At 44.1% G+C, this 72,089-nt stretch overlaps 1 protein-coding gene across 2 annotated transcripts; it reads right to left on the reverse strand.

Moving 5' to 3' along the window:
* Positions 1-8,275: 8,275 nt before the first annotated feature.
* On the reverse strand, positions 8,276-52,322 carry EIF4E (eukaryotic translation initiation factor 4E). Of its 2 annotated transcripts, none has more exons than XM_040418183.1 (7): positions 52,175-52,322; positions 30,134-30,234; positions 27,922-28,017; positions 23,623-23,686; positions 20,611-20,724; positions 18,014-18,153; positions 8,276-9,215 (listed from the first exon to the last, which is right to left on the reverse strand). In XM_040418183.1, exons 1-7 carry the CDS (start codon positions 52,190-52,192, stop codon positions 9,101-9,103), a joined length of 648 nt encoding a protein of 215 aa, XP_040274117.1. In that variant the 5' UTR covers positions 52,193-52,322; the 3' UTR covers positions 8,276-9,100. The 2 variants fall into 2 exon arrangements, with proteins under 2 accessions (XP_040274117.1, XP_040274115.1); XM_040418181.1 differs by having other exon boundaries at positions 52,121-52,207.
* Positions 52,323-72,089: the final 19,767 nt, after the last annotated feature.

Raw genomic sequence — 72,089 nt, forward strand, 5'->3', positions numbered from 1 at the left:
CGCTCACGCTTGCCTGCAAGGGGCATTAGTAACGCTAGTCTGTTTTCCTGAAAACCGCAGGTAAATCTAAAGCCCAAGACGTATTTTTCGCCCCATAAGACGCACTTTTCCCCCCCAAAAGTGTGTGTGTGGGGGGGGGGGAAATGCCCCTGCGTCTTATGGAGCGAATGCTGCCATTTTACATCGCAGTCTGCGATGTATCAGCTGGACGGGGGAGGGGCCGGTGTCATGCAAATGTGGTGGGGCGGTGCAGTCACTGTACTCCGGCCCCGCCGCTCACTCACTGCTTTATTGCTTAAACCTTTTATAATCACTTTAATTGACGTTCCGATCCCCAGCCCCATCTGTACTACCGTACTTACTAAATGTCCTGTAGCAGGCAGAGCAGGGCGGGCGGCCGGCCGTAACGCACTGACAGGTCTGGAGAAAGGGCAAGCCACTCCATTTCAGGTAACCCAGTCTCCAGTAGCCATTCCCTAATGATGAGACCTCAATAAACTGGAGCATTGTCATCCATGAAGATGAAATTAGGCCTGTGTTTTTCGTGTCACGGCTCAATAACTGGATTAATGAGGTTATTCAAGTAGTATGGCCTTGTGACTGTACCATTTACAAAGTGTAGGGCAGTTCTTTATTGACTAGACACACTTGCCCACACTGTAACTGTGTAGTTTTGCATTATACAATAATACACAGGTATTATAAAAATATGCAGATTTATTGGTTACAAGGTTATGAACATAAAGTAAATAAACACTGATACATGTAAATGAATATATTCAGCGTTGAATAAAGCATTACAAGCTTAACAATACATGTGAGTAGAAGTAACTTGTCACATTAGAACAAAGCTATTAGGTTAGGATATCAAAATAGGAAAATAAGTTATATACATCACTTCTGTTCAGAGGAAACCTCATGATATCAGGATGGGCATGTCTAATCCTGGACATCAAAATGGAATGCTAAATACATTCTGCCGTCTTCTAACCAACTACACATCACATGACTTTAAGAATGGGCAAATCCATTCAAGGATATAACTTAGAAGGGATAACTGTATACTTCCGCCCCATCCTGGACTATTTTCACACATATGACTTTGATAAGACTATTAAGACAAACAGGGATCTATGATCAAAGCTATTATATCTTAAATAGGACGAACTTGAAACAAGTCTTTCCTGTGGGAATCTATCACTTAGCTTGGCGAAGAATATTACTATCAATATATATAAGCAATCATTTAATGCTTTGATAGATTAGGAGTCTTGATTCTTCTGCATGTAGAATGAAGCCTCACAATATCCTAAGGATACATCTCAATATGAAGATAATCAATTTATTTATTTGCCAATCTAGATGGTATAATTTCACCCACATTATCCAATTAGTCTTAATAAAATGAAATATCATTCTTTGTGTCTCTTACCAAGTCCTAGTAGGAATCTCACTTCTGCTCCTAGGAAAGCTGGGTGGTCCATCATCGTATATCTCACCATGGCTTTCATCTTGATACTCCTCTAGAGCACTCAACTTGTCCTTGTGTGTCTAAGCCCGTCTAACCTCTGTAGGTGTCTAGCTCTTTGGTTTTCTGATCTCTTGGTTCCCTCCTCATCAGTGTTTCTGGCTTATTACCAAAAACTTATCAGTTAGACATGCCTTCCTCACTTGGAGTTTTCCAATCATTGTTGTTTAGGCATGTACATACAATAAGGACTATGAGGTCATTGTATTAACCAGAATGCATTTCTGCTGTTGGGGTAATGACTGTGCTTATACACCAGGTGGCACTATTGTATAAGCTATTAGCATCATTACCAGAAAGATCTAAATGATTATACCTGACTTCATCTTACATTCCATACATATGACATATGGAACCTTAAATCAGAAAGATAAGGAATTAAAATGCAGACTTAGTGGTACCATGAGACATCTCTTAATCTGTCAAATTTGTGGTACAGATAAGAATACAATCAGACACTTGCATGAGTAGTTAATTGCTAGTTAGAATAATAGCTTTCTTCAGACAGAGACTCATTAACACAGTCTAATACTTCAAGATTCTTCCTATATTTTAGGGGTGGAAGCATTCTTAGTGAGCATTATATAAGATAATAGATGTATTATATATCTTTTAGAACATTTAACAACAGACATAATACCATATATCCTATTGATTATCTTATACTTAAAGAATAAAGGTTCATTACATATATAATTGAATTCCGCAGCATTCCAGAAAAACGTGAGTTTATTTACCAAAGATACAGCAACGTTTCAATCCTCTCAATGGGATCTTTCTCAAGCAGTAGAGAAAGATCCCATTGAGAGAATTGAAACGTTGCTGTATCTTTGGTGAATAAACTCACGTTTTTCTAGAAGTGCTGCGGAATTCAATATTTTATGCAAGTTATGTGGGTGGATTACCCCCATAGCCGCTGGCACCCAGTCACTTTTGTTCATTTTTGGCTGTGCTGCCCTTGTTTTGCATATATTATATATTTTTTTTAACAGATTTGTTTCTCATCTCATTCCTCTATTTACTCACCCCCTGCTTCATTAACAGACAGCAAGCTGTAGGGGTGATTTGTACCAGGTGTTTAGAGAACATACTAACTTCCTCATGCTTTATCTTTAAATATAAATCTTTTAAAAGACAAGGCGTACGCTCTCAAACTAGCACAATTATAGAGAAAAATATGAGAATACACTTTAGGAACGTGTGGCCTTTCTATAAACTCACACAAAATGGTGGACATTTGACAAGATTGCAGATGCTATACTATTAAACATAGCAATTAATGTTTCATTCATTTCAGGCCAATAATGATGACAAGATGCTCCCTGGTCCATGCAAGACGATGATGCATGTGGTCAGGTACTGTTAAAGGTAGTCTAGTACGCTGATGGAAACAGTTTAGAATGGTTCGACGTGACACTTGGGTGCCTCTCACCTTTCTTAAATGTGCCTGAAGTGGTGTGGCATTTAAAAACAGGTTCCGCCGGGCATTGTTCACAATGAAGCAGTCATCAGTGTGGGATGGGACTAAAGGAAGTCCACGGGGGCGGACTGGGAACTTAAAGTGGCCCTAGAAAAAAAATACTAAAAGCGGCCAGATTTTGTAATCGGGTCCAAATTGATGGAAGGCAGGGGCAACACAAGTATGCAAGACCAGCAATACCATATTGTGGCACATTATGCCACCCCAGAGTCAAATACCACAGTCCATCACAAAATACATTCCCAAAAACTTCCACTGGCCGCCCATGAGGGCTCAGGCGGCCACCTGGGCATCAGCCCACCAGATTTCCCTGTAAGGTCTATGGCCAATCCACCCCTGGACGTCTACTTCTATGCCTTTCTATGACTCTCAGTCTCTCTGTTGCAACCTCCTGATGACACTAAGCTCAGTGGCCACTTCCACCTGAGAACATTCTGCTTTAAGCCTCGCAATGGGGAGGTGTTGATTAATTGTTAGGTGTTGTATTGGTCTCAGGATGTCAAAATGTGAACAGTATGATGAGGAAGACTATTTAAATACCAATTCGAATTGAACCAGAAAATTTATTGGTAGACTCATGGAACATCTGTTGTGAATTTTGCCATTAAGCAACTTGTTAGAGAACAGCAAGTTGTGCAAAAAGTACTAAAACATTGAACAGTTGGACATGTGCATTCAAACGTTTAGAGAAGGTCACATTAAGTTAACCTGTAAAGGTTAGTGTATATTTCAACGTTTATCCTGAAATTTCACTTCGCAAACCAAATATCCCTAACTTTTTGTGATTAGTGTATATAAATACATGTGTTTTATATACAGGGTGGGAATAAATTCTGGGTGCTGGCATGGGCTCATGGAAAACAGATTACCAGTAAATGTAATCCAATATATCCTTTACACCCATGACATCACCTAAGAGAAAGATAAGAATGCTAAATAGCTAGGGAGGGATTACAGCTTGCAACACCTTTCTTCCAAAGGATAAAAGGTCATCAGAACCCAAGTCTAATCTATAGTGCCTGAAAAGGGTATTAGGGGAGCTCCAGGTGGCTGCTCTACAAATTAGTTCTATTGAAGCTAAGGAGATTGGCCCCCACTATCCATCTAGCAAGAGTCCTAGAAGAAACCTTATCTCCCCTATTCTTGCCCCCAAACTGAACAAAAAGATGAGAAGTCTTTCTCCACTGATTAGTCAACTAGAAAGACACCTTTTAACAAAACATTTTTGGGGTCCTGACCTAGTGACGGTAAATCAATCCCCTGAGAACGATGAAAGGGGAGACTACTTTAGGAAGGAAGGCCGGATCAGGTTTGATAATATTCCTATGCTTCAAGATGTTAGTGCAAGGGCTGTTTCACACGAGCAAATCCATTGCGGGAATCACGCTTTGTGTGCGAGTGTGATCCTCTGCTCTGGACTTGCAGGAGCGCACACCATTATCATGATTTATAATGCTATGTGCCTCTGCTTGACCTTATTTCTACAGAATCATACTGACAGCTTTAGGTCACTGATTCTGTGGAAAAAAGGCCATGCAGAGACACATAGCATTATAAATCATGATAATGCCGTGTGCTCCTGCAAGTCCAGAGCGGAGGATCACACTCACACACGGAGCGGAATTGCCGCAATGGATTCGCTCGTGTGAAACAGCCCTGAGGAGGGGCAGAAAAGGTGCTAATCTAACCAACCCTTCCTAATGACGACATGGAAACCAGAAAAGCAGTCTTGAACAACAAAACCTTAATAGGTAAATCCTGTAAAGGCTCGAAAGGTGGTTCTATCATTTCTGACTAGACTAAATTAGGGTCCTATAGGGGAACACATAGTTTTGGAGACTTAATTCTACTCGCTGCCCTAAAGAAAAGTTTAACCCAAGGGTGATTAGCAATAGGGAAATAAAAAAAGGCACTAAGAGCAGAGACTTGCACGTAAAGTGTGCTAGGTTTAAAGTTTTTATTTAGACCTTCCTGAAGAAAATCTAAGATCCTGGACATAGATGGGGAACCAAGAGTGTCAATAGAAATTTTAGAAAAATTAAGGAAAGCTCTCCGAACCATAAGATAGATAGTAGAGGTAACTGTCTTCCTGCTGGATAAAAGGGTAGAGATCACTGATGCGACAAACCCCTCTGCCTCAAAATCCTCCTCTCAAGTACCAGGCAGCTAGGTGAAGGTTCTGTAACAGGGTGAAAAATTGGGCCCTGAAACAGATCTGTCCTCGTGGGAAGCATTCAGGGGTCTGACAGGGACATTATCCTTAGCCAAGTGAACCAGGTTCTTGGCCAGAAGGGGACAATCAATATGACCTTTACCTGTTCCGGTCTTAGCTTCTGCTGAACTCTGGGAAGAAGGCTCAGAGGAGGAAAGGCATATAGCAGCTGGTCTGGCCATGGTAGGGAAAACTCATTCATCCCTGTAGGGTGGCCCTCAGAATTTTGAGAAAAATTTTATTCTGAGTTTCCTGTTCTGCCTCGTTGCAAAGAGGCCCAGGGACAGAAGACCCCAAAGTCAAACTATCTGCTGAAAAACTTCCTGAATGATATACCACTCCCCCGGTTTAAAAAGTGATCGCTTAGAAAATCCACCACCTTGTTTTCCGAACCCCCAAGCTTTGATAGATGGAACCAGAGGCATAATAAATCATTGAATTTTTTTTTTTGAGGCTAAGGACATCAAACTTTTAAACAGAGTATACCCACCACCCACCCGGCTGTTTAGGTAAGCTAATGTATTGTCTGACATGAACTTTACGTCCCCCTTCCCTCATCTTCCAGGGACTACCAGTCTGCAGTCATGGCCTGCTGAGGTCTCCATAGGATGGCATTGGATAAATTAGGCTGGCTGAGTTCCTTCCATGCAGCACAATGTTCCAAAACTGCTGGCGCTCACGTTGTCAAACTGGAAGAAGCGCTTCCCATGTCACTACCAATGCGCCACTCAAGCAACTCCATGTGCATTCCCATTACCAGAAGTTGCGCCACTTTCAGTACACACATCTGCTGCCCACATCAGGAGAAAGATGCCCAGATCGTGGGCAATACAAAAAATGGCCCCAGACCTCCTCAATACTGCAAGGAGGATCTGATGTGCCTGGACAACCTCCAGGTTCCCCAGGGACTGCTGCAAACACTGGCTTGACAGAAGTCAGTAACCGGGAAGGAGAACCCCAGTCTTTACAGGCGGCTTCTAGAGGCAACTTAAACTGCACTCAAACATCAACATAATCGAGGCCCGGCAGCCTAAATGCAGCTCTCCAAAGTGACCCCTATCCAGTAGAACAGGAACTGACGTTACACGGGGAGTACCTCCATTTATAGCTCTTCACAGAATTTCCTGTTCTGGATAGGTGGAGGTCTCAAGGGTGCGGTCATGGGCATGAAGGAAAGAGAAAGACACCAACTGACCAAAACTGCTGCAGATCGAGTGTAGGACACCACAAGCAGTCAAGATAATTGTGTGGCGGTGCTCAACAATTGTAAGAGTCCAATATATCGTACCAATGTATTCTTTGTATCGACATTGGTACGATAATCCACTCAGTATATTTCAAGGTATTTTTGTGATAATTTTGTAATATGAAAAGGGGGTCAGACAATAAAAAACACAATTTGTGTTGCTCTGTAACCATCTTACCTTCCCTGATCTGACTGATAGTAATACTTTGATCCACTTTAAGATCCCGTAGTCTCAGCTGTTCTCGTGAGGTTTTGGCGATTTGGTCTAAACTGTTGAAGTTCCTCTAGCTCCCTCCTAGCGTTTTAGAAATCTCAATGCTTAAGCAATCAACTGGAGTGGTGATTTGGTGCTTTTATTTTTGAGAGGGTTGAAAGGTCCCTTGTGCTCTCCACAAGGAGATCTGTGTGTGGGAGGGTTTTTGTTTAATCTGTGTTCCCTACTGACATTTTTTTATCCTAATTTGCATACCCCCCCCCCCCCCCCCAATGGAACAATGCACAACCTACGAGAATCCTTACACAGTAGGCACACTCCACAAGGAGAAATAGTACCCTACCACCCTCAAACTACATTTACACTTTCATTAAATTCTGTATATTTAGTGCCATAAAATTTGTTTTCTGTAAAATCAGGAAAACCCTTCTTAAACCACCACCCTCCCTCATACTATGGGAAGTATTCCCTGCAATAATACTAAGGTATCCAGGGCATTTTTTTTTGGGCACTAAATATATACCTCACACCTACAGCTGTATTAAGGAAATTAACGCAACACCATGTTCCTATTTTATGGCCACCAAAAAAAAATAACAATAAATAAAAAGCTGAAATTTGTGCACTAGTTTTTGGATTAATGGAAAAAAAAGTGAGCCAACTGTCCCTTGCAGTGTCTCCATTTCTGGAGAAAAATCTCCATTTAGTTATCCATCTCACAAAGTAATGGTTGCATCAACGCTTGCTCCCAGTACACCACCACAACAAACCATAAAATCCTGTAAAAAAAAAAAAAAAAGTTCCTACAGAGTTCTCTAAACCAAGCTAGGTCTTTAGAACATGATCTAATGCTCCAGGTATACTATACAACCAGCAGAAGGAACACAGTCAACTGTTAGTACCAGATGAAAAGGACATTTTTGAAATGCAATTGCTAGGAGGTAGAAATTACCATATTTAGACAAACAATACGCCTGATTTCTATAAGGGTCCATTCACACACATGTGAATGTGTCCGCAACCGTTCTGCAATTCTGCGGAATGAGTGCGGACACATTCATTTTCTTTGGGGCAGGAATGGATGCAGACAACAGTGTGTGGTCTGCATTTGCATTTCCGGAGCGACCCCCAGGTCTTCCGGTATGCGGCTCCGGAAAAAAAAAAGCATGTCCTATTCTTGTCCAGACAATAGGCAGTTCTATGGGGGTGCCAGGGGCGGGTGTATTGTGGATCCGCAATACTCAACAGACGTGTGAATGGACCTTACAGTGTATATGGATTACTAGAAGGATAGTGCAACACTTGCCATTTTGAAGGGAGTGATTTCTCTGTGGAAATAAAAAAAATGACAAATCTAGTTGTCTAAAAGACAATTCACTGTACATGTTTTATTTACAGTTTTGTACACTGTCTTAATATGAATGGTGACTGCTTTGCTACTTGAGCCAATTTTTTTTTATATAACCAAAGCAAAGATATAGTCTAATACAATGTGTTAAAATACGCCATAGGAACAAAAAAAAATTAAAAAAAAATAAAACAAAGGCATACTATGTCCTAGTAAAGGGAATGTCATTATGATGTACATTAAAAAAAATCCACAATTATGTTTAAGAAATCACAGAAACAGGTCACAGATTCTACTGAAATGCATAAACTTGCAGCAAAGCTTTGTAATGGCATACAAAATAAAAAAATTTAAATTAAAAGAAGGTTTCTAAACGCACAAAATAGACACTTTTATTCAACCAATTTCCTTTTTTTTCCCCCTGGGATCCATCACCAATGTTACATGAACTAAAAAAAGAAAAAAATGAAATCAGAATATCACTAATGTTATCAAGGAGGGAACAAATAAATTAACCTAGCAGCCAACAACAGCACAAAATACAGCCAAAACAATGCTGTTTAAAAAGAGAAAAAAAAAAATTAAAATAAAACAAACCATGAATCGCTAGATAAGTTTTGAATGCATTTTAATCCTCCGCCTTGCAAATCAGCAAACTATTGTAACTGCAGACAATGTAAATATTCATTTTCCTGTGGGAGTTGCAAGTGCACACTCTGGATAAATAGTTTCTGTAATAGTAAAGAGACAAAAATAAAGGACTATTACAGAGATAACCTGGGCAACCTATGAGAGAACTGGTAGGAAGGGCATTTGCGCATTGGAAATGTTTTGATTGGATAACTTATTTGACCAAATATAAAAGAAAGAAAAAGAAAAAATGTGAGGGAATTTTAAACATAGGGCACAATACAAAAAGCGAATGAGTTTTCATAATTCTTAGCAATATTGAGGTGGAAATCAATTTTTTTTTAATGCAGTCCACTCTGCTTTTGTAGAGGCTTTGGTACAGCTCCCAAGTCGCGATTGCTTGACGCAGTCTCCTATGAAAGAATACTCCGATGGCGTCTTCTTAAACAACAAATCTATTCTTAGTGGTGGAGCCGCTCTTGGTAGCAGTGTCTGCATGGGACTGGTATCCAAGCGCTACTTTTGGGGGAAGTCCTAACCTTTCTTTGTAAACTCTCCTAAAGGTTTAAAAAAAAAGAAAAAAAGAACAACATTAGATATTTCATATAAACACACAAAGTTGTAAAAAAAAAATATAAAATAAACCTTGCGCCCTGTGGAAAATGAGTTTTCATATTCAGTTGCTGTAGGTTGTGTGCTACAAATGCAGGACGTGATCTGATGTCAGGACAGCTATCACTACCATAATCAGCCTAAGGTCTCATGCACATGACCGGTGTGTTTTGCGGTCCACAAAAAAAGGATGACGTTCTCTGTGGCGTTCCGGCAATTTGCAAAACGCGGACAAAGAATAGGAGCATGGTAATATTTTTCGGGACCCACGGAACGGAGAGCAACGTGATTGCGGACAGCACATGGAGTGCTGTCCGCATCTTTTGCAGCCCGCCATTGAAGCGAATGGGTCCGCCATCCAAGCCGCAAAAAACTGCAGCTTGTATGCGGACCAAAAGACAACGGCTGTGTGCAGGAGGCCTAAATAAGAGTTATGTACACATTAAAGGTGGATGGATTTTCTGGATAAACTTCTTTTTGAAGTCACTTATGTACCCTACTTCTGGCCCTGGCTCTAACTTTCTCCTTTGTTTGCATTTTTATCATAGTAATCAGGCTCACTTTAAAGGGAGTCTTTCACGCCGATTCACCGTATTAACCTAATAACAGACTTATGTCCACGGCATCCCCCCTGTTAAAACTGTGCTTACCGTATGTTGCTTGCTATCATCGTTCTGCCGAAAAACACTTTTAATCCATATGCAAATTAGGACTGTGAAGGTGCCCAGGGGCAGCGTTACAATGGCCGGTGCCCAGGCCCCTGGGTCATTTTCATACGAATCCACTTCCCCTCCGCCGCGTCTGCCCGCCCCTTGGTCTCTGCTCTAACCTCCCTCCTCCCGTCCGTAATCCCGAGCATGCGCCGATGACCGCGATATCGGCGCGTGCGCATTGAATGACCACAGTCTGGCCGGGGCATAACAGTTTACCGTGCGCATGCGCCGGCCCCAACTTACGTTCTTGCCATGATCACAGCAAGAACGCAAGTTAGGCCGAGGCCAGCGCATGCGCAGGGTAAACTGATGCCCCGGCCAGACTGTGGTCATTCAATGCGCACGCGCAGATATCGCGGTCATCGGCGAATGCTCGGGATTACGGACGAGAGGAGGGAGGTTAGAGCAGAGACCAAGGGGCGGGCAGACGCGGCGGAGGGGAAGTGGATTCGTATGAAAATGACCCAGGGGCCTGGGCACCGGCCATTGTAACGCTGCCCCTGGGCACCTTCACAGCCTAATTTGCATATGGATTAAAAGTGTTTTTCGGCAGAACGATGATAGCAAGCAACATACGGTAAGCACAGTTTTAATAGGGGGGATGCCGTGGACATAAGTCTGTTATTAGGTTAATACGGTGAATCGGCGTGAAAGACTCCCTTTAACCACCTCAGCCCCCTTAGCTTAAACACCCTGAAAGACCAGGCCACTTTTTACACTTCTGACCTACACTACTTTCACCATTTATTGCTCGGTCATGCAACTTACCACCCAAATGAATTTTACCTCCTTTTCTTCTCACTAATAGAGCTTTCGTTTGGTGGTATTTCATTGCTGCTGACATTTTTACTTTTTTTGTTATTAATCGAAATTTAACGATTTTTTTGCAAAAAAATGACATTTTTCACTTTCAGTTGTAAAATTTTGCAAAAAAAAACGAGATCCATATATAAATTTTGCTCTAAATTTATTGTTCTACATGTCTTTGATAAAAAAAAATGTTTGGGTAAAAAAAAAAAATGGTTTGGGGTAAAAGTTATAGCGTTTACAAACTATGGTACAAAAATGTGAATTTCCGCTTTTTGAAGCAGCTCTGACTTTCTGAGCACCTGTCATGTTTCCTGAGGTTCTACAATGGCCAGACAGTACAAACACCCCACAAATGACCCCATTTCGGAAAGTACACACCCTAAGGTATTCGCTGATGGGCATAGTGAGTTCATAGAACTTATTTTTTGTCACAAGTTAGCGTAAAATGATTTTTTATTTTTTTTTCTTACAAAGTCTCATATTCCACTAACTTGTGACAAAAAATAAAAAGTTCTATGAACTCACTATGCCCATCACGAAATACCTTGGGGTCTCTTTCCAAAATGGGGTCACTTGTGGGGTAGTTATACTGCCCTGGCATTCTAGGGGCCCAAATGTGTGGTAAGGAGTTTGAAATCATTCTGTAAAAAATGACCAGTGAAATCCGAAAGGTGCTCTTTGGAATATGGGCCCCTTTGCCCACCTAGGCTGCAAAAAAGTGTCACACATCTGGTATCTCTGTATTCAGGAGAAGTTGAGGAATGTGTTTGGGGTGTCTTTACATATACCCATGCTGGGTGAGATAAATATCTTGGTCAAATGCCAACTTTGTATAAAAAAAATGGGAAAAGTTGTCTTTTGCCAAGATATTTCTCTCACCCAGCATGGGTATATGTAAAATGACACCCCAAAACACATTCCCCAACTTCTCCTGAGTACGGAGATACCAGATGTGTGACACTTTTTGCAGCCTAGTGGGCAAAGGGCCCATATTCCAAAGAGCACCTTTCGGATTTCACTGGTCAGTTTTTACAGAATTTGATTTTAAACTCCTTACCACACATTTGGGCCCCTAGAATGCCAGGGGCAGTATAACTACCCCACAAGTGACCCCATTTTGGAAAGAAGACACCCCAAGGTATTTCGTGATGGGCATAGTGAGTTCATGGAAGTTTTATTTTTTGTCACAAGTTAGTGGAATATGAGACTTTGTAAGAAAAAACAAACAAAAAAAAACCCTCCATCAATTTCCACTAACTTGAGACAAAAAATAAAAAATTCTAGGAACTCGCCATGCCCCTCACGGAATACCTTGGGGTCTCTTCTTTCCAAAATGGGGTCGATTGTGGGGTAGTTATACTGCCCTGGCATTCTAGGGGCCCAAATGTGTGGTAAGGAGTTTGAAATCAAATTCTGTAAAAAATGACCGGTGAAATCCGAAAGGTGCTCTTTGGAATGAGGGCCCCTTTGCCCACCTAGGCTGCAAAAAAGTGTCACACATGTGGTATCTCCGTATTCAGGAGAAGTTGGGGAATGTGTTTTGGGGTGTCATTTTACATATACCCATGCTGGGTGAGAGAAATATCTTGGCAAAAGACAACTTTTCCCATTTTTTTTATACAAAGTTGTCTTTTGCCAAGATATTTCTCTCACCCAGCATGGGTATATGTAAAATGACACCCCAAAACACATTCCCCAACTTCTCCTGAGAACGGAGATACCACATGTGTGACACTTTTTTGCAGCCTAGATGCGCAAAGGGGCCCACATTCATTTTATGAGGGCATTTTTAGACATTTGGATCCCAGACTTCTTCTCGACGCTTTATGGCCCCTAAAATGCCAGGGCAGTATAAATACCCCACATGTGACCCCATTTTGGAAAGAAGACACCCCAAGGTATTCAATGAGGGGCATGGCGAGTTCAAAGAAATTTTTTTTTTTTTGGCACAAGTTAGCGGAAATAGATTTTTTTTCGTTTTTTCTCACAAAGTCTCCCTTTCCGCTAACTTGGGACAAAAATTTCAATCTTTCCTGGACTCAATAAGCCCCTCAGCAAATACCTTGGGGTGTCTTCTTTCCAAAATGGGGTCATTTGTGGGGTGTTTGTACTGCCCTGGCATTTGAGGGTCTCCGCAATCATTACATGTATGCCCAGCATTAGGAGTTTCTGCTATTCTCCTTATATTGAGCATACGGGTAATGAGATTTTTTTTTCCGTTCAGCCTCTGGGCTGAAAGAAAAAATGAACGGCACAGATTTCTTCATTCGCATCGATCAATGTGGATGAAAAAATCTCTGCCAAAAAAAGAAAAAGGAGGGGAAAGGCGTCTGCCAGGACATAGGAGCTCCGCCCAACATCCATACCCACTTAGCTCGTATGCCTGGCAAACCAGATTTATCCATTCACATCAATCGATCAGGATAAATAAATCATTGCCGGGATTTTTAATTTTTTTTATATATACAAAGTGTTTGCCAAAGCATATGAACACCGCCGCCTCCTCAGCTCATATGCCTCGGCAAACGTATCTTTTACTGCAGGAGGAGAAATCTCGTCTTGCAGCGCCGCATACACCGACTTGTGTGTAATCTGACAGCAGCGCAATGCTTCTGTCAGAATGCACATCAGTGCTGCAGCTAGTCGATCGCTTGGTCCACCTAGAAGGTAAAAAAAACAAAAAAACAAAAACAAAAAAAAAAAAAAACAAAAAAAACAAAAAGGCCGCAACGCAATAAATTTATTAACATTAACTTTAGAGAACATTAACTTTTATAAACTTTTGAAACAGAATAATAACTTCTTTGCTTACCGGTGATTTTTTTTTTTTTTTTTTTGTTTTTTTACCTTTATAGGACAAACCTCTCCTTCCCCATGGGACAATGTGCAAAGCGCAAATCGCCCAGAGATGTGGCGAAGTACATTATGCACTTTGTCCCAGGTGAAAGGAGAGGTTTGTAGCAGCTCTGTGTGAAAGGGCCGTAATAGCCCTGTGTGCTTGTCCTGTGTCACGCGATCCCTACACTAATAGTGTACCTGAGTGTGGAACTTGCGGAAACACTCCCCTATGCATAGGGCAGGCTGGTCAGGACAGTCAAAACAAAAAAGGTGGTGTCACGCCTTATTCCACCCCTGCTGCAGACACGACATCTTTTTCTTGGGGAACGTTGAGTTGGGGTACCAGGATAGACAGACGGGAAGTGTCTGCCATGTAGCCGGCTCACTACATCAGGGCCTTGGGGCACGGACCCTCCTGGATACAGGAGTTCCGAAATGATCTCTTCCTGGAATTTTAGGAAGGATCCCGTTCTCCCAGCCGTACTGTAGAGAACAAAACTATTATACATCACCAATTGAATTAAATAAACAGACACCTTTTTATACCAGCGTCTGGTGCGTCGGGAAACTAAATAGGGAGCCAACATCTGGTCATTGAAGTCCACCCCTCCCATGTGAAGGTTATAGTCATGGACAGAGAGGGGTTTCACAATGACTCCAGTTGCCCGTTCAATTTGGACAGTCGTGTCTGCGTGAATGGTGGACAGAAGGTAAACGTCCCTCCACTTGACCGCGAGCAGTTCTTGGTCACACAAGGCAGCCCTCTCCCCCCGTGCAAGTCGGGTACTAACGAGCCGTTGGGGGAAGCCCCGGCGACTAGGTCGCGCGGTGCCACAGCATTGAATTCCGACTAGATGTAAGTGCCGAAAGAGGGCCACGCTTGATTAAAAATTGTCCACGTATAAGTGGTACCCCTTTGTGGAGTAAGGGTGACAACCAAGTCCAGACAATCTTGCCACTGCTCCCCAGGTAGTCAGGACATCTGACCGGCTCCAGTTTTGAGTCTTTTCCCTTATAGACCCTAAAACGATATGTATAGCCTGTGGCCCTTTCACAGAGCTTATACAGTTTGACCCCATAACGGGCACGCTTGCTGGGGATGTACTGTTTTTAATGCCAAGGCGCCCGGTAAAATGTACTAGGGACTCGTCTATGCAGATGTTTTGATTAGGGGTAGACGCATCTGCAAATCTGGATGACAAATGGTCTAGAGGGGCCGAATTTTATGGAGCCTGTCATAAGCAGGGTGGCCTCTTGGATGACAGGTGCTATTGTCCGTAAAATGCATAAAGCACATGATGGCCTCAAAACGTGCCCTAGACATTGCAGCAGAGAACATGGGCATGTAATGTATTGGGTCTTAGACCAATATGACCGCAAATACATTTTTTTTGTTAGACCCATGCTGAGGAGAAGGCCCAAAAAATTTTTTAACTCTGAAACGGTGACTGGTTTCCACCGGAAAGGCTGGCATAGAAGCTTTTCCGGTTGGCGGTAATAAACTGTGTGGCGTAGCGGTTGGTTTCTGCCACAACTAGGTCATAGAGATCCACGGTGAAGAACAGCTCAAGAAAAACTGAAGGGCCTATCCTAAATGAGCCGTCTCCCACGCGAACTCCAGACTGGGCGGTGAAAGGGGGCAATACGGGGTGCGGCGGAAGCAGGGAAGTGCCATTTGGGGATTTGCCAGCACCTCTGGGAGACTAAGGGTTCTACGGGCCTGTGAACGCAGTGGCTGCGACGGGGGATTTACTGCACGTGCCACCGTACCAGCTGGAACTGCCCTTCTGGTGCTCGCCACTTCACCAGGGAATACGGCAGTGCTGGTAGAAGGTCCAGGATGTGCTGCGCTGCTTGGTGTATGCCGCACCATAAACAAGATCAGCGCTAGCACCACTCTGCTGCAAATGAGGGTCATCATGCAGGGTAGCAGAACCCTGACATGGGATCGGGTACGCCTGTACCGTAGCAGGGACCTCTACCTAGTCATCCTCACTAGCGTTAGAGTGCCACTGCTGTCTACAGGTTATTCTGAACCACTGGATTCAGCGGGTGAGTCGTCGCCATCGCTTTCATCCATCAGGGGCCAGAATCCTGTAGCCTCTTCAGCGGAATACCCCTTGTTTGACATTTTGGGTTCACTAAATTTAGGGGGTATTCCTCTGAGACTACCCAGAAAAAGAGCAAACCTACCTAGTAAAAAGGAGTGCTTGCGAAGTAAAGCTGCGACCGCTAATAAAGATCCAAAAAGCTCAAAAGTGACTTTATAGCGCGCAGCGATTTTACAGTGTTTTGCAGTGGATCAGAAAAAAAAAAAATTCTGTCACTGCGGCGGGCGGACTGAACGCAAGTGTGCGCACAAGATCAGGCCTGATCGGGCGAACACTTGCGTTTTTTGTAGAACCTAGGTGACCCTAATGTACTTATATAGATCTATTGCGATCAGTATTGATCACTTACAGATACTATAAAGTACAAGTGCTGATTAGCGACAGCGATGACGCTAATCAGCGACTGCGGTGCGGTGGGCGCTAAAACTACCTAACAAGTGGCTAACTACTGGCGGTGATAAGGGACCCTTACAGGGGGGGTGATCAGTGACAGGGGGTGGACAAGGGGGGTGATCAGGGAGTCTAATATGGCGATCAGGTGCTAAATAAGGGGTTAATAAATGACAGGGTAATGTGTAGTGTGGTGATTTGGTGCTACTTACTGAGCTGCCTGTGTCCTCTGGTGGTCGATCCAAGCGAAAGGGACCACCAGAGGACCAGGCAGCACTTATATCAGACGCTATTTTCAAATAGCGTCTGATATAAGCAATTTCATTTGTCCATTCAAAAATCTACAGCCTGCCAGCCAATGATCGCGGCCGGCAGGCTGCAGAAGAACTTGTGCACTATGCGTTCCTGTGTGCGCGCGTTCACAGGAAATCTCGGCTCACGCGAGATGACGCCAATCGGCGTTAGCGTAGCCTGGGGGAGCCGCCGCAATGACGCCTTTCGGCGTTACAGTTGCGGCAACTGGTTAAAGATGTTGCCTGCTCCAGAACGGGTACAATAGCTGCCAGATTTCTGCTGTTAGTCGTAATGCTGGTCACAGACAATTAACTTCTTAGATGCCGCGGCCAACTGTGACTAAGCGTGGTGACCAAGGGAGACGTTCAATCGTTGTGATAACCTTGGTCCCCCTGAAGAATCTGAGGCCATCACAGCAGTAGTTACCATGGATGCCTGGAAGTGGCAGGGCTCCATAGGAACATATCACAACTGCCATAGGCTGCAGTGGTAGTGCCTTACAGTCTATGGGCCAAGCGATTGCTGGTTAAAGTCTCCTACCTAAGGGGACTTAAAGTGAACCTGTCACCTCAAAAACGCATATAAAACCACCAGCATCATCTTATAGTAGCCCCAAGTCTGTTATTATAGAGGTGTTTGATCCGGTAATCTGTTGCTCCATACATGCAAAAACGATGTTTTAATCGCCATCAGCGCTCTCGCCGGTCAGTTCTGAGTCAAGGGGGCAGCGGCCTCCTTGCTCAAGTCAAGATAAGCACGCCCCCTAACTGTTCCCTCTTCTGTGTGATTGACATCCCGCAGTACGGCCTGGGATCGCGTTAGTCTCACGCATGCGCGGTGCGCTCCTTGTTACTGCGCGATCCCGGCTCCCGCAGTTAGCCGGGTTTAATCAGCACACCGCGCATGTGCGAGACTAACGCAATCCCAGGCCACACTGCAGGATGTCAATCACACAGACTTCAGACTGACCGGCGAGATAGCGCTGATGGCAATTAAAACATTTTTTTTGTCATGTTATGGAGCATCAAATTACCGGATCAAATATTATTAACAGACGGGGGGCTACTATAAGGTAAAATAAAGATCCAAAATGCCCCTACTAATAAAAAAAAAAATGTAGTATAAAAAAATCGTGTTTAGAAGTCATACACCAAAGTGGTATCAATAAAAACTACGGATCACCACACCAAAAATTGAGCCTTCAAAGATGTAACTGAAGCTACTTTCACTCTCCTTTGGTGTAGATCCATCATAGATCTGCACAGACTGATCCGTTCAGATAAAACTGTCTGCATCTGTTCAGAACGGATCCGTTTGTATTATCTTTATAGTTATCGGGACCAGAATATGCCTAAGCAATTTTTTTTCCAGCTTCCCACTACATCGTACGCAATATTAAGTGCCATTAGAAAGTAAAACTTGCAAAAACAAGCTATAAGGCTATATGAACTGAAAACACAAAAAAAAAAAAACGCCCAGGGCTGAAACAGTTAATTATATGAAAGAAAAGGAATTCATAACTTGATGTAACCCAAGTTTACACATTGCATGGAATTTGTCATACTATCTATCCACATTGCAGCTTACCCTATATGTGTAACAGCGTCCCTGTTTTCACAATCAGTAGTCCAAATTGCTATTTTATCTCCTTTTGCTCTAACATTTACAACAGCTCCACATACATCATCACTGTGTTCATCAAAGGATTCTCCAATAAGGCACATGAGCTAAAAAAATAAAAAAAATAATTATGTATATATTTACCGGAACAACATTTAGGCGTGGGTTCACATGTTTCATGCCTCAGTTTGACGTATACATAAAAAAATATCCTGCACAGTCCAGAAAAAAAAATTAAAAATGTATACATATACATTTCTGCAATGGAACTTTATGGTGAAAGGTGTACTTGACCTTTAAAATTATTCTAAAATCAAAAAGCATTAACAAATTCATCCAGTGTCGGTAGATTTAGTAGATCCTGGTTCGGTCTTGGAACCAGGCCTGTTCCTCTACCATTGTTTCTATAGGAGGATAGTATCAGTAAAAGCCATACCAATCCTTTAGCTTTACTTTCTTAGTCCTCCGTGGTGTGCAGAAAAGATAAGTGTACACATTATTAAAGGGGTCGTCTGCTTTATTTACACTAGTGACCCATCCTCAGATTGGCAGGGGTCCGACTCCCAGCACACGCGCTGATCAGCTGTTTGAAGAAAAGACTACACTCCTGCAAGCGCTGCCTTCCCTTCACTGTGTAATTACAACTAAGCCGCCCCATTTACTCCCATGGGATGGCTCCTTCCTGTTCAAATTAATACTACAGAGCCGTCCCATGGAAATTAATGGGACAGCTTAGGCGTAATTACTCCAGCTCACAGGTAAACAGTGAATCGGCAAAGTACTGAATGGCAGGGGTGCCAGGAGTCAATCTGATCCTGAAGATAGGTCATAAATTTAAATAAAGCGGACAACCACTTTAAATTCATTCATTCAGGTCAGGCCTGGGCAAATACACAAGTTTATCTTCTCAGAACTATAGCTGTGGTCATCATGACAATATTTACAAGCCCGTTTATTGAGGGCATCAAGAGGATCTGGAGAAAATACCATAAAAAGCTACCAAGTTATTAAAGGGTTTCTACCACCAGAAATACTGTTATGTAGCTGACTGATATAGCGATGCGCCAATGTCAGCACTACATAACAGTATGTTTCTAACATTAGTCCCTGCAGCAGTTTTTGTTAAAAAAGCACTTTTATTATACGCCAACGATGCAGGGAACAGTGGCATCAATCAAGAGGAGCTGGGCGGGCAGAACACTGGACCTGGGCGGGATAAAGGGCGAGTAGACGGAGCCTCTAGGTGCTGATTTTACGCCCACATAGCACCTAGAGGCTCATTAGCATATAATAAAAGTGCTTTTTTTTTTTTTTTTTTTTTTTTTACAAAAACGGCTGCAGGGACTAATGTTAGAAACATACTATTATGTAGTGCTGACATTAGCGCATCGCTGTATCAGTCAGCTACATAACAGTATTTCTGGTGGTAGAAACCCTTTAAAGCACATCTGCCAGCATGATCAACCCTAGTGAAACAGGCATAGTGCCTGGTAGGGTTGATCATGCCGACTCACTCTTGCATCGATTGGATGTATAGCTTTTGTGACATTCATACTACTTGAATCTGGACTGACCCATACTTGATCTGATGGGACGTCCAAGAACACCATTACTAATCGTGCCTTACATGAAAATAAGGTTTGTTATATTCTATTGGAGCATAAGCTCAACATTGCTAAATATCTTGGGCTCGAAAGGACGGGATGACATTGGTGGGCGTCTCACGTCACGAAAAAAAAAAATAACGCAGCAGGTGATATTTTTTCTTGGAGACAGTATGCTCACCATTGTGTGCTTATTCTATTAAAGGAATCCTGTAACATCACCACACACGTCAGGAGATGCTACAGGCGTTCATTTACAGTACTGTGGGGGAAGTTCTCATGGTGGAGCAGCTGCGGACTATCTTGCTATGTTACCTACAAATTATTATAAAATTATTTCAAGTCGAACAATCAGACAAATATATCCCGCTATGCAATATATTTTATGCTGTGGTGAAGTTGGTGTCTTTCAACTTACTGTGTCTGTATAAGGGACCATTCACACGGCCGTATGAACGGGTCCGCACCCATCTCTCAATTTTGTGGAACGAGGGTGGACCTATTCATTACAATGTGGCCGCAAAAGATGCGGAAAGCACAGTGTGCTCGCCCCATCTGTCGTTCTGTTCTGCAGCCCCGCAAAAAATATAGAGCATGTCCTATTCTTGTCTGCAATTCCAGACAATAGGCATTTTCTAGAGTGGCGGCCATGTGCGATCTGCAAACTGCAGAACGCACACGGGCCGGTATCCGTGATTTGCAGACTGCAAAACAGATACGGCAAGTCCTAAGGATGACTTCACAACACCTAGTTAGTTCCATTATTGTCGTCCTCAGTCAGAGGAGCAGAATGGAAAAAAAATAAAAAATAAGTCCCGAATTCCACACAAACAAAAGCCAGGCAGACTCCACGGAACGGAGCCTCCATTGCAGACATGAACTGTATTGTTCACATATAACTAAAGACTAAAAAGGCAAATTGAGTAAAAAAAGAAAATATCAAAAAATTCACAAACCTACCGTTTCTAACCAAAAGCGATCTAAGTCATTTCTTCTTTGCTGTTTATTCAAAGTAATTAGCCATCTTCCACCACGCTTATTCTTTTCATCTTCCCACATGGGCTCAACCCCATCCTGTAGAAACATAAAATTCACATAAATATGGTTTTTGGGGTTTTGAGACGCATTCTATGAAAGCACACAAGCTCCACGGTGAGCTGAAATATTACCATGTTACTGCTCTTTAATCCCATTGCTGGATTTATAGAAACTACATAAAATGAAGCTCACATTTACACACAGACCACTAAAATACACAACACATACTGGAACAGGAATTTCACATATCAAAAAACGAAAATGGATATAATATGGGACAAAAATGCCAGAAAATGAATGAACAACACCAGCGCCAGAGAATGCCGCGATTTAAAGCAGTGTATGAGATGAAAAAATGAAGCCCGCCAGCAAAGGAGGCATTATAGACAATCCCAATACACTAGTAAGTGCCTCATATTAACGTTCTTTATATGATAAATGCCATTTGCTGAAGCGAGACAACCCCTTTAAGGAGAAATATCTTAAAAACAATTTTGCACAGTCCGTATTATAAAAGTATTGTCTAACATGAAATTACTAAGAATTAAAGTATTGCTTTAACCCCTTCAGCATACATATAGGGTGGATGTCGTCAGGTGTTTAAAGGGCTGCTGTCACCCCCTAAACACATTTTTCATTTTTGGGCTTGTTAAAATCCTTATTGAACGACTATTCCCTATATAGGGCTCTTACCTTTGTCTGTGGCTTCGGTTCATTAAAAATCGATCTTTTAAAATATGCAAATGACTTCACTACCAGCAAGTAGGGCGTCTACTTGCTGGTAGCCGTCGCAAAAAACCGCCCCCTCCTCCTGTTGATTGACAGGGCCAGCGAGCGCTCTCCTTCTCCGGCTGGCCCTGTCAGCATTTCAAATCCCGTGCCTGTTCTTTTTATAAAAATAAAAAGATGCAAACGCAGAACACCACGTTCTTGTATCCTGCACAGTCCAGAAAAAAAAAATCTAATAAAATGTATACATATACATTTTTGCAATGGAACTTGATGGTGAAGAAACAGAGCCCCAAAAGGTGTACTTTACCTTTAAAATTATTCCAAAATCAAAAAGCATTAACAAATTCATCCAGTGTCGGTAGATTTAGTAGATCCTGGTTCGGTCTTGGAACCAGGCCTGTTCCTCTACCATTGTTTCTATAGGAGGATAGTATCAGTAAAAGCCATACCAATCCTTTAGCTTTACTTTCTTAGTCCTCCGTGGTGTGCAGAAAAGATAAGTGTACACATTATTAAAGGGGTCGTCTGCTTTATTTACACTAGTGACCCATCCTCAGATTGGCAGGGGTCCGACTCCCAGCACCCGCGCTGATCAGCTGTTTGAAGAAAAGACTACACTCCTGCAAGCGCTGCCTTCCCTGTGTAATTACAACCATGGGATGGCGCAGGCGCTCAGAGAAGGACGCTCGCCTCCTCAGCACTCCCTCAGTGCGCCTGCGCCGATGACGTCACCGAAAGACAAGAAGTCATTGGCGCAGGCACACTGAGGGAGTGCTGAGGAGGCGAGCGTCCTTCTCTCAGAGCGCCTGCACCGAATGAAGACAGGCACGGGATTTGAAATGCTGACAGGGCCAGCGGGAGGAGGAGAGCGCTCGCTGGCCCTGTCCATCAACAGGAGGGGGTGGTTTTTTAAAAAGTAGACTCCCTACTTGCTGGTAGTTAAGTCATTTGCATATTTTAAAAGATCGATTTTTAATGAACCGAAGCCACAGACCAAGGTAAGAGCCCTATATAGGGAATAGTCGTTCAATAAGGATTTTAACAAGCCCAAAAATGAAAAAAATTTGTTTTGGGGGTGACAGAAGCCCTTTAACCATGTCGTTCATTGGTATCTAAACGTCCAAAACCCCAAAATGTGTGAATAGCCATTTTTTGGTCACTTTAACTTCCAAAAAACAAGCTCTCGTATTTTTCCACCCATAATATGCATTTTATTTCCCCCATTATGGAAGAGATCATTCGTACTAGAGGACCAGGAAGCGGTGAAGGCTCTGTACTCACGCTCACGTGCCGGAGCAGGAAAGGTAAGTTTTTTTTATTTTATCAAGCATAAGGGCATGGGACTCTTATTTGAGGTCTGATTGGGGGGTCATTCACAATGGGGTCTGAGCTGAGGTCTTATTGGGGTCTTATTAACATTGGGGGGTCTAATTGGGTCTGTCAGTTGAGGTCTGATTAACATTGGGGGTCTGATTGCTGGTCTGATCTGAGGTCTAATAAAATATTTTTTCTTATTCCACTCTAAAACCTAAGGCGAAAAATGTGGTAAATAAAAAGCGATCAAAACATTATACACCACAAAAAGGTACCAATAAAAAACCAAGAGCCCTTAACATAACTCCAACAGAAAAGAAAATGGATGTCTGAATATTGTGTTCCCAAGTTTTTCCCAATGCTATTTTTAATTATTTTTTTTTTTTTTTTTAAGTATTTTCAACAAATTTGTTATCACTGTAATCGCACTGACTTGCAGAGTAAAGGTAACATAGCATTTTTACCACGGAGCAAACCCTGTAAAAACGAAATCCTAAAACAATAGCACAATTGTGTTTCCCCCCCCCCCCCCCCAAAAAAAATACCAAATTACATTATTACAAAAAAAAAATATAAAGTTATTGCTTTTGGAAGCCAGGGAGTAAAAATTAGAACACAGACAAAAATGGCTGCATCAGAAAGGGGTTCAACAGACTTCCTGTACTATCACATTGATGGTCCACCCCGACGAGGCTGACACAAGGGGGTGGACTGTAGGAGCACTGCTGCCCATTACGCTGCTTTATCTTGTACTGCTACCTAGCTGCATTCAGATTAGGTCATTTACCCCAGAAACAGAGTGGATAAAATCTATAATAAACTAATATTTTAAATAAAATTGCCAAGATTTAACAAATCTTGCCATCTGATATATAGTGTCAAACTTACCTTAAAGAGTGAGTAGTCACACCCTGACATTAAGTTACTAGACAACTGGATATGATTGTAAAGCCTGGAGAAAAATCAAAAATTAAAAGAATTGTTAGTGCAAATCTTTAGTCAGGACGGTGAATAAAAGACTAAGGCCTCTTTCACACTTGCGTTGTCCGGATCCGGCGTGTACTCCACTTGCCGGAATTACACGCCGGATCCGGAAAAACGCAAGTGTACTGAAAGCATTTGAAGACGGAAACCGTCTTCCAAATGCGTTCAGTGTTACTATGGCACCCAGGACGCTATTAAAGTCCTGGTTGCCATAGTAGTAGTGGGGAGCGGGGGAGCAGCATACTTACCGTCCGTGCGGCTCCCCGGGCGCTCCAGAATGACGTCAGAGCGCCCCATGCGCATGGATGACGTGATCCATGTGATCACATGATCCATGCGCTTGGGGCGCCCTGACGTCACTCGAGCGCCCGGGGAGCCGCACGGACGGTAAGTATGCTGCTCCCCCGCTCCACTTTACCATGGCTGCCAGGACTTTAGCGTCCCGGCAGCCATGGTAACCACTCTGAAAAAGCTAAATGTCGGCTCCGGCAATGCGCCGAAACGACGTTTAGCTTAAGGCCGGATCCGGATCAATGCCTTTCAATGGGCATTAATTCCGGATCCGGCCTTGCGGCAAGTGTTCCGGATTTTTGGCCGGAGCAAAAAGCGCAGCATGCTGCGGTATTTTCTCCGGCCAAAAAACGTTCCGTTCCGGAACTGAAGACATCCTGATGCATCCTGAACGGATTTCTCTCCATTCAGAATGCATTAGGATAATCCTGATCAGGATTCTTCCGGCATAGAGCCCCGACGACGGAACTCTATGCCGGAAGACAAGAACGCAAGTGTGAAAGAGCCCTAAACAGGATGACCTGCATTATTACTGCACCACAACAGCATCCAAAAAGAAATAATCAGAGCATGGGGCTACGGAGGCCATCCTCTAACATTGAGCTACTAGCCTCCCTATTCTATTAAAGGGGTTGTCCCATTACAACTCCTCCCGTGTTCACCGTTTGAATGGAGTGGCGGTCATGCTTGTGTGCTGCTGCTCCATTCAAATGTATGGGACTGCTGCAGTGCAAGTGTTAGCCATTGCCAGCAGTCCTATAGAGTTGAATAGAGCAGAAATGTGCATGCGTGCCCACCAGGCCCCTGGTTCTAGTGGTTGGAAGGGCCCCAGAGGTTGGACCCCTGTTTATACACTTATCCCCTATTCTGCTGTTGTAATGGAAAAAAACACTTTAAGCACTTCATGAGAAGCCCCGCACATGTTCGGAACTGGCCAGGTCTTTAAAGATGACAGCTGCCAGGTTTCTACTGGGTTAAATCAGCAGATACCCGGAGCCAACGTCTGCAATCAGCAATAATGCTGATTGTAGACATTTAACCACTCAGGTATCATGGTGAATTGTGACCATGAAAAATGAGGCTGTGCTCCCGCGGCAGGGCCCCATAAGAACACAGTGAATCTCCCATACACTACAATAGTAATTCATTGCTGGGTAAGGGAGAAGCAATCTTAAGCTCACATATTCAAGTCCCCAATGGGACTTATAGCTAAGTGTAAAAAAAAAAAAATTCCGAAATAAAAATTTGAATTGCACCCCTTTGTCCATAATAAAAAGAAACAATAAAATGAAGATCACGGGCACTGCTGTGTGCCAAAATGCCTGTACTATTAAAATATAAACATTTATCCCGTACGGTGAATGTGGTAACAAAATTGATTCGTAATTTTTCTGTTGCTTAACCTCCAGATCACCCCACAAATAATGAAATGGTTAAAGAGATTCTGTCGCCTGGAAATTCATTGCTAAACAAGGCACAACGCCTTCCAGGGCTACCTCAGCTGAATGTAATGATACCTTTCACTTAGTGATCTGTTACTTCATGCTGGAGAAAAAGTACTTTTGAGGGTACTTTCACACTAGCGTTTTTCTTTTCCGGCGCTGAGTTCCGTCCTAGGGGCTCAAATCCGGAAAAGAACTGATCAGTTTTATCCCCATGCATTCAGAATGGAGAGCAATCCGTTCAGGATGCATCAGGATGACTTCAGTTCAGTCTTTTTGACTGATCAGGCTTTTCAGAAAACCGTAGCATGTTGTATTTTTACCACCGGCCAAAAATCCGGAACACTGACTGAACGCCGGATCCGGCATTTTTCCCATTGACTTGCATTAAAGGGAGTATGTCATCAGCATTTCACGTTTGTAACCTTTCCCATAGCTTTCAAGCATGCTTACAGTTAATAAAAACGTTACCTTTAGCATCAATCCTGGACTTATAAAACCGTCAAGAAACATCTTTGTAGCATATGCAAATGAGGGCTCGCAAGTGCCCAGGGGCGACGTTATGCTCGTAGGTGCCCTGCTAGCTCAGCCTTTTCTTCGCTTTCCCCCGCCCCTTCCTTCCCTCCACCCGACTATCTACTAACTTGTTGCTTCGCCGAGATATCGCGCACTCAGGCCAGCGCATGCGCACTGTGATGCCCATTCCTTGTACAGCATCACAGTAATTAATGCGCAATAGTTACTGTGATGCCGTACAAGGAATGGGCATAGCAGTGCGCATACGCCGGCCCGAGTGCGCAGGCGCGAGATCTCGGCAAAACAACAAGGGTTGTCAGAGGGAAAGGATGGGCGGGCGGAGGGAAGAAAAGGCTGAGCTAGCAGGGCACCTACGAGCGTAACGTCGCCCCTGGGCACTTGTGAGCCCTCATTTGCATATGCTACAAAGATGTTTGACGGTTTTATAAGTCCAGGATTGATGCTAAAGGTAACGTTTTTATTAACTGTAAGCATGCTTGAAAGCTATGGGAAAGGTTACAAACGTGAAATGCTGATGACAGACTCCCTTTAATGCAAGTCAATGGGAAAAAAGTTGAGGTTCATAAATGGCGGATCTGTTTTTTCCAATGCATTTTTTTTTTATTGTGATCAAAATCCTGATCAGGATTCAAATGTAATCCGTTTTCATACGTTTTTCTGGATCCGGCGGGCAGTTCCGGCGACGGAATTGCCCGCCGGATTCAAACAACGCTAATGTGAAAGTAGCCTAACCCAGATGCAGATGAGCAGTAAAGTGCAACAAAGGCGGTCTTGAGCCACTTTGTGCACTCTTGCTTCTCTGCCAGCCCCTCTCCTTGATTGATAGGACCGACTGAGATGACAATGCAGGAATCGGTCCATCAAAAAGAGGGAGAGGCTGCAGAGGAAGCAGGAGAATCAAGGGTACACAGAGCTGCTGAAACTCCCCTCATGCACTTAAAAGGGTTGTCGGGTTTCAAGTGATGTAATAAAGAATACATTATGACAGATCGCACCACTGCTCTGGTTGTCACGGCAGGTCTCAGTTTACCTGGCTGCAGAGGTGAGGTCACGTCGACATCACCACTGAATCCAGTGATTGGCTGCAGAGGTCACATGCTGTTGACGTGACAACACGACAGCAGACGGAAAAACAGAGCAGGATCTGTCAGGTAATTAATCATCTATTCTTTGTTACAGGTCAATCCCCTGAGTTCGTCAGTTTTCTCTAGAAACCAGACAACCCCTTTAACTGCTCATTTGCATATGGATTAAAGCACCTTTTTTTCCAGAATGGGGCAACGGATGGCGGAGTGAAAGCTCTCACAACACTCAGCTGATCCAGCCCTACAAAGCACTGCGCCTGGTAACAGATTCCCTGCATAGTATTTAAAGAGGACCTTTCACCATAATAAAACCTCTAAACTAACTATACAGACGTGTAGAGCGGCGCCCAGGGATCTCCCTGCACTTACTGTTATCCCCGGGCGCCGATCCGTTCTCCAGTTATAGCCTCCGGTATATTCATAGTTAGGCTCCACCCAGGGGAACCGGGGGCAGTCTCTTTCTCCTATGCTGTAGCGCTGGCCAATCGCAGCACTCAGCTCATAGCCTGAGAGGTTTTTTTTCTCTGACTATGAGCTGAGCGCTGCGATTGGCCAGCGCTACAGCATGGAAGAATGAGACGGCGTCAGGTTCCCCTGGGTGGAGCCCAACTATGCGAATTTTACAGCCCTGAATTACTTACAGGTCATGTCAAACTTTTATCAATTATAAAAAGACTCAGTAATAAAGGGAAAATACAAAGTATTGGGTTTGATCCATCCTTTCATTTCTACCTGGACTCAGGGTACCGTAGCCTTATTCATAAAAAGAAATCCAGCTACAGCTGCGCTAATTCGTAAGGAGAAAGTAGGAGAATTAAAGGATAGAGAAATAACAAGCTAATACTTACGCCCAAAAATCTTCAACTGTGTCAAACTTAGAAATTAGACGAAGGTTGGCCTGCCAGGTTTTGCTTTTGTCATTCTTGAAGAACCACAAGGCCCATCTGTAACAAATACAAAGGGAATAAGGCAGCCTGAACTAGTCAACAGGTACTGGAAACCATTAAAGAAAAAAAGAAAAAACAGTGCAAAAGAAATTCTTCCAAAACCGGAAAACTTAATATCACAAGTTGCTCACACATACACCAATCGCACCTCTAAGGCTGGCCTCACTCCTCTGGATCTGGAGACTGTATTCCAGGTGCTGGTCCAGTCCTGAGAGCATGACATGCCGGATTCACACTTCAGGTGGGGGCTACACAGTGACGTGCATTGCGCTATGACAAGTCTCATAAAAACTGTGTGTCCAAAGACATTTGTGTGACATGAACGGAGTGGCCAGTTGGGCATGCACGTGGCCACTCCGTTCATTTCAATGGGAGTTCCAGAGATACAGTTCACCGCTCAGCTATTTTACAGAATTCCCATGAAAAAGAATGTCCGCTCTGTTCAGGTCACACATTTTGTTCGTATTTAAAAAAAATACAAAAAATTTACGGCACTCACCATGCGGGATAAATTTCGAGATAATTGTGTACTACAGGTAGTTACAGACATGGAGAGGTCCAATATGTGGAGATTTTATTTTTGCAATTTTTTCAATTAAAGAAAGCTGCATTATAGCTACATTAACCATTTACTAGGCCCACAAGGGGACTAGCAGTTGACTTTGTAATCGCTTCCATAATACACTGTACTAATGCAGTACAGTATTATACTGTTAGTGCTATACTGATAGAGGCGCAACCTGATGGATATACACAGCAGGCAGACCTGGGACCTTCATTAGGCCCCAGCTGCCATGCTAAGACGTCAGCACCTGGTGATCAAATTTACAGGGGTGCTGGTGCCCGATAGGAGTCCTCATTCTAAGGCCTCTTGCACACAGCAGCGGCGGGTCCGAAATACACGGGAGACTGGCCGTGTGCATTCTGCATCACGGATGCGGACCCCCACTGAAGCACTACGGAGTGCTTTTGTGGGGTTCCGTGCTTCCGTTCCGCAAAAAGATAGAACTCGTCCTATCTTTTTGCGGAACGGGCAGATCGCGTGAATGGGGCTGTGAATGGCTCAAGTGAATGGGGCTGCGATCCGCATGCGGCTGGCCCACGGTTGGTGCCTGTGCATTGTGGACCGCAATTTGCCAAGAGGCCTAAATCGCATATATTCTGCAGCTGCTATTAACAACGGCATCTTCTGCTGGTCCGTTAGAGCAGAAGCCCGGCTCTGATGTGATAGCTGCACTCCTACTCTGCACAGGAAAGCTGTGCATCGCTTAGACTAGGCTGACAAAAAAGGCATCAGCCTAGTTAAAGGGGTTATCCCATGTAATGAAGTTTCAATTATTGCGTTTATTCCACCACATGCAACTTGCTAAATACATGTTTTAATTGAAATAAACCATGTTAATTGATCCCTCCTCTCTATTCGCATTTCTTCCTCTGAGTTGTGTACATGTGTTTGGCAATGGTTACAGCCACCGCCGTGGTGTCGTCCTCTATCTTCTTGTAGGCTGGATGGCCAGATTTATGGGATCGTGCATACGTGGTCAATCTCTTGCCTCCCTTCGTATGTTCATTCCCGTTCGCCCTGTCATTTCTTCAGCTGTAAAGTCAGTGCATGCGCAGTCTTTGTATTGTGCGCCTCTGCCACTCCCGGCTTAGACGTGAGCGCACACACACATACAGGCGGCAGGGGTCAATGCCCCCTGCCAAGAGGAGAGAGCAGCCACGGCACGCAAAACAGAAGGTGGGATAACCCCTTTAAAGGCCCATAAGTGACCACCATAAAAAGGTGTAATGGCAGTGCCACTCAGGACTGACAGCTAACTCAACACCGAGCCTACAGGGTAACCTGTCAATCACTGAGAAGGACCACATTACTCCTAAGCAAAAAAAAAAAAAAAATTTAAATGAATAAATCACAAGTTACACAGAATCTTTTACATCTGCTCAGCTCGTCTTGCTCTAACAGGCTGCAAAAGTGCTGAAAGAACCCTTTTAATACCCATCAATGTCTATTTTCTTAAGCTTTTTTGTGTGTGTGTATTTGATTAAAAAAAAAAAAAAAAGGACTGTCCTCATTTTTGGATACACTCAGAAAACTGTAGGCGGCTCTTACCTGTTCTGTAGTGGATGCTTAATGTAGTGCTCAGGGTTTACAATCTCCTGACTAGTCTCTGTTTTTTCTGCTTCTTCTTCTTCTTGAGTATTGACAGTTTCCTATGAAGAAAAACGTTTTGCACAAATAAAATTTGTATCCTATGTCACTATGAATGTCCGCGTGTGATACATTGACATGGCTCGCACAACAGGAATAGAAAAATTGTCAAATCTGCAGCAAAAGAATGTCTTACAGGTTTCATTTTAGAGACGATTTCATCCTTTGAATATTTTAAAGGGAACCTGACGTGTCTGAGCTGCAGGTGATGGAGCTGAGCAGACTTCTCATAAAACTGTATGCCAAGGATTCAGTAAAACTTGCATTTCATTCATTTCAATTCCTGCTCATTCTGGGCTTTGAGGTCCAGGAGGCGGTCCTATCAGTGATTGACAGCCTTCCTCCTATCACTGTGTATATGGAGATATCCGTCAATCACTGATCGGACCGCCTCCTTGACTTCAAAGCCCAGAATGAGCAGGAATATAAGTGAGAAAATGACAAGTTTTACTGAATCTTTTCCCCATAAAACTATCACACTGCTCAGCTCCTCCTGCCGGCACCTCAGACACCATGTTCAATGTGACAGGTTCCCTTGAAAATCTGCTGTAAGATCCAGGACAGGTAGAGCATGTTGTACATTAAAATCCACAGAAAACGTATAATCTGTTGTAGATTCGACAGAATGAATAGGGTTTTTGAAAACTGCTGCCCTGTTTTGTACTGGACTTTCCAAGATGGTCAGACTGTTCATACCTGTAACACAGCTTTAACCCCCTAAAAGGGTTCTCCAACATTTTAATACTAACGACCTATCCTCCTATCCAGAGGATAGGTCATCAGTATAAAAATCCCAGAAACCCCCTTTAAATCTATCAAAGCTCTGGCAATAACCTCTGGATTTGCACCACAGTTGGACAAGATCAGGACAAGGTTTTTTTTTTTCAGCCTGTTGGTGTGAACTATGGAGGCATTTATTTACTGGCAGCGAGCAGAAACCTTGGAAAAAAATTATATACAGGTTTTCGGTACATAAAAGAGTGCGTCATTTTAACTTTCCCAGTAATTGCTCCACTACGATTATGTATTCCGAAGTACGGTCGACTTTCACACCGTAACAAATCCATCAGAGAAGCCTCTTAAAACCTCCACCGCACATCCCAGACGAGACAAGCCCAAGGTTCAGCCCCACATACAGCAGTATTTCTTAAAGGGGTTCTCTGGGAATGATTTCGAATGGCGGCCATAATTTTGTAGTGCAGGTTGTTGTGGATGTCAATACCAAATATGTGGAGGGGGGGTTTATTTTTCCTTATTTTACGTTAAAAAACACTTTGCATATTTTTTTTAGGCTGCCATAATCGGCTCCCTGCTGCTGTGTGCACTATGCACAGGGCAGCAGGAAGAGGGTGAAGTCCTATTCACCCTAATAAAGATCTATTAGGACAAATAGGACAAGGGCTAGTTATTTAAAAAAACACTATTTTAATTCACCCCTTTCCCAATTTTACATATAAAATAACTAAAAACAAACATTTAATCGCCAAGTCAGAAAAAGTCTAAACTATTAAAACATCTCCTATGCGGTGAACGCCACAAAAGAAAAAAGATAAAAAACACGCGATTCACCATTTTTTTGTCACCTTGTCCCTCCCAAAAAAAAAACAGGACTGTTCTATTATGGGCCGGACGTTCCATAAAATGCGGAATACACGTGGCCTTTTTTCAGCATGGTATCGAAAGGTATTGAGTATTGCAATACTTTTTCATGGTATCGAATCAAAATGTTGGTGTCGTGACAACCCTACTAGGCATGATAGGCATACACTGCATGGCAGCCTTCATTAGGCCCCTGGCTGCCATACTAACATCAGCACCACAATCTTATTTGTGGCAGTGCTAATGACTGACAGAGGGTGCCTCCCCGCTCTAAGGCCTCATGCACACGGCAGTGTTTTTTCACTGTCAGTGATTTGGCTTCAGTAGTCTGTGTCTGATTTTGCTTCAGTTGTGTTTCCTTGTGTCTTCCTTTTTTATTGTCTGACAGGGGAAAAAAAAGGAAGGTTAATGAAAAGTGTAATTTTATTGCACCAAGCTCTTGTAGAAAAAAAACGCGGACACGGATGACATACTAGTTGTGCATCCGTTTTTTTTTTTGACGGACCCATTGACTTGAATGGGTCGTCCTCCGTTTTCCACTGACAAGAATAGTCTAGGTTATAATTTTTTGACGGACTGGAATCACGGACAAAAAAAACAGAGGACTATCAGTTTTTTTTTCACAGCTCCATAGAAATGAATGGGACCTCCACTAAACGGAAAAATTACGGAACGGACGCGGATGCACACAACGGTCGTGTGCATGAGGCCTAAACCTTTTAGAATCAGTGCTGCTGTTGATCGGGCTGTCATATGAGAGGTGAGCTCCTGCGGGAGATCAGTGTAAGCCAAGACTAGAACATCGTTAAAAAAAAAAAAAAAAAAAAAAAAAAAGGCTCCTTCGTGACCACTGTAAATAGGTGATGTCCATAAAACTGCTGACAGATTCCCTTTCACTCTATGGGCCAGATTTATCATTAGCTCAAGTCAGAATAATGGAGTGAAAAAGTCGCCCAAAAAAATGCGCAAACACTAAAACTGCGCACAAATTTGCGACTTTTCTGCTCTGCACTATGCTCGCCAGTTTTCTGAAAGTGGGCACGTTTTCTTATGTAAATGAATCTCTAGACAGATTTACTATTGGGACTATTTAAAAAGTCGCAAAAAAAAAAAAAGCGCAATTTCACTCCAGCAAGGACCATGCTTATCTTATGAGAATTTTTAATAGAATATGCGACTTTTTCGTAAGGACGTGCGACTTTTGTACAGGAGGCGGGTACTGGCAGCAAATCAGCGGCAGTTAACCCCTCAGGTGCCGCACCTGAGGGGTTCACTGCCGCTGATCGCAGCTCCCTGTGAAGGGCAGGGTGTCGGCAATGTGATTCTGCTGCCGGCACCTGCCTCCTGTATTAAAAGTTAAAGACTACCTTTCGTGGGTTCGGACTCTAGTGGGCGTCCCTTCTCGGAACGCCCAGGAGAGAAGCTGATGTCTCCTCCCCATAGTAGTAATTAGCATACAGAGCAGGAGACTAACTGGGGCACAGCGGGCGAATGGAGCGGCGCCCAGGAATAATAGTAGGTGCAGGGAGATCCCGGGGTGCCACTCTATGTAGCCTGGTAACCAAGTCCGAAACCATAAAAAAAGGTAGTCCTATTATTGGTGGCGCAGTGCGCCCGCCCGTCTCTCCCCATTGGTGGCAGCCGCACAGGGGGGGGGGGGGGGGGGGGGGGGGGGGGGGGTCGGGGGGGAGAGAACATGAGCGCGCTCACAGCAGCACGCTCATGTTCAGAGATACTAGACTGCGCAACAGCACAGGCCAGTACCGAAAAAATGAAAAACCCTCATATCGATATCGGGACAAAAGTATTGATTGGTTATCGAAATTTCAGATACCTGCAACAACCCTATACAGCATGGGCTTCGCTCACATCTGGAGAAATTCGGGAAATCACATTGTATGATTTTTAAAGAATTTGTCTTGCACTGCTGATTTGAACACCTGAGAAACCGCAAGAATTCTGGCTCTCAAAGACCTTGTTACTGTGCCTTTAAAAAGTCCACCTCCACTCAATCTAACTTAGTAGCACCTGTCTGAGCTCTTTAAAGACACCTGTCCACCCCACAAAATTGTGGACCTCCACAAGGCTGGAAAGGGCTACAGGGCAATTGCCAAGCAGCTTGGTGAAAATAGATCAACTGTTGGAGCAATGGTTAGAAAATGGAAGAGGCTAAAGACGACTGTCAGTCTCCCTCGGACTGGGGCTCCATGCAAGATCTCACCTCATGGGGTATCACTCATAAGAAAGGTGAGGAATCAGCCCAGAACTACAAGGGAGGAGCTGGGACCACAGTTTCAAAGGTCACTGTCGGTAGAACACTACGCCGTCATGGTTTCAAATCATGCATTGCATGGAAGGTTCCCCTGCTCAAATCACCACATGTCCAGGCCCATCTGAAGTTTGCCAATGACCATCTGGATGTTCCAGAGGAGGCATGGGAGAAAGTCATGTGCTCAGATGAGACCCAAGTAGAGTTTTTTGGTCTAAACTTCACTCATCATGTTTGGAGGAAAAAGGATTCGTTGCATCCCAGGAACACCATCCCTACTGTGAAGCATGGGGGTGGTAACATCATGCTTTGGGGGTGCTTTTCTGCGAAGGGGACAGGACGATTGCACTGTATTAAGGAGAGGATGAATGGGGCCATTTATTGTAAGATTTTGTGCAACAACCTCCTTCCAGTCAAAGCATTGAAGATGGGTCGTGGCTGGGTCTTCCAACATAACGACCCGAAGCACACAGCCAGGATAACCAAAGAGTGGCTCCGTAAGAAGCATATCAAGGTTCTGGAGTGGCCTAGCCAGTCTCCAGACCTAACTCCAATAGAAAATCTTTGGAGGGAGCTGAAACTCTGTGTTGCTCAGATACAGCCCGGAAACCAGACAGATCTAGAGGAGATCTGTATGGAGGAGTGGGCCAAAATCCCTGTTGCAGTGTGTGCAAACCTGGTCAAGAACTACAGGAAATGTTTGACCTCTGTAATTGCAAACAAAGGCTTCTACACCAAATATTAACACTGATTTTCTCAGGTGTTCAAATACTTAGTGGATATAAAAAGTCTACACACCCCCTGTTAAAATGTCAGGTTTCTGTGATGTAAAAAAAATGACAAAGATAAATCATTTCAGAACTTTTTCCACCTTAATGTGACATATAAACTGTACTAAATTGAAAAACAAACTGAAATCTTTTAGGTAGAGGGAAGAAAAAATATAAAAATAAAATATGGTTGCATAAGTGTGCACACCCTTAAACTAATATTTTGTTGAAGCACCTTTTGATTTTATTACAGCACTCAGTCTTTTTGGGTATGAGTCTATCAGCATGGCACATTTTGACTTGACAAGATTTGCCCACTCTTCTTTGCACAAACACTCCAAATCTGTCATATTGCGAGGGCATCTCCTGTGTACAGCCCTCTTCAGATCACCCCACAGATTTTCAATTGGATTCAGGTCTGGGCTCTGGCTGGGCCATTCCAAAACTTTAATCTTCTTCTAGTGAAACCAATCTGGATGTATGCTTTGGGTCGTTGTCATGCTGAAAGATGAAGTTCCTGTTCGTGTTCAGCTTTCTAGCAGAAGCCTGAAGGTTTTGTGCCAATATTGACTGGTATTTGGAACTGTTCATTATTCCCTCTAGCTTAACTAAGTCCCCAGTTCCAGCTGAAGAAAAACAGCCCAAAGAATGATGCTGCCACCCCCATGCTTCACTGTGGGTATGGTGTTCTTTTGGTGAAGTGCAGTGTTGTTTTTGCGCCAAACATATCTTTTGGAATTATGGCCAAAAAGTTCAACCTTGGTTTCATCAGACCATAACACCTTTTCCCCCATGCCTTTGGGAGACTTCAGATGTGTTTTTGCAAAATGTACCCTGGCTTGGATGTTTTTCTTCTTAAGAAAAGGCTTTTGTCTTGCCACTCTACCCCATAGCCCAGACATATGAAGAATACAGGAGATTGTTGTCATATGTACCACACAGCCAGTACTTGCCAAATATTCCTACAGCTCCTTTAATGTTGCTGTAGGCCTCTTGGTAGCCTCCCAGACCAGTTTTCTTCTCGTCTTTTCATCAATTTTGGAGGGACGTCCAGTTCTTGGTAATGTCACTGTTGTGCTATATTTTCTCCACTTGATGATGACTATCTTCACTGTGTTCCATGGTATATCTAATGCCTTGGAAATTCTTTTGTACCCTTCTCCTGACGGATACCTTTTAACAATGAGATCCCTCTGATGCTTTGGAAGCTCTCTGTGGACCATGGCTTTTGCTGTGGAATGCGACTAAGAACATTTCAGGAAAGACCAACTAGAGCAGCTGAACTTTATTTGGGGTTAATCAGAGGCACTTTAAATGATGGCAGGTGTATACTGACTACTATTTAACATGATTTTGAATGTGATTGCTTAATTCTGAACACAGCTACATCCCCAGTTTTAAGAGGGTGTGCACACTTATGCAACCAATTTTTTTTGTTTTCTTCCCTCCACCTAAAAGTTTTCAGTTTGTTTTTCAATTGAGTGGTACAGTTTATAGGTCACATTAAAGGTGGAAAAAGTTCTGAAATGATTTATCTTTGTCTCATTTTTTTACATCACAGAAACCTGACATTTTAACAGGGGTGTGTAGACTTTATATCCACTGTATGTTCAGCAGTGCAAGACAAATACATTCTTTAAAAAAAAAATCATACAATGTGATTTCCTGAATTTTTTATTCTGTTTCTCAGAGTGAGAATGCACCTACAATGTGAATTTCAGACCCCTATATGATCTCTAAGTGGGAGAACTTGCAAAAATTGCAGGGTGTTCAAATACTTCTGTTCCTCACTGTATGTGTGATGCTACAGACAGCTACGCCTGCTTATCACTGAAATCTAGCACCAATGTGAACTGAACCATACCGGCAGGGGCAACACTGCATGGACCCCTGACCAGGCTGTCTGCCAATACCGAAGAAAAAAAAAAAAAGAAAAAAATCAGGCCTTCTGCTAACATTCACCACAAGTCTTATTGGTGGCATGAACTCTACAGTCACAGCTTTGAAGGGATTTTTAACAATGCAGAGGATACGCAGGCACACAAGTACAGCATGTAAAGTTGCAGACCTTAGGGTTTCCACAAAATGCTTTTACCTACTGCACTTCTAGAATAACCTCTTTCAATCCCCCTAAACATAGGAATATGACAGACCAGCTAAACGTGATGAGGGCCGCTGCGTGTGACAAGACAGCTTCACATAGAAAGTAACGTGATTCAGAGTAAAAATCGCCGCTCTGTCATCCACATGTGCCCAACGTGTCTGCAAGGCATTCCAGGAGTACATAATGCCAGTACTATCACCCGATACAGCACGCATGCCATTGTCATTTGCCTCAAGTTACCAATACTGACAATACTCAGGCTTGAATCTAACAACTTTAATGTATAACTGATAGTCCCATATTTCTGGATTTAATGATTTTTAATGCTGTGTGTTACTGCCCGACCTCAGCTGCTGGGAGATGGACTACAGTGAGCAGGAAAGAAAGGCTGACGCGCAGGCATTAGACTAGAGATGGGAGTGCCATGATCATGTGAAAGCAGGGGGGCTGCACATCTGGTATCCGGAGCAGCCGTCTACACATAAGTTGCTCGGATAATACATTTAAAGGAGCCAAAACAGGACTTTAAGCGGAAAACCCCTTTAAGAACTGCCACAGTATAAGCGCAAGTGCAGAGCTGCCTGGTTGCCGAGCAATGTATAGAGAATACTAAAAACATTAATATTAATAAGTCCCCAAACTGAGAAAAACAAGAATAAAGAGTGTTAGATGTGGAGTAAACCAGTGAAACGGATAGCACAGGGAATTGTTCCATCAGCAGGAGCCCAGGGCAAACATCTGGAAACTGAGTTTTATACCGTACAGCAGTGGCATCTGCTACCTGGTTAGAGGTGTAGTCCCACTATTACATGTCATTTTATAAAATAAGTAGATTTGGTTTTAGGCAGGTGTAGAAAATGCTGCAATGTAACCAGGGTGGATAGAAAATCAATGTTTTTTTTTAAAAAAAATCCCACCCAAAAAAAAAAATCGGATTTTTTTGATTTAAATCAGATTTTTTTGGATTTAAATCAGATTTTTTTGGATTTAAATCAGATTTTTTTTGGATTTAAATCAGATTTTTTTTGGATTTAAATCAGATTTTTTTTGGATTTAAATCAGATTTTTTTTGGATTTAAATCAGATTTTTTTTGGATTTAAATCAGATTTTTTTGGATTTAAATCAGATTTTTTTTGGATTTAAATCAGATTTTTTTGGATTTAAATCAATCAGATTTTTTTGATATAAAATGCTTTTTGAGGAAAATATATTACCATCCAAAGGTTATTTTATTATGAAATAAAGATTACTTTTTTAATTATGTAGAATAAGGCTGTATATGTTTAATTTTTTGTTAAATTCCATTAATCCATTCACAATGTCATGCTCTTCCAGAGGTTTTTGTAAGATTACTGGGTAGTTTCTCTGCCTACAAGATATTATCACAGATGCTTGGTTTAATTTTGGAGTTCTCAAAACTGAATTTATAACATAAAGAGTTGAGAATATTATATATATAATATAGTCAATATCAAGTATCAGGGTCAAAACTTAAGTGCTGAGGAAGAGGAGTTAGCTAACACATGGGTATCCAGCAATCATCCATCTGTAATGCCAACTATAATGAACTTCAAAGCCAAGGGGGAACCATTCAAGAAATATATGTTTGCTGAAGATTTTTTAAAGAAAGTCACACCAGTGAACTGGTGGAAGTCACTTAAGCACTTGGATTTAGAGACTGTTCAAGTAATGATTTTACTTTTAACAGCAGTAGCTTCTTCTGCGGGCGTTGAAAGAATATTCTCTTCCTTTGGACTTGTTCATTCTAAATTGAGAAATCGTTTGGGTCCCGATAAAGCAGGAAAGCTTGTTTTTCTTTTCCAGCTTATGAACAAAGAAGAAGATGAAGATGACGAGTGAGCTACAGAGGACATTATTAAGGCTACTTTCACATTAGCGTTCAGAGAGGATCCGTCTGGTGTCTGCTCAGACGGATCCTCTCCTATAATGCAGACGTTTAGATCTGTTCAGAACGGATCCGTCTGCATTATAGTTTAGAAAAAATTCTAAGTCTGAAAGTTGTTCAGACGGATCCGTTCAGACTTTACATGGAAAGTCAATGGGGACGGATTCGTTTGAAAATTGCGCCATATTGTGTCAACTTCAAATGGATCCGTCCCCATTGACTTACATTGTAAGTCTGGACGGATCCGTTTGCTTCCGCACGGCCAGGCGGACACCCGAACGCTGCAAGCAGCGTTCAGGTGTCCGCTTGCTGAGCGGAGGCTGAACGCTGCCAGACTGATGCATTCTGGGCGGATCCGCGTCCACTCAGAATGCATTGGTAGCTGGACGGATGCGTTCGGGGCCGCTTGTGAGAGCCTTCAAACAGAGCTCACAAGCGGAGCCCCGAACGCTACTGTGAAAGTAGCCTAAGCTTTTCTTGTGTAGGCTGGGCTGAAAGTCTAAGTTTCTTAAAATATATATATTTTCTTTAGCCAAATTAGTTAACAAACATGGATGTTTAAGCAAATAACATGCTGTAATGTTATTGTTTTAGTTGAATAAATCCTATTTAAATTGTTATTAAGGTAATGATTATTTTTCTCCTTCCTAAGTACAACAGAAAAATTGTCCAAATATGAATCTTTATGTAAAAAACTATGATTTAAATCAAGCCTTACTGACTAGTGATTTAAATCAAATCCACCCTGAATGTAACAATGCTTTCAAAAATAGCAGCGTTAATAGTTTATTTTTATCAATTAACTAAATGCAAAGTGAATGAACAAAAGAGAAATCCAGACCAATATTTGGTGTGACCACCCTTTGCCCCCAATTCTTCTAGGTATACATAGTTTTTGAAAGAACTCAGCAGAGAGGTTGTTCCAAACATCTTTGAGAACTAATCACAGCTCTTCTGTGGATGTAGGCTTGCTCAAATCCTTCTGTCTTCACGTAATCCCAGAAAGACTCGACATTAAGATCAGGGCTCTGTGGGGGACATATCATCATTGTAAAGAACAAGGAGTCCTCGAAGTGAAGCTAGTTCCTAACGACATGGCCCGTATGTTTGAGGTCATAGTCCGGCTGCAGAATAAATATGGAGCCAGACACCTCCCTGATAGGACTGCATGATAGATCAGTATCTGCCTGGGGACACTAAGGGATCATTCACACGAATGTGTGAAGCCCATGCTGTGGACTGCAAATTGTGGTCCGCAATGCACGGGCACCTTCCGTGGGGCAGGCGCATAGAGATAGCAGACCCATTGACTTGAATAGGTCCGCGATCCCTCCCTTCCGCAAAAAGAGAGCATGTTCTATCTTTTTGCAGTGCGGAGGCACGGAACAGAACCCCAGAAAGCACTCCGTAGTGCTTCCGTTTCGCATCTCCCGATTTGCGGACCCATTGGAATGAATGGATCCGCATCTGTGGTCCGGAATGACAACGGAACGGTGCCCGTGTATTGCCGATCTGCAAATGCGGTCCGCAATAGGGGAACAGGACACCAACGTTCGTGTGCATGAGCCCTTAAAAGGGATTCTGTCATGACATTTTAGACCTATAACCTAAACATATGGCCAGGTTCATCCAAATAGCATGAATCCGAAACTGTACTTATTAAATGTGCCTGTGGCTCTATTAGCACATAAAACAGGTTTTTATAACCTGTCATTCACCTACCTAAGGTGCCCAAGGGGACGTCGCTTCATACAGGGTGTCCGGCTGCAGCCATCTCCGTCTGGTGCCCAGCGCCGCCTTCCCAGTTGAAATCACCGCCTTCCTCACCTCAGCCCCGCCTGCGCAATTGTCCGGTCCCTCAGGTTATGCCTAGTGCGCACACGCGGGATCTGGCAGAGGGACCGGAAGATTGCTGAGGCGGGGCTGAGGTGAGGATGGTGGCGCTGGGGACCAGACGGAGATGGCTGCAGCCGGGCACCCTGTATGAAGCGACGTCCCCTTGGGCACCTTAGGTAGGTGAATGACAGGTATTAAAAACCTGTTTTATGTGCTAATAGAGCCACAGGCACATTTAATAAGTACAGTTTCGGATTCATGCTATTTGGACGGACCTGGCCATATGTTTAGGTTATAGGCCTAAAATGTCATGACAGAATCCCTTTAATCCTGCCCAACTGAATTTGCTGAAATGCGGCCCCAAGCTTGCAAAGAACCTCCTCCATGCCTCACTGTTGCCTGCAGACACTTTGTGTATTGCTCTCCAGTGCTTGGGCAAACACACTGCATTCTGTGACAGACACATTTTTCAAATTTTGACTCATTAGTCCAGAGCACCTGCTGCCATTTTTCTGCACCCCAGTTCCTATGTTTTCGCACTTAGTTGAGCTGCTTGGCCTTGCTTCCACATCAACCGTTAGGCCCCTTTCACAAGGGCGGGTACTCCGCGCGGGTGCATTGCGTGATGTAATTTTTTTTTAACCCCTCAGCCCTATTGTACTATGTATTCTGTATTCAGAATGCTATTATTTTCCCTTATAACCATGTTATAAGGGAAAATAATACAATCTACAGAACACCTAACCCAAACCCGAACTTCTGTGAAGAAGTTTGGGTACCAAACATGCCGATTTTTCTCACGCGCGTGCAAAACACATTACAATGTTTTGCACTCGCGCAGAAAAATTGTGCATGTTCCCGCAACGCACCTGGACCTTTTCCTGCAACGCCCGTGTGAAACCAGCCTAAGGCTTTTTGGCCACAATTCTCCCATGTAGACCTCTTCTGGTCAGACTTCTCCAAACAGTAGACAGGTGCCCCACTGGTTTCTTCTAGTCCAGAGCAGATGGCACTGCTGAACATCTTCCAATTTCGAAGGGAAACGAGCATGATGTGTCCTTGGCTGACAATTGCATCTATAGTCCTAAAGTGGTCAGAATTAATGGTGTCCTAAATGCTGAGAAATAAAAGGCAGATACTTATCAAACAAGCAATACCATCAGGGGAGTGATTGGCTCCAAATTTATTCTGCAGCAGAACAACTCCAAACAGGCAAACAATGTCATTAAGAACTATCTTCAGCATAAAGGAGTTCTGGAAGTGATGAAATGACCTCCACAGAGCCGTGGTGTCATCATCCAGTCTGGGATTACATGAAGAGATAGAAGGATTTGAGCAAGCCTACATCCACAGAAGATCTGTAGCTAGTTCCTACAGATATAAGCTTAACCGCTTCACGTCCGCCCATAGACTATAAACGTCCTATGGGTGGACGTCTATTTCTGACAGCACGTTTTAAAACGTCCTGTCAGAAATAGCAGCTGCACGCTAATCGTGCAGCTGCTGATCGGGTTGCCCGCTGTCAGTGACAGCAGGGCAACCCTAAGACAAGGCAGGGACAGTTCCCAGGTGTCCCTGCCTTCACGATCGCTGCAGACACAGCGCTCACCGAGCGCTGTGTCTGCAGAGAAGGAAGCGCTGTGCGCTTCCTGTTCCGGCCCGGCGGTCATGTGACCGCCGTGACTGGAGTGTGCAGGGGCTGTGTGAGGTCTCTCAGAGACCTCGATCAGCCCTGCTCTGAGGCTGTACAGCACTGGATTGCTGCTGTACAGCCTCTATAGGGGTACATTTGTCCTGTAACTAGGGCTACTATGTCAGCCCCAGTTACAGGAGAAATCAACAGTGAAAAGAAAAAAGAAAAAGTGAAGCAAATGTCCCCCAGAGGTCTTATATGACCTTATGGGGGACGAAAAGTGTAAAAAAAAATAAAAAAATAAAGGGTTAAAAAAATAAAATAAAGTTTCACATGTAAAAAAAAAAAAAAGTTCCCAAGTAAGGCTACTTTCACACTAGCGTTCTGCTGTCCGCTCGTGAGCTCCGTTTGAAGGGGCTCACGAGCGGAGCAGAACGCTTCCGTCCAGCCCTGATGCAGTCTGAATGGATGCGGATCCGCTCAGACTGCATCAGTCTGGCGGCGTTCAGCCTCCGCTCGGCCAGGCGGACAGCTGAACGCTGCTTGCAGCGTTCGGGTGTCCGCCTGGCCGTGCGGAGGCGAGCGGATCCGTCCACACTTACAATGTAAGTCAATGGGGACGGATCCGCTTGAAGATGACACAATGTGGCTCAATCTTCAAGCGGATCCGTTCCCCATTGACTTTCAATGTAAAGTCTGAACGGATCCGCTCAGGCTACTTTCACACTTAGAAAATTTTCTAAGTTTTAATGCAGACGGATCCGTTCTGAACGGATGCGAACGTCTGCATTATCGGAGCGGATCCGTCTGATGAAACATCAGACGGATCCGCTCCGAACGCTAGTGTGAAAGTAGCCTAAGGAATAAAAAAAAAAAAAATTTAAAATAGAAAAAATAAAATAGACATATTAGGTATTGCCGCGTCCGTAAAAACCAGCTCTATAAAAATATCACATGACCTAACCCCTCGGGTGAACACCGTAAAAAAAAAAAAAAAAAAAAAAAAAAACTGTCAAAACAAGCAATTTGTCACCTTGCATCACAAAAGGTGCAACACCAAGTGATCAAAAACGCGTATGTCCCACAAAATAGTACCAATAAAACCGTCACCTCATCCCGCAAAAAATGAGCCCCTACATAAGAAAATCTCTCAAAAAATAAAAAAAAGCTATAGCTCTCAGAACATGGACACATTAAAACATAATTTTTTTGTTTCAAAAATGCTATTATTGTGTAAAACTTTAATAAATGAGAAAAAGTATACATATTAGCTATCGCCACGTCCGCAACAATCTGCTCTATAAAAATGTCACTTGACTGAACCCCTCAGGTGAACGCTGTAAAAATAAATAAATAAATAGAAACTGTGCTAAAACAACCAATTTTTTGGTCACCTTGCCCCATAAAGTGTTATAATGAATGATCAAAAAATCATATGTACCCAAAAATAGTACTAATAAAACTGGCACCTTATCCCCTAGTTTCCAAAATGGGGTCACTTCATGGGAGTTTCTACTGTAAGGGTGCATCAGGGGGCTTCAAACGGAACATGGCATCTAAAAACCAAGTGGAGTTCCTTTTCTTCTGCGCCCTGCCGTGTGCCCATACAGCAGTTTATGACCACATGTGGGGTGTTTCTGTAAACCGCAGAATCTGGGTAATAAATATTGAGTTTTGTTTGGCTGTTAACCATCGATGTGTTAAAGAAAAAAATTGATTAAAATGGAAAATCTGCCAAAAAAGTGAAATTTAAAAATTTGATCTCCATTTTCCTTTAATTCTTGTGGAACGCCTAAAGGGTTAACAAAGTTTGTAAAATCGGTTTTGAATACCTTGAGGGGTGTAGTTTCTACAATGGGGTCATTTATGGGGGTATCCACTATCTAGGCCCCACAAAGTGACTTCATACCTGAACTGGTCCTTAAAAAGTGGGTTTTGGCAATTTTCTTAAAAATTTGAAGAATTGCTTCTAAACTTCTAAGCCTTCTAACGTCCTAAAAAAATAAAATGACATTTCCAAAATGATGCCAACATAAAGTAGACATATGGGGAATGTTAAATAATAAATATTTTATGAGGTATCACTTTCTGTTTTAAAAGCAGAGACATTGAAATTTAGAAATTCTGTTTTAAAAGCAGAGACATTGAAATTTAGAAAATTGCTAATTTTTCAAATTTTTGGGTAAATTTGGGATTTTTTCATAAATAAAGGTGAAATATTTTGACTCAAATTTATGACTATCATGAAGTACAAATTGTCACGAGAAAACAATCTCTGAATGACTTGGATAAATAAAGGCGTTCCAAAGTTATTACCACATAAAGTGAGATATGTCAGTTTTGAAAAATTTGGCCTGGTCAGGAAGGGGGCAAATGGCCCAGATGGCAGGTGGTTAATAAAAGCCCCCCCAACATGTTCTGAACACCAGCTTGACATGAATAGAGAAAGGCAGACAAATTGCTACCAGACACTGACAGTGCCCATCCTCTAGCACAAATCAAAATGATACCCATCACTGCAGATATTAGGCATGGCACGCTCGTCTCATTACCAGGATCCTGAAAATCCTGACATATCTGTGGCAGATAAACTTCCTGACAAGACTTCACTATACAAAGCTCGGCAACAAATGGCGACTAAAAGCAAAGGATCTTTATAATCGTCGGGAAGGAAGCGTTCCACCCCGACAATCGCCTGCTCGCCCGTGAAGGAGACCGCTGAACAGTATGGAGAGGAGTGATCACTAATGCCATTGCTCATCCACATACAGAATCATTGTTTGCCGGCAGCAGAACGTGTTTAGACAGTAACGATCTGCTACCAGCAGATGATCGCTAACGAGTTTTCCTATGAACGCTTGTTAGTGGTGATCTGTCCAGAGTAAGGCTCCATTCACACATCCGCAATTCCATTCCGCATTTTTCGGAACGGAATTGCGGACCCATACATTTCTATGGGGCCGCACGACAAGCAGCCCCTATCCGGGATTGCGGACCCGCACTTCCGGGTCCGCAATTCTGATCCTGAAAAAAATAGAACATGTCCTATTCTTGTCCGCAATAGCGGACAATAGGCATATTCTCTTAGTGGCGGCAATGTGCGGTCCGCAAAATGCGGAACGCACATTGCCGCTGTCCGTGTTTTGCGGATCCGTGGATCCGCAAAACACACACGGATGTGTGAATGGACCCTTAAAGGAGCCTTCAGTGTTATATCAGATATCCGCCATAAAATCCAGCTGGCTTGGTCTAACGGGTATGTAACTGCCTTCTGAGAAAGACTGGGGCTAGGGCTGAAACGATTCATCGATTTAATCGAGGCAAAAAAATCCTCAATGCAGTTTCTCTGCATCGAGGATTCGTTTAAATCACATGACCACGGAGCGTGAGTGAAATTAAGCTTCTCACTCGCCGCTCCGTGGTCTCCCGTCGGCACCGCGCTGCAGGACCTTGCGTTCACACATCGTCAGCGCGCTGGCTGACGCTGTGTGTGACGTCAGGTCCCCAGTGCATGGGGGGGGGGGGCTGGTAAATTGGTGGCACCTGTGATTTGGCATGGGCTAGGGAAAACGGGGGCATCTGATTTGGCATGGGGAAATGTGGGCAGCTGTGGTTTGCCATGTATAAAGTTATTGCCGTTAGAGGGGTTAATGGGAGCACCTATGATTTGCCATGTATAAAAGTATTGGGGGAGGGGAAGAGGGGTTAATGGGGGCACCTGTGATTAGGCACTCGGAAGGTTGATCTGGGGGAGTGGGGGACATGGTGGATGGCATGGAGGCACTGGGAAAGGGGGACATCATGGCAATCTGGATGGAGGTGCTGATGGCAGTGCCATCATGGGGGCACTGGGGGACATGGTGGATGGCATAGGAGGCACTGGGGAAGGGGGACATCATGGCAATCTGGATGGAGGGGCTGATGGCAGTGCCATCATGGGGGCACTAGGGGACATGGCATGGAGGGGCTGCTGATCTGATGGCACTGGGGGACATGGTGGATGGCATGGAGGCACTGGGGAAGGGGGATATCATGGCAATCTGGATGGAGAGGGCTGATGGCAGTGCCATCACGGGGGCACTGGGGAACATGGCATGGAGGGGCTGCTAAACTGATGGCACTGGGAAAGGGGGACATTTTTATAAAGCAATACATTATTTTAAGAATGTTTTTCTTACCGTATTAGATTACTCGATTAATCGATAGAATACTCGATTACTTAAATAATCGTTTACTGCAGCCCTAACTGGGGCCCACATCCGATCCGCATTTTTTTTGTAGAGACCCATTCATTTCTAGGTGTCCGCAAAAAATACAGACGGCTCATAGATCTTTCAAGAATAACAATTTGTCGAGTAAAATGGCAGAAGTGCGTTACTTTGCCAGCTCCCCACTGCTATTTCCAGCCGGTAGCATTTAGCTGTAATAGAAACCCAGAGGACAAGCCTCTAAAGCAAGTTTTGGGGAGGCCAAATACCTCTTCCACAGTCCTCGTGAGAAGGACCTAGCAGTGACATTTCTGGAGGAGAACGAAGGTATGCGAAGGCTGGTCTTCACAGTGAAATCCATCAGACGAGCTGTCTGACAGCGGGATCAGAACTCGAACTCCAAACCGCTCACCATGCCCGTGTGCGGACAATGACAAAAGCTAGTGTGCTGGGTGATCACGGCACCTTTAGGCCACCTGCACGTGAGTGGTTGTGAGGGAACGCACATAAGATCCGCACAAATTTCTGTGCCGAATTAGGGTCCATTCTCACGTCCGTATGCGTTTTGCGGATCCGCAAAACACGGACACCGCCAATGTGTGTTCCGCATTTTGCGGACCGCACATCACATAGAAAATGCCTTTTCTTGTAAGAATAGGACATGTTCTATTTTTTTGTGGAAAGGAAGTGCGGATCCGGACAGCACATCCCGGCCCTATTGAAAATGAATGGGTTCGCACCTGTTCTGCACAATTGCAGAACGGATGCGGACCCATTTTGCAGACATGTGAATGGACCCTTGTGTACGTTTCTGCCGTATATCTGCACCAAAATCTGACATTTCTAATTGTGGATTTTGGAGCAGATTAGATGCGGTTTTTGCTGCAGATCTCACCCTTCATTGAAAAAGGGTCAAATCTGCAGCTAAAACCGCAAACATAATTGACATGCCGCAGATTTGGAAATCCGGTACTATCCTACACTGCGGTTTTTCAACATGGGAAACCGCGCAAAAAAACCTCAAGTATTCATCACTGTGGGCAGGAGGCCTAAGGGGCCATTTTATTGGCCCAATCATTTATATTCTCAGAATCATTACAATTCTAGGGATTATTGTCACATTTTCTGTGGATTGGACAAATCTGCCTGGCTGATAATACATTCCAGACCTCTAAGGGTTACATAGCATCATAAATCAATATAGTGCCATGCAACCCATGCCGTTCCGGACGAGTGCTGCTCTGCGAGTGCGCAGTGTGAAAGGGGCCTTTGTGAGCAACAGCGACCTCCTAAATTGTCGCTCACTGCTCATAAATGGAGATGTCTCCCTAGAACATTCAGGACACCTGCTCACGGGTACGGGTTTTCAAACAGAATTTCCACACGAGGATAGGGCATAAGTATATCAATCTCAGAAAACCCCTTAGCTACCAGCGCCATACATGTACGACACTGGAGCGATAGGCAAACATGGCGCCTACTCGCACGTGCAGCGGGCGTCATGGCCGGCAGGTCTCTGGTGTTTTTAAACAGCAGAGACCTGTGGCTAATTAAAGCCTTTAGATGCCGTGATCAAGTGAGATTACGGCATCTAAATGGTCAAAAACCTGGACGTTCACAATTCCGGGGCTGTTGCCGGCATCCTCTGTGGCCAGTGAGGATGCCGGTAACTGATTCGAAAGCACTCAGCCTCGCAGAAGAGGCTGAGTATTCAAACTGCAATTCTTATTTTGGCCATCGGGTGGCAGGCCAACATAAAAAATGAGCAATAGGCAATAATAAATTCATTTTAAAAATACATGATTGTTCAAAATAAAAAAATAGATTTGTAGTCTCAAATACGAACTTCAAAATCATTACAAAAAAGGGAAAAAAAACTTTATATAAAAAATTAAGAAAATTCCAAAAGGGGTGGAATCGGAAAAAAAATGCAATTTCCCCACCATTTTACAGGTTTTGTTCCCAGTCTTCTGTTTGCAGCAAAACTGACCCATGCCCTTCATTCTCTGGGTCAGTACGATTACAACAATACCACATATGTATAGATTTTTTATGTCTAAATACTGTCAAAAATGCAAACACTTTTTTTTACATCACCATATTCTGACCCTCATGAGTCCTTTATAATTTTATCTACTGAGCTGTGTGGGGGCTAATTTTTGGCGGGACAATCTGTAGTTTTTATTGAAAACATTTTGGAGTGTGTGACTTTTTCATTACATTTTTTCACGTAAGAGAAGCAATGAAAAAATTGGCTAATTTCCCATTTGTCCCTTTTTTCCATTACGCCATTTGCCGTATTTGAAAAATATTTTTATATTTTAATAGTAGGGGCATTTTTGGTCGCGGTGATACCCATAATGTTTATATTTTGTTATTTATGTAGTTTTTTTTTATACGGATGGGAGTGAATTAAACATTTTTATAAACGTTTTTTTTTTACCTTCTTGTTATGATTTTGAAGCTCTTAATTGAGCCTACAAAATCCAATTGTTTGTTTTTACGTCTGAACATCCATGTTTTTTTTTTTTAATTTCCATTTAAAATGTCAGAATTGCCCATTTCTTATGTTGGCCTGTCATCTGGCCAAAATAAGAATTGCAGCCTAAATGCACTAGGTCTCTTCAGCGAAACCCAGCATATTTAAATCAATTACCATAATCCTCATTGGCCGCAGAGGATGCCAGTAAGAAGCTCAGAAGCACAAGCTTCCGGGTTTTTCACCCTTTAGATGGGGTGATCTCACTTGATCACGTTATCTAAACGCTTTAATTGCCGCGATCAGCATTATTGCTGGTCACGGTAATTAGCTGCAGGTGTCTGAGCAGAGACCTGCCGGCCATGACTACCGCTGCACGTGTGAGCAGGCGCCATGTTTGCCCATCGCTGGTAGTTAAGGTGTTCAGGATCATTTCAGGAATAAAATATTAACGACCTATTCTCAGGATAGAACATCCCTATCCGATTGTTGAGGCCTGACTCCCGGCATCCCTGTTGATCAGGTTTTGGAACTTCCGCTCAGCCCCTTTGTCTTAAATGGGGTTGAGCTGCAAATAGGCCATGTGACCAATGTACGGTGACGTCACATGGTCCAGGAAGTGTCCAGCCTCTTCTAACAGCTGATTGGCAGGGGTCTCAGGTGTCAAACCCCTGAAGATAGGTCAACATTAATTCCTGGATAACTCCTTTAACTGATCCCACCATTGTAGCCATTGCAAGCAGCTTACCAGCAAGGGTTTCGGAAGTCAGGACCATAAATCAATCCCTTTAAGGGCATCACATTAGTGACACCAATGATTATAATTAGGGATGAGTGAATCGACTTCGGATGAAACATTTGAAGTCGATTCGCATAAAACTTTGTTTCAGTACTGTATGGAGAGAGCACCCCGTAGAGTATTAGAATGTATTGGCTCAGGTGAGCCGAAGTTATTACTTCGCGAAGTCTCGAGAGACTTTGGGTAATAACTTCATAAATTTATTTGTACTGTAAAAAACATTTCCCGAACTCTGGTTCGGTTCCAAGTGGCACCTTGGAACAGAACCCGAGTTCGGGAAATGTTTTTTTACATTATAAATCAATTTCTGAAGTTATTATGCAAAGTCTCATTAGAGCCAATACATTCTAAAACTGTATGGAACGCTCCGTAGAGTACTGAAACTAAGTTTTATCCGAAATCGATTCGCTCATCTCCAATTATAATACTGGGGTTGTGGGGACGCACTGCGCCATCAATGAAGATAGCTAATCTTTTAATACAAATGTTGGCGGCGGCAGTATCACATACCGGGCCTCTGCGACAAGGCCGGGTGCTGGGTATGCGATACTGCTGCCGGCACCCGCCACCTATATTTGAATTAATGGATTAGTTATCTTTATTGGTGGCCCAGTGGCCACAGCCCCTCCCCTCTATCTTCTCATTGGTGGCTCAGTGGGGAAGCAGGGAGAGAAAATGAGAGCAGCAAGTGCCATGTTCCAGCTTAGTATTGGTAAATACCTTATCGATCTGGGTACATAAGTATCAATTGGGTATCGATAATTCAATACCTGGTACAATTACCCTAATAGTAAGAGCTATATAAATGGGAAACTTTAAAAAAAAAAAGGAAATATCTGATCGCTAGGGGGCCACCGATCACCGGAGCGATGTACTTGTCTGTATTATATGTGCTTATATAGCGCTGTCATATTCCGCAGCACTTCATAAACATGATCATCACTCCATCAATCATTTAGCAAGCGCTACATAAAGTAATTAAAAAAAACCCGATCAATGTCTGATCACCGGAGCGCTGTACTGGCTGCATCCAGTCATATAGTAAGCGCTATATAAATGACTAAAAAACCTGATAAATGTCTGATCGTGGGGGGGCACCGATCACCGGAGCGCTGTACTGGCTGCGTCCAGTCATATAGTAAGCGCTATATAAATGACTAAAAAACCTGATAAATGTCTGATCGTGGGGGGGCACCGATCACCGGAGCGCTGTACTGGCTGCGTCCAGTCATATAGTAAGCGCTATATAAATGACTAAAAAACCTGATAAATGTCTGATCGTGGGGGGGCACCGATCACCGGAGCGCTGTACTGGCTGCGTCCAGTCATATAGTAAGCGCTATATAAATGACTAAAAAACCTGATAAATGTCTGATCGTGGGGGGGCACCGATCACCGGAGCGCTGTACTGGCTGCGTCCAGTCATATAGTAAGCGCTATATAAATGACTAAAAAACCTGATAAATGTCTGATCGTGGGGGGGCACCGATCACCGGAGCGCTGTACTGGCTGCGTCCAGTCATAGTCAGCGCTATATCAATGACTGATCGTGGGGGGGCCACCAATCACCGGAGCGCTGTACTAGCTGCGTCCAGACATAGTAAGCGCTATATAAATGACTGATCGTGGGGGGCCACCGATCACCGGAGCGCTGTACTCGCCTGCGTCCAGACATATAGTAAGCGCTATATAAATGACTAAAAACCTACCAACTCTGAATAAAGTGCCCCCATGGTCTAGAGAAGGGATAACGTGCAGGGCCCCTCCAGTCAGCTGTGACTACGGGAGCACAGCTCTGCAGACATGGCCGAGCAGTCCGCATGTCACTCGGCCCGGCCATTCACGTCACGTCAGAGAAAGGAAAGAGAAAGGAACTGGCAGCGTGACAGCCCTGATGTAACACGTCTCCCTGCCCGGCTGCCATCCCCTATAAGGCCGGGGGACCCCGCCGCCCAGGAGGCGGAGAGCGGCCGCGGGGCTCCGTGTGGGCTCCTCACCCTCCCGCCACGCGGCCCAGTCCTCGCGCCCGCGTGACACGCGCACCAGCAGCGCCCCCTTCCCCCATCACGACCCCTCCGCCTCACAGCCCGGTCACAGCTGCGCCCGCCAGCGAAACACATGAGAAATGTCGCAGGCGCGGCCGCCTCGGCCTCGTAAGGAAGGAGGCGCCGGCACAGCGCAGCCCCACCAGCCGCCTGCTACTCCGCACAGACACACGCGGCTCCGGGCTCCTCCTCCCGGAGAGCGGCCGCATGTCTCCCGCCTCACCGAGCCATCCGCACACCTCATCCGCCGCTGCGCTGTGTCCGTTCATTACCCTGGCCACGGGTCCACTCACCGGTTCCACGGTCGCCATTTTAGAGATGTGACTGCACAGCAGCCGCTGGCAGGGAAAAAGAGGAGACGAGAGAAAAAAAATATTCAAACCCGGTTGGTTTGGGGCGGGTCACGTGACGTCCGGCGGCTTCTGGGCATGCGCCGTCCCGCCCGCTTGCTGCCTCTGAGGCTGCCGGGAGTTGTAGTCTAGCCGTCTGTATAAGTGGCCGCGTCCTGTGGGAGAGTGGAAGTCGTGTGAGCCGGTTGACGTAAGAGAGGAGGGACGGTGGCGGCTGCTGAAGGGCACAGGGGTGGTGCCACATTGTGTGAGATGTGCTGAGCTAGACGGCGTCCGGGGTTGTCACAGTGTGGTGCTATGGTGTGAATAGGGACACGTTTCATGGTCTTATAGACTAGAGCTGGAGAAATCACACATAGACACCTGAGCTTGTAGTAGAGACAGAAAACATATTTTAAGGGGTATTTTTACCAGAAGAATCATATTTAAAGGGGTTGTCTCACTTCAGCATATGTCATGTATCATGTAGAGAAAGGTAATACAAGGCACTTACTAATGTATTGTGATTGTCCATATTGCCTCCTTTGCTGGCTGGAATCATTTTTCCACCATATTATACACTGCTTGTTTCCATGGTTACAGACCACCCTGTAATCCAACAGCGGTGGTCGTGCTTACACACTAAAGGAAAAAGTGCTGGGCTCTCTAGTAGCCTCGTATCTGTGCAGCAGCGGTGGCCATAACCCCTGGATATGAGCAGTGTATAATGTGATGGAAAAATAAATCAAGCCAGGAAAGGAGGCAATATAGACAATCACAATACATTAGTAAGTGTCCTGTATTAAAGGGAACCTGTCACCTGCAAAACGCATATTAAACCGACCACAGTACCTTACGGTATCCCCCAGTGTGTTGCTAATCATGTTTTTCTTTCCTCTTTGTGTTTCTTCATACTCGTTAAAAACGCTGTTTTAATGTCGGTTGGCGCTGTCTCCGAGTCCGGCTTGAAGTCAAGGGGGCAGCGGCCTCCTTGCTTCAAGTAAAGCTAAGCCCACCTCTTACTCCTCCTCTACAACTAGATGGACATGCTGCAGTGATCACGCTCTTCTAGTGCATGCGCGGTACGCTGCCTGTTACAGCGTGACGGCCGGGCGCGCGCGCGCGCGATCCAACTGTCCGGCGCATCCGCAGTCAGCAAAATTCAGGCGGGTGAGTGAGGATCGCGCTGTAACAGGCAGCGTACCGCGCATGCGCTAGAAGAGTGCGATCCTGGCTTCACGGCAGCATGTCCATCTAATTGTAGAGGAGGGGTAAGAGGTGGGCTTAGCTTTACTTGAAGCAAGGAGGCCGCTGCCCCCTTGACTTCAAGCCGGACTCGGAGACAGCGCCAACCGACATTAAAACAGCGTTTTTAACGAGTATGAAGAAACACAAAGAGGAAAGAAAAACATGATTAGCAACACACTGGGGGATACTGTAAGGTACTGTGGTCGGTTTAATATGCGTTTTGCAGGTGACAGGTTCCCTTTAACTCTATCTACATGATAAATGCATTTTGCTGAAGGGACACAACCGTTTAAGAACTTGCCAATGAGGCTACTACTCAAAAGCGTACTTGTCACGAGATAAAGAAATGGTTGCGCCTAGAATGTATGGGCTCGTGGGAGCATGTGGCCCTGTGTCCACCAGACCGGCAACCGTAGCCCGAGAGATCACACAAAGTCCTGTAGTCTCCCAAAACTGCGCTTTTCACCACCATAGGCCTCATGCACACGACCATATCTTTCGTTTGTGTCTGATCTGAATTTTCTGCTGAGCGGGAGCCCTAAAGCTTAGCAGATAAGTATCAGATAATAGGGGGGACCCCCTGGGAACAGAGGCTCTGGATTGCCCCATGATGGTGTAACCACCGCCCCATTCACTTCTGGGGGACTACTGGAGATAGGCTGTGGATGGGGATAAGTACTGAACTGGGATGACCCCTATAATGGAGTAAGTGACCGCTATATACCGCTGGTGAGCACAAAGGGGTATGGCTACATGGTGACATCTCATATTAGTTTCAGCGGTGTCGCAGTGCGACATGGTGTGATGCGACAGTCTCAGAACAAATCAGACTTGGCTGCGACACCATTGAAATACATGACATTTCGCCGTACTCTTATCCTTTACCCAAATATCATCTGGTGGGTGGCAGTTGGCGCACCCCCATACACATAGGATAGTCATCACTTGGCTGCCGCCTCTTACCTGCACCTTTAGGCTACATGGCGACACTGGTCGCGGACAGGATCGCTGGGTAGTGGTGATCCCATAGAAATTAATGGGACTGCTGCGTCAGTCACGAGAAATCCAACACGACTCGATTTCTTGCGACTGCCGCGGCAATCTCATTCATTTCCACGGGATCACCGCTACCCAGCGATCCTGGCCCTGACAGCGTGGCCGTGTAGCCCCAGCCTTCATCTTAGCTGCAGCTTTGCTGACTCAGGGAACGAGCATTCCAACAATTTCTGCTATGAAATATCTAAGGAGTAACAGGTAAGTGATATGTGCTTAATTACAAACTAGGTAGGTGATCCTGGTTTCATACTGACGCTGCTATCCTCCTGGACCCGTCTGACAGGAACTACTAGACATTACTCAAGTTATATGCAACTTCTGTGTGTTGTCGCTTAGGGTACCTTCACCCGTGGGTGCTACGTCGCAGATCGATGTACAGCACAAGCAAAGTGGGCGAGCCTGAAAGAAATCTCACACACTGCAAAGAAAATATGCAGCGTGTCAGTTTAGGGCAAGACCACGTACCGCGCGGCTGTATGGGCAGCAGCAGTCTGTAATTAAAGTGATGAGACCGCACCGTTTAGTCAGTATTGTTAATGGTCGCGTGGCACAGTGCTGTCTTATTAGTTTAATCAGAGGCCAGTACTCCTGTATGCTGCAGTCAGTGTCCTTAGTGTTGTACAGCATGAGACTGCTGAGGCCAGTGAGTGGCAGCGGTGCAATGGACGCGGTTCGGGACGGTGAGTATAATTTTATTACTCAGATCGCATCCCTGCCATCAAAAAAATAACTTAGTCCCTTTAATATCTTACAGGTCTTCCCGCATGGGCACAAAAAAGACCTGAAGGTGCCCTGTGTTATCTGACACCAAGACGTTACCAGCAAATCCTATTAGGGTACATTCACACATAGGTTTTTGCTGGTATTTTTATTTTTTTTATATATTTTTTTGCATCTTTGCATTCTTTTGCTGTGTTTTTGGCAGAAAAAAGCGCCAGCTCCAGAATTAGCTGAAGTATGAAGTAGGGATCGACCGATATTGATTTTTTTTTTTTTTTAGAGCCAATACCGATAATCTGTGAACTTTCAGGCCGATAGCCGATAATTTATACCGATAATTTATATCTCATAATATATATTATATAAGTTGATAGTCACTGAGGTGGTGGAAATTGGCATTTGGCACTAGTATATTATAAATGTAAGTTTATAAATTAATAAAGCCCTTAGTTGGTAGTCAATTTGTAATTTACATTTATAATATACTAGATCCAAATGCCAATTTCCACACCATCCCCCCCTCCTCACCGACTTTATTAACCCCCATCAGACCTCAGATCAGACCTTTATTATTAACCCCCATCAGACCTCAGATCAGACCTTTATTATTAACCCCCATCAGACCTCAGATCAGACCTTTATTATTAACCCCCATCAGACCTCAGATCAGACCTTTATTATTAACCCCCATCAGACCTCAGATCAGACCTTTATTATTAACCCCCATCAGACCTCAGATCAGACCTTTATTATTAACCCCCATCAGACCTCAGATCAGACCTTTATTATTAACCCCCATCAGACCTCAGATCAGACCTTTATTATTAACCCCCATCAGACCGTAGATCAGACCTTTATTATTAACCCCCATCAGACCTCAGATCAGACCTTTATTATTAACCCCCATCAGACCGCAGATCAGACCTTTATTATTAACCCCCATCAGACCTCAGATCAGACCTTTATTATTAACTCCTATCAGACCTTTATTAACCCTTATCAGATCTCAGATGAATAAAATAAAACATTCCTCACCTCTCCTGTGCCACGGCTCCTCTTCATCTCCAGGTCCGGCGTCTCGCTCCCCTGTGTTCTCCGACAGCGTGCAGCGTCAGGTCATAGTGTGCGCACTACATCTTGATGCTGTACGGGGTCAGGACAGTGCAGCGCAGGCCCCATCAACCAAAACCAGAAAGGGTGAGTATCGGAAGCGCTTGCTGTGCTTCTTCCCCGCTCCCTACACCGGATGCATACTAGTGCACGCTTCCATAATGGAAGCGCTTACTAGTATTCGCTTTATACGCATTATCGGTATATCGGCAAGGTTAGATGCCAATACCGATAATGTACGAAATCCTGAATATCTGCCGACAATATCGGTACTTCCGATAATCGGTCGATCCCTAGTATGAAGTGCAGGGCACACAAGCTTTTCTTTTTTGCTCTTGGCGGTTTTGTTCATGAGGTGTGTTTTTTTTTTTTTCCTCTTTCTGGCACGCTGTAGCTTTTAGGCCCCTTTCACATGAGAGAGTTTTCCCCGCAGGTGCAATGCGTGACATGAACGCATAGCACCCGCACTGAATCCGGACCCATTCATTTCAATGGGTCTGTGTACATGAGCGTCTTTTTTTTCACGCATCAGTTCCGCGTTGCGTCAAAAACGCAGCATGTTCTATATTCAGCGTTTTTCACTGATGGTTGCTAGGAGATGTTTGTAAACCTTCAGTTTTTTTTATCACGTGCGTGAAAAACACATCAAAACACATGGAAGCCAAAAATGTAAAAATGCAAGCAGCTATTCTGGCATTTTTCTTAGGGGTAAAAATAAAAGTGCCAAATCCATGTGTGTAGGGACCCTAAATTAAAGTGATACCATAGGCTTTTTATTGTTTATTTTCTTTCTAAACGCAAAATTAAGCAACTTCATTAAAAAATGTCCTACCATTTGCTGATCTAGAACCTGTGTAAAGCTGGCCATACACATACACGTTCTGCTCGACCAAATGTCTCTGTGTATTCTATGGGGAGAGCAGAGAAAGCTGCTGCCAGACACTTCTGATGGCAGATCGGGTGAAAATATTTATTGGCATCATCTGTTGGGGGAGAGTCAGGAGTGTTGGGGCAAAAACCCTTTCTCTATAATTGTCGGGGTCCTAATTGAGGTGTTTTTATGAGTGCTCAGAGAGCTGACACAGACACACTGCTGAATCAAATTCTCTCTTGTTTATTCCATACTAGCATAAATCTTATATATAACACTATAGATAATCACAGACAAATCTGGCACATCACCAAGGGGGTGGAAATCGAAACTAATGGTTTGATTCGTTATTCATAAAAGGCAATACTTCCGCACCATACTAACAGAATTCTAATAATTAAAAAGTTTCTGCAGCATCTTATCTCAAAGTTGACATTCTTCAGCAGTACATCCCGAAACTCAGAAGGAACATAACTCTCTTGTATGTCAAACTGATAAGGGAGCGAGGGGATGTCTACCTTGGCCTTGCAGCTAGGAGATTCTGATCTGTATACACAGAAACTCCCTACATCCTTCTAGCTGGCTCATAGATTTTTCCACATATGCACAAGGTGGAAGACATGTCTATACAAAATGGATTCTCATCCCTCAGGAGCTCCCCACACATTAAAGTATCCACTGAACCCAGCTGACAAAGGTATAATGTGTATGGCAGCTTAACTCCTTCACATGTAATCCTGGTTTGTATATTGGGGGACTCAAGTGGAATCAATCGGTAAGCCAAACAGGAATTGCCAGAAATTGGGCGGCATTCACCTCTGTAGATATAGAATAATTTTGGTCACCTTTCCTGACATTTCTGTTTTAGTATCTTCTTGCATTCCCCATGTAATACTAATTGTGGAGCATCTATTCTTAGTACTCTGTGTTGTGATATTCTTCTATTCCTACAATAAATACACTGCTCAAAAAAATAAAGGGAACACATAAATAACACATCCTAGATCTGAGTTAATTAAATATTCTTCTGAAATACTTTGTTCTTTACATAGTTGAATGTGCTGACAACAAAATCACACAAAAATTAAAGAATGGAAATCAAATTTTTTAACCCATGGAGGTCTGGATTTGGAGTCACACTCAAAATTAAAGTGGACAAACACACTACAGGCTGATCCAACTTTGATGTAATGTCCTTAAAACAAGTCAAAATGAGGCTCAGTAGTGTGTGTGGCCTCCACGTGCCTGTATGACCTCCCTACAACGCCTGTGCATGCTCCTGATGAGGTGGCGGACGGTCTCCTGAGGGATCTCCTCCCAGACCTGGACTAAAGCATCTGCCAACTCCTGGACAGTCTGTGGTGCAACGTGACGTTGGTGGATAGAGCGAGACATGATGTTCCAGATGTGCTCAATTGGATTCAGGTCTGGGGAATGGGCAGGCCAGTCCATAGCATCAATGCCTTCATCTTGCAGGAACTGCTGACACACTCCAGCCACATGAGGTCTAGCATTGTCTTGCATTAGGAGGAACCCAGGGCCAACCGCACCAGCATATGGTCTCACAAGGGGTCTGAGGATCTCATCTCGGTACCTAATGGCAGTCAGGCTACCTCTGGCGAGCACATGGAGGGCTGTGCGGCCCTCCAATGAAATGCCACCCCACACCATTACTGACCCAATGCCAAAACAGTCATGCTGGCATTGCTGGAGGATGTTGCAGGCAGCAGAACGTTCTCCACGGCGTCTCCAGACTCTGTCACGTCTGTCACATGTGCTCAGTGTGAACCTGCTTTCATCTGTGAAGAGCACAGGGCGCCAGTGGAGAATTTGCCAATCTTGGTGTTCTCTGGCAAATGCCAAACGGCCTGCACGGTGTTGGGCTGTAAGCACAACCCCCACCTGTGGACGTCGGTCCCTCATATCACCCTCATGGAGTCTGTTTCTGACCGTTTGAGCAGACGCAGGCACATTTGTGGCCTGCTGGAGGTCATTTTCCAGGGCTCTGGCAGTGCTCCTCCTGTTCCTCCTTGCACAAAGGCGGAGGTAGCGGTCCTGCTGCTGGGTTGTTGCCCTCCTACGGCCTCCTCCACGTCTCCTGATGTACTGGCCTGTCTCCTGGTAGCGCCTCCATGCTCTGGACACTACGCTAACAGACACAGCAAACCTTCTTGCCACAGCTCGCATTGATGTGCCATCCTGGATAAGCTGCACTACCTGAGCTACTTGTGTGGGTTGTAGACTCCGTCTCATGCTACCACTAGAGTGAAAGCACCGCCAGCATTCAAAAGTGACCAAAACATCAGCCAGGAAGCATAGGAACTGAGAAGTGGTCTGTGATCACCACCTGCAGAACCATTCCTTTATTGGGGGTGTCTTGCTAATTGCCTATAATTTCCACCTGTTGTCTATCCCATTTGCACAACAGCATGTGAAATTGATTGTCACTCAGTGTTGCTTCCTAAGTGGACAGTTTGATTTCACAGAAGTGTGATTGACTTGGAGTTACATTGTGTTGTTTAAGTGTTCCCTTTATTTTTTTGAGCAGTGTATATGGATAAATGTCCATCTGGGTGTTACCATTCACCTTGTCAATGGTCTGTGTCCTAGCCTATCTGCCACTTCCAGCACGGATTGGACAGTGTCAGAATGGGCAGGGACACACTCACAACAACACCCAGCTGACAATTTAGTCATGAACGTCTAGTAGGAATACCAGAGGAACGGCGCAACATAGGGTCATAAGAAAAAATGATCTAGGATTGTCTTTTTACACAGATAGGCCTCAGAACACAGCAAAGGATTTAAAAAAACATAATGAAAACCCCTATTAATCCCCCTCCTTCAGTTACTGAGATGATCGCACTCAAGGAAAGCAATGCAGGCATAAAAGGAAATAAATTTTAAAAAAATGGTTAGAAAGCAATTTCTCATTTCTTCCATCATTTCCATATAATTAAAGGGGTTGTCGGGGTGTTTTCTATTGATGACCTTGTCCTCAGAATAGGCCATCAGGATTTGTGAACGTCTCAGGGCTTTTTGAATCACTCAAATCAATCTCAAACACCTGTAATAATTAGTTTGCCAGGTAAGCCCAATAAAGGAAAACTACTTAAGGAGGACAGTCCACATCATTAAGCAGGCCACAGGCAATGTGGGAAAGAAAAAGGATCTTTCTGCTGCCGAAAAGCGTCAAATAGTGCAATGCCTTGGACAAGGTATGAAAACATTCAATATTTCACAAAAACTTAAGAGTGATCATCATACTGTGGACAGCACGGTGGCTCAGTGGTTAGCACTGGTGCCCTGCAGCTTTGAGTTTTTGAATCCAACCAAGGACAATATCTGCATGGAGTTTGTATGTTCTCCCCATGTTTGCGTGGGTTTCCTCCTTCCTTTCCACAGTCCAAAGACATAATGATAGGGACCTTAGATTGTGAGCCCCACTGGGGACAGGGAGTGATGCTGATGTCTGTTCAGCATTGCGGACTATAGCAGCACTATATAAATGTGTAAAGTAAATAATGTGAAGAGATTTGTAGCTGAATCAGAGCACAGATGGGTTTGTGCAGATAAAGGCGTAATGACGAAGGTTTCTGTCAGACAAATTTATCGGAATAAGACAGCAGCTGCTAAAATGCCAGTGCCAAAGCAGCAAACAGGTATTTGAAGCTGCTGGTGCCTCTGGAGTCCTGTGAACCTCAAGGTGTAGGATCATCCAGAGGCTTGCCGTTTGTGCATAAACCTACTAGTTGGCCAGCCCTAACCAGTGCTCACAGTTGCAGTAGACCCAGACCTACATGAAGACTAATTTACAAACAGTCTTGTTTACTGATAAGTGTTGTGAAACCCTGGATGGTCCAGGTGGTTGGTGGATAGCCACCATGTCCCAACAAGGAGGTGGCGGAGTCATGTTTTGGTCTGGAATCATGGGGAGAGAGCTGATAGGCCCCTTTAGGGTCCCTGAAGTTGTGAAAATGACCTTGACAAAGTATATAGAGTTTCTGACTAATCCCTTTCTTCTATGGTACAAAAAGAAGAACTGTTCACGTACTTGTAGTGCTGCTGCAGCACCTATTGAGAAAATGTACTCCGTGCACCGCTGGCAGCTCAGCGGTGTACAATGAGCAAAGTTTTAAGCGCACCACTTTAGGTAGGAAAAAGTGTATTAAAAATAGAAAATTAATAAAGTATATTAGAGAGAGTTTTATTAGGGACAACATATTAAAAGTTTATGTAAAGGTTTAGTTACTCTATTTTATTTCAGTAATTTAATTTAAAAAAAAGTGAAACTCATATTCTATAGATTTTATTTCTTTTAATGTTGATGATTTTGGCTTACAGTTAATAAAAACCCACAATTTTGTATCTCAGAAGATTAGAATATTTGAAAAAGTTCAATCTTGTAGACTTATGGGGAGGACATTTATGAATAATGGTGTAATTGACAGCAAAAAATACTAACATTACAAATCAAAAGTGATTTATTTCATGTTATATCAAAAGGCGCACACCACTTTTTAAATGTTACTTTTTTAAATATAAACTTGATTATCCGCCTATTTCTATTTGCAACATTTTAACACTAATGCCACTAAAATGCAATTTTTTTAAAAACTAAAATGCGCCATTTCAGCCACCACCTCTGCCAGACCACACTTGAGACATTTGAAACATTTTTGTGACCTTTGAAGCATATTTGCAACATTTACAGTGGTAAATTGTGACTTTTGTCTCAGACTTGTGACATTTTTGTTACTGTTTTGTTTTTGTTAGATGTCAATTTACTGACAAAACCCTGTTGTTTAGCTCATTTGTATTAGATAAAAATAAGTGCACCCTGTTTTAATACTTCTTTTCATAAATGTGACTTTTTGACAAAAAGTTGCATATTTTTGCTATAAATGCGACTTTTTACATAAAACACCACCACATAAGCTGGCTTAATTGTCCTCAATAATTTGAGCCATTTCTGCTGATAAGAGGATGATAAATGAGGCATAATTTGTGCCAATTTCATAGCCCCGCCCACTTTGACATTGAGAACTAATTTCTGCCGTGATGCATTCTTTATGGTGGAAATTGTGGACAAAACAGTTGATAAATATGGCACAAATCTTTTTAGCGCATTTTACACCATAATTCTTGTGAAACATGCTTAGTAAATGTCCCCCAAGGTGTCACACTCTAATCAGATAATCAACACAAAACACCTGCAAAGGTTTCCTAAGCCTTTAAATGGTCCTTCAGTCTGGTTCAGTAGGCTGCACAATCATGACGGAGAACAGCCATTGTACCAGCCCCTGTTATTGAACACCTCAGATCGCGGCATCTTAGAATAATAGTGAGGGCTTTCAGGAGTTAATCCAGTAAAAAAAAACTTATCCATTTGAGCGAGAAGTAGCTGCCACGGCCAATCTCGATTGAAGACAGTGCATGATGACGTCATCACTCTGGCAGGCGTGGTGACGACATATGTCACTGCGCATGAGATTTTGTGCGGGATCTTCAATTAAGATGGCCGCTGAAGCCTCTTCGCACTCAAATGGATGAGGTGAGCATATTTGGGGGGGTTTTAACACCAGTTCAGAGAAATTGATTAGTTACCACAAAGTTTTGTGGCGAGTTGAATTTTTCCTGAAATTTGGATTGAAGTTCACTTCAGATACTTCAAATTGCTCAACCCTAAAAGTCTTTGAGACCCTCCACAAGTTGGTTAAGCCATGAAAGGTCATTGCTAAAGATGCTGGTTGTTCACAGAGTGCTGTATCTCAGCATATTAATGTAAATGGAAATTAATGGAAACTTGAGTGGAAGAAAAAGTGTGGTAGAAAAGGTACACAAGCAACAGGGATAACCGCAGCTTTGAAAGGATTGTCAAGAAAAGGCCATTCAAGAATTTTGGGGAGATTCACAAGGAGTAGACTGTGGCTGGGGTCACTGCTTCAAGAGCCACCACACACAGATGTGTCCAGGACATGGGCTACATCTGTCGCATTCCTTGTGTTAAACCACTCATGACCTAGAGACAATATCATCTCTAGGCTAAGGAGAAAAGGACTGGAATGTTGTTACGTGGTCCAGAGGTCCTGTTTTCAGATACAAGTACATTTTGCATTTCATTTGGAAATCAAGGTCCCAGAGTCTGGAGGAAGAGTACAAATGCACACAATCCAAGTTGCTTGAGGTCCAGTGTAAAGTTTCCACAGTCAGTGATGGTTTGAGCAGCCATATCATCTGCTGGTGTTGGTCTATTGTGTTATATCAAGTTAGCGCAGCAATCTACCAGGAAATTTTAGAGCACTGCATGCTTCCCTCTGCTGACAAGTTTTAGGCCCCTTTCACACAAGCGAGTTTTCCGTGCAGGTGCAACGCCTGAAGTGAATGCATAGCACCCGCACTGAATCCTGACCCATTCCTTACAATGGGTCTGTGCACATGAGCGCTGTATTTTTCATGTGAGAATCACCGCATGTTCTATATTCTGTGTTTTTCACGCAGCCCTGGCCTCATAGAAGTGAATGAGGCTTAAGTGAAAAACGTATTGTAATCTAGATGCAATTCATCTTTCACTGATGGTTGCTAAGAGATGTTTGTAAACCTTCAGATTTTTTTTCACGCGCGTGAAAAACACATCAAAACTAATTGCACGCGAGCAGAAAAAACTGAACGCAATCGCAGACAAAACTGACTGAACTTGCTTGCAAAATGGTGCGAGTTTCACTGCACGCATCCTGACACAATCCGTATCATTCGTATGAAAGAGGCCTAATGGAGAGATGTGCAGGAGGGAACATCAGACTGGTTTCTGTTTCGATTCTGGACTGATAGCTTGTTGGCGCAAAACACAACTGGTTTTGATCTTTTATTGACAACGTGTTTCGGGGCACATAGGGCCCCTTTCTCAAGTCTTGTCTTCTAAGCCAACAGCTTTGAGAGTATGCCGACCTCTGTATGACAACGCCAAATGAATGCTTCTTGCACTGACACTTTTGGCTGTTCTTATATCTTCTCTTGCCTCAAAGTTCAACCATAAATCCTTTCTGAGCAAAAAAAACAAGCATTTAAGTTTCCAACCTGAAAGCCGAGGTCCAGAAGCTTTATGGAGATGCTGATTTCATTTTCCAGTAGGACTTGGTATCTGCCCACACTGCCAACAGTACCAATACCTGGTTTAATAACCACGCTATCATTATGCTTGATTGGCCAGCAAACTCACCTGACCTAAACCCATTGAGAATCTATGGATATTGTCAAGAGGAAGATGAAAGACACCAGACCCAACAATGCAGATGAGCTGAAGGCTCGCTATCAAAGCTACCTGGGCTTTCATAACACCTCCGCAGTGCCACAGGCTGATCGTCTTCATGCCACACTACATTGATTCAGTAATTCATGCAGAAGGAGCCCCGATCAAGTATTGAGTGCATATTCTGGACATACTTAATACAAAAATGTTGGCCTACTGAAAAGTATCTTTTTTTTTTTTTTATTCATCTCATATAATCTAATTGTCACGGTCTCTCCCATGACAGAGGTTAGAAGATCTGAGAGACTGGTGGCACATGAGGGTATTTGACAATCTCTCTGTTTTCTCCTTGCAGTGTTGTTTGGTAATGACCACACCTCTTGTCATGTGCAGCTTGTGGTCATTACTGAGGCTCTATTTAGTTCTGACTCACACTGCTTACCATGCGGTTGATATTTCCTGCTGGAGTTGGTTGAGCTGGTGTGTGGTTCCTTTGGATTTCCTGCTCCTCCATTCTTCTTAAAGCGAAGTGCATTTTGTTGTTCGCTTGTGTTTGTTGTTTTCTAGGCCTCACGGAGACGCTGGTTCCTTCATCGGGGAAGGAACCAGTAGTCTCATTCCCTGCCACCACTCCTAGGGATTTCCAGGGCTAAGGTTCCAGTGTATGAGTATTTTCACCTTCAGGGTCTACTCATATTGGCAGTAGTCAGCGAGAGGTCTAGGGATTCCTAGGAGTTCACCATCCCTCTCCCTTTGCTTTGAGGCCTAGACTCCGGTCTATTTCCTTCTGTGTGTTATCTGGTGTTTTCCCCTCCCCATTACCTGTGACACAAATTTTCCCCTCACCCATGACGGCACCCCATGCGACCAGGGACCTCCCATCCGGGACAGGAAACCTGAGAAGATAAAAGGTTCACACCCCCACCAAGCACCAGTTCAGGTTTCCTGTCCTCCGGATAGGAAGTCCCTGGGAAGCTCACGTTGGTTCTCACCTACAGCCGGGGGGAGGCCCAGGTTCTTATCCGGTGGGTGGCCTCTCCCAGGTGGCGTCATGCTCTCCGGGGCTGCTGCCTACAGTCTGGGCTTCTTCCCCCACATTCCGGTGCTGGCCTGAGGGAGCCGCTGTGGCCGTGTTCAGGCGGCTCCCCTCCTTGCTCCCGGGTTGCCCGTCTTCCTGTCGGCGTCGGAAGGGGCGTCTGCGCATGTGCGTGCCCCGATGCAGGGGGGCGGGGCTTGACCCGGAAGTCGGGTTGAGCGCCGATGTGTGCCCTGGCGCGTCTTTTAAAATATAAATGGGGCAGGGGGGGGAACCCAGCCGGCTGATGTGGCACACAGTGTGGTGCTGAAGAGGCTCTTTGTGGCAGCAAGATGTCAGAGCCGGCAGACGGACGCGCCGAACCCCTGAAACCCTCAAGGCCCGCGAGTCCGGTACCAGTCCTGAGGAGTGGGGGCTAAAAAAGGTGGTGAGATATATCCTTTTTTTATTAATGGGGTGTTATCTGCTTGATTTGTGTAGGTGGCAAAGCCCCCAAAAAAGCGGCCTCAAAGACGAAGCATAAGGAGTGTGCAGGATGTAAGGTCCCCCTAGCTTCCTCCTACTCTAAGCCGTTATGCTCCCCATGTATTGATAAATTGGTGGCGGAGGAGTCACGGAGCCTTTCCAGGAATATGCGATCTTTAATAAGATCTGAAGTGAAAGCCTCCCTAAAATCCTTAACTACGAATCGCCCGCGGTCTCCGGGAAGATCTCCGGATATGAGGGATTCGGATATAGACCATTCTGACGTGGAGGAAAGAGAAGCAGGCCAGTTACTCTCTGATGATACTAATTCGTCAGCAGAAGAGGAAATAGGGGGATCCCTTTTCTCGCCTGAAGATACCCAAAACCTCCTTAAAGCGGTCAGAGCGACGATGCAGTTAGAAGAGGTGAAACAGGCTAAGTCGACAGCAGACGTTGCCTTTCAGGGGTTAGGTCCCAGAAAGCAGAGAGTTTTTTCCATTCATGAGAATGTGCAGGCATTAATTAAAAAGGAATGGAAGAATCCTGATAGGAAGTTTTTTGTTCCAAGCTCTGTCAAAAGGAAATATCCCTTTGATGAGAAGGTAGCAGCCTGTTGGGACAAGGCCCCTATTGTTGATGCTCCGGTGGCGAAGATTGCCAAGAAGTCTGCTCTACCGTTCGATGACCTTGGTAACCTATCTGATCCTCTGGATAAAAAAGCGGGGTGATTGCGGAAGTAGCATCCTTCCTAAGGTTGTCAGGGGTTCCGTTGCTGCCATACTTGGACGACTTCCTGTTTGTTTCCCAGACCAAGGAAGGCTTGATTTAAAACATCGAGGTTTCCTGCGCCCTGTTAAAGAGCCTGGGCTGGAAAATAAATTGGAAAAAGTCTTGCCTAACACCATCCCAGAGTTGTGTATTTTTAGGCATCCTTTTAGACTCCCGAGTAGAAAAGTCCTTTCTCCCGCCCGCCAAGGTATTTTCCATCAGGGAGCATGTTTTGGATCTTTTCAGATCCTACCTCTGCTCGTTAAGGGGGGCAATGGCAGTGCTAGGCCACTTGACAGCAACCTTTCCAGCGGTCCTATATGCACAGGCTCATACAAGGAAGCTACAGTCATGCATCCTGCGCCAATGGGACGGCTGCAAGCAGTCGTTGGACCGACCCTTCCACTTATCCGCAGAGGCGAGAGTGTCTCTTCTTTGGTGGACTGTGACAGAGAATCTCTCAGGAGGAGTACCATGGGCCTTTCGGGATCCGATGGTAATTACAACAGACGCCAGCCCGTGGGGTTGGGGGGCCCACTCGGAGAACAAGGGTTGGCAAGGGAGGTGGGATTTGAATACCAGGAAAGCCACCTTGAACTTCAAAGAACTGAAAGCAGTAGAGATGGCCTTAAAAGCGATAGCTCCAGACGTATCCTTCAGGAACATAGTCCTATACTCAGACAACTTGACTACAGTGGCATACATCAACCATCAAGGCGGAACAAGAGTACCTTCTCTGGCGATACTCTGTCACCAGATCTTTCAGCTAGCAGAGCGGAAACATCTATCCCTGTCGGCAGTCCACATAAAGGGGAAGGAGAACATAGTAGCCGATTTTCTGAGTCGCACCCAGCTAAAGCAGGGCGACTGGTGCCTAAACTCAGAGGTCTTCTCCCAGTTAACGCAGAAATTCGGCCTCCCTACGGTCGACCTATTTGCCTCCAGAAAAAACAGGAAAGTGTAAAGGTTCTTCTCCCTAAGTCGTCTGGACGATCCAACAGCCTTAGACGGACTAGCACAGAACTGGACTCAGGAGGAGGGTTATGCCTTCCCTCCGTTTTCCCTAATTCTGCGGGTCCTGAAAAAAGTCCAGAGGGAGAAAGCAACGATTATCCTAGTGGCCCCAGTGTGGCCGAAAAGGTCCTGGTACTCCTGCCTCCTAGACCTAGCAATAGCCCCCCCTTGGATTCTGCCCCCTCGGGAGGATCTATTATATCAGGGCCCGATCCTGCATCCCAATCCAGGAATTTTGCATCTGGCAGCATGGAGGCTGAGAGGGAGATTTGGTTAGGTCGGGGTTTGTCCCAATCTGTAGTTTCCACCATTTTGGGAAGTAGGAAAGCCACCACGGCCAGAAAATATAATAAAATCTGGGAAGTCTTTTCCTCCTTTTTACGGATCAATCCTGACCCCTTCTCTCCTCCAAATGTCTCTAGGGTCCTAGATTTTTTACAAGCTGGCTTGGATAAGGGGCTTAGGGCTTCCACCCTAAGAGTACATGTGGCAGCCTTGAGTTACTTCTTCGATTCCCAGCTGGCCCTGCATCCTTGGGTTAAAAGGTTTCTGTCGGCAGCCTCCAGGATCCGCCCTTCGATAAGACCCTTGTCCCCTCCTTGGGACCTTAACACGGTCTTGACGGCTCTGTCACAGAAACCTTTGGAGCCCTTGTCAGACATACCCATAGATATGCTCTCTTTCAAGATGTCCTTTTTACTGGCCATTACTTCAGCTAGGAGGATCTCAGAAATTCAGGCCTTCTTGGCTTTTCCTCCTTATACTCAGGTCTTGGACGACAAAGTTATTATTAGGCCTCTCCCGTCCTTCCAGCCAAAGGTGGTTTCGGACTTCCATAGAAGTCAGGATGTGGTCCTTCCATCTTTTTGCCCTAATCCCTCTAATAGTTTAGAAAGGGAGTATCATTGCCTGGACGTCAAAAGATGTCTGCTTGCTTATTTAGAGTCTACCTCTGCCTGGAGGTTGGAAGAAAACCTCCTTATTCAATTTTGGGGTAGAAATAAGGGGCGGAAAGTGTCCACGGCAGTTATTGCTAGATGGGTTAAAAGGGCCATTTCCGAAGCCTATTTAGCGCAGGGTCTCTCGCCCCCTTCAGGGTTTGGAGCCCACTCCAACCGAGCGGTAGCTACGTCCTGGGCCGAGAAGGCGAATGCCTCCCTGGCCCAGATTTGTAGAGCAGCAACTTGGAGCTCTCAACATACCTTTTTAAAACATTACAGGCTCCAACTTCACGCGGATTCCGCCTTTGGTAGGAAGGTGCTTCAGGCAGTTGTCCCCCCCTAGTTTCTCATTAATAGTCTATCTCGCATGGGGTGCCGTCATGGGTGAGGGGAAAACAACATTGCTTACCGGTAATTGTTTTTCTCGATACCCATGACGGCACCCCCGAAATTTTCCCTTCCCTATAATAAAAGTATATTAAAAAAAAAAACTAAAAACCTTTAGTTGTCCTTTATTAGCTTATATGCGGAGTAGCCCGCTACTTCCTTATTGGTTTCTGAGAGTTTTCTCTCTTAAGTATTGAAGAGATATAATGTACCGTATTGGATCTCTCTCTCTCTTTTTCTTACGTGTATTCACCTCCGGAGTACTGTTTATTACTATCACTGGTGCTTGGTGGGGGTGTGAACCTTTTATCTTCTCAGGTTTCCTGTCCCGGATGGGAGGTCCCTGGTCGCATGGGGTGCCGTCATGGGTATCGAGAAAAACAATTACCAGTAAGCAATGTTGTTTTCTGAGATACGGGGGCAGATTTATCAAACTGGTACAAAGCAGAACTGGCTTAGTTGCCTACAGCAACCAATCAGAGTCCTTTCATTTTTGACAGCTCCTTTGGAAAATGAATGGTGGAATCTGATTGGTTGCTATGGGCAACTAAGCCAGTTCTACTTTACACCAGTTTGATAAATCTTCCCCAGTGACTTTTGGGTTTTCATTAGCTGTAAGCCATAATCATCAACAGTAAGGGCGGATTCACATTAGTGTTATGGAACTCGGCTATAGTTTCCTTTATAACAGATTAATAACAGAATTCTAGTATGGAATACAAAACTGAACCCTTGGGCATTACGTTTTGCTCTGTCCTAATACATGTCTATGGGGACAAATACAGTTCCATTTGGTTCCCTTATACATGGCGGAAAAAAATAGCCCTGTCGAACGCACCTTAAAAGAAATAAACACTTGAAATAGATCACTCTGTCTGTAATGAGTCTATAATATATCGGCTTCACTTTTTAAATTGAATTACTGAAATAAATGAACTTTTCGATGATATTCTAATTTATTGAGATACACCTGTATATATTTGTGGATGTAGCCGATGACCATAAAGTATATACTTGTGTGTGGAGTTAGCCATACATTAGTGACATTGCTGGCTGCATCCAGACACCTGGTAATAATGAATGTATAAAGTGATGCGCATTTTATTTCATGACTAAACAGCGTTAATGACCTCTTGAATGATTTGTAGTAGTCATACGTGAATGAAAGTATGAAGCTGACACTTATGGCTGAGCCTGGACTAGTCACACCGCAAATAAAGATCAATGACTGCTAATGTAGCATCCAATAATCATTTTCAGTTTTCAGCCACTTGTCATACCAATTGTATAGTAGTGCCGCCAGATCAGGATCTGTAATTATGGGCAAGCACAATACGATTCCAGGAAGTTATATTTCAGCATGTGTAATGCATGTTGGACTCCAACACCACACCCTGTATGAATTATCTAAAAATACTTATAATCTTTCAGTTTATTGTGTGTTTTATGGCATGACTGCACACTGCATCCAGGGTTGTCACCTCAATCCAGCCTGGTAGGTGGAATTTGAGGAATGTAGACCGTAGACATTGGAAATGTATGATGCATGGACAGCTCCACATGGATACAAAATTCCATAGTAGTAATAGAGGGAGTGACGTTCACAGCATTTATTGGCACTTGGTTCTGGTTGTAGATAAAAGCAAATAAAGCTCATAGGATTCTGGAATGCACTAACTCAGCGGATCGAGACCTGACCTTGAAAAACTAATTTCTGATATTTCATAATGTGCTAGAAATGCAATGCGTCACATTTCATGATAGTTATCAATGAGAAAACTCAAAATTTACAACAGCCTATATATGCTGATCATGAGAACAAATGACTATAGCCGAAGTTATGTGGGCACCTCACTTGGTAAACTCATAATGGTCTAGGTAAATGGCCTGCAACTACAACTCCTAGCATGCTGTGAAAACTTTGAACCTGCGCACAGTCCAGTTTAACCTTTTTAGACTCCCTTTCAGGTTCCCTGAAAGCAGGCTATACTAGAGGAAGAGAAGCTGAGCTCTGTGATACAAAGATTTATATTTTCACCTCCATTTGATTTGGAGCAGTATTTGGAAGTAAAAGAACAGTATCAACCCTGACAGGACTCTTAGAAGAGACCGTGAGAGTCCCGATTCCCTCACCCCCACACAGTGATTGATACATCATCGGTGTCAGCGGGATTATCAGGAATTACTCTGCTTTTTACTCCTACACCCATTTATATAAACCTATATATCACAGAGCTCATCTTCTCTCCCTCTGTGATAAAGCCTACTAGGTAGATGCTTATGACAAACCTGGCTGCAATGGTAACCCACAACCCCTCCTCCATGATAACATTATACGGCGTAGCCCCGCTGTCTGTCAGTTTCAGTGACTGTAAAATCTGCACAATGTACAGTTGCCGTAAAGGGGTTGTCCAAGTTAAAAATCTGTTTTGAAAAAGGCAGGGAATCTTTTGAGAACAATAAAAAAAAAAAAAAACTTGGGGGTGCAGGTAATGGTGCATGGCTAAGGTAGTGTAATTTCATGAGTCTGGAGCTCAGTGTTGGACTGGCCCAACAGAGGATCCTCTGCTGGGCCCCGGCTCTGATACTATAATGTTCCCCCGACTTTGATGGTATGGGGCTGGAGCTTTCAGCCTTAAAGGGTTTCTGTCATCAGAAAAATGGTTATGTAGCTGGCTGAACAATGTCAGCAGAACATAAATAATGACTTTTATAATATGCAAATCAGCCTCTAGGTGCTAGTGGGGCGTTGCTGCAGCACCTAGAGGCTCCGTCTTCTCACTGTTTGGCACTCCCTTGTAAAGGTGATTGACATCCTCGGTCTCCGTGCCCCGCAAATCCCACGCCGTCCATTTTAGTATTAGGCGCAGTGAGTGAAGGATGCTCGCCTGCTGCCATCCTTCACTGCGGCTGCGCCTAATACTAAAAAGGACTGCGCGGGATTTGCGGGGCACGGAGGAGGCCGAGGATGTCAATCACCTTTACAAGGGAGTGCCAAACAGTGAGAAGACGGA

The sequence above is a fragment of the Bufo bufo genome, chromosome 2 (assembly GCF_905171765.1).
Source record: "Bufo bufo chromosome 2, aBufBuf1.1, whole genome shotgun sequence".
NCBI lineage: Eukaryota > Metazoa > Chordata > Amphibia > Anura > Bufonidae > Bufo > Bufo bufo.

Coding starts and splice junctions, on each gene's coding strand:
- EIF4E (XM_040418181.1), bottom strand. CDS start 52,192: ATGGCGACCGTGGAACCGGTGAGTGGACCCGTGGCCAGGGTAATGAAC. Junction 30,235..52,120: donor ACAGCGCAGCGGCGGATGAG/GTGTGCGGATGG, acceptor TTTTCTTCATAG/GAAACTGTCAATACTCAAGA. Junction 23,687..27,921: donor ACAGTTGAAGATTTTTGGGC/GTAAGTATTAGC, acceptor ATTTTTCTCCAG/GCTTTACAATCATATCCAGT.